A 72,089-nucleotide genomic window follows, 5' to 3' on the forward strand; every position below is an offset into this window, starting at 1 on the left:
GGGATCCTCCTGCCTCAGCCTCCTGAGTAGCTAGAACTACAGGCATCAGCAACCACGCCTGGCTAATTGTTGTTTTATTTTTTGTAGAGATAGGGTCTTGCCATGTTGTTCAGGTCTCAAACTCCTGGCTTCAAGCAGTCCTCCCACCTCGGCCTCCCAGATTGCTGGGATTACAGGCATGAGGCACTGCGCCTGAGCTGGGAACTTCTTTAAGCCATTTCTATTCTCCACCTGTACCCCGCATTTTGCAGATGAAAAAATAAGGCCCAGTGCAGACCTAGAACCACTTCTCCAGAAATCTGGGCAGCGGGTTTTATTTTCACCCATGGGCACAGTTTAGGACTTTTTCCACCCATGGGCACAGTTTTTCAAGGCAGCAAAGAATTTAGGAAGTTTGTGGCTATAACCAGTGACTTTTGTTTCTTGCCTTCTCAAAAGGAAGCTGCTGGAAATTTCCTGATGCAACACCCTTCACTGCCATGGAAAATTTGAGACTGCCTGTACTGAGCTATGTCTAGGGAGCCGATTTATCTCTATATCATTCATGTACTAGATTTGTTCTATTTTTTTATATGAAAGAGGATTCCACTTGGTACTGAGAAGAGGCTTAATTAAGGAAGATAGAGACTAAGGAAAGCTCTTATTTCTCTGGCAGTAGCCCCTGAAGCATAGGAATATAGGCTTTTCCCTTCACTTTACTTCTCCTTGACAGAAGGCAGCCAGATCCTTTGGGTTGCCAAACCCCTCCATTCTGAAGGCTGCCATTTGTTTTTTTCTGTCCTTGATTGCCTTCTCTGTTACCCTCTTTACAGCACACACAAGTACCCAAGCTCAGTTTCTGAGCGTTCTCTTTGGAGACCGACACTGATGAATGCTCTGTACCTCTGCCAGCAGGATGCTTCTGTGCTGTGGACATCTGTCATGGTCCTTCCTTCCGAGGCCACAGCACTTTCTCCTGCACCTCTTTTCAGCTCCCCACGCACACCACCATTCAGCCTGTCCCAGGGATCAGGGACTGAAAGTCCCTCTGGAAGCAGTGTCTCTGTCACCGCATTGCAGAGCAAGCATATTGTTGCCACACACTACCTACCCCCATTTTATTCTTTTCTATGTTAGAGATCCTCTTTGGAGCCCGAATCTGTATCCTGTTACTAAAATCTGATGTGTCTGCCTTTCTCAGCCTGCTTTCCATGTCAAGAATAATAGAAACCTTTGCATTCCCTTTCACAGTGGTACCCCTGCAACCTGAAAAGGTTTACATAACTGCTAGCGAGGTCTGATTGTAGAAGAGGACTGAATATCATTCCAAAAGAACAAAATTCAAATAATGGTTTCTTTAGCTAGATGGAGTTTCCAGAAATGCTTTGGAACATTTCAATTCCAAGAGGAAGTCATGCTAGGCTGCAAACCACCCAATTATTAGTTTCACCCATAGTTATTTCTTTGCTGCAACATAGTCACAATTGAATCTCTTCAACTTGGCCTTAAAATTTCTTCCATATACAACCATGTTTTATGTCAGTAACTAGGCCAGGACTGTCCACTCTCCACTAAAGGACAGTAGACAGAATGGTTAATGAAAGCATAGACTCTAGAGTGGCACAGCCTAGGCTCAGATACCAGCTCTGCAAGCAGCCTCTCAATAAATATTAGCTACAGTTGTTGTTATCATTATCATGTTGTATGTTCCGCAAGACACATCTCTTAATAGCAGAAAGGCAGCTCAGGTTTTAACCCTAGTATAGTGTGTGCTAGTATACTTTTCATAAAAGCTGATACATTATACACCTGTTAATGCTTCCTTCCAGAAGAATTTATCAAATGGAGCTACTTAAGTATGCACTAAGATCCTCTACTCCCTCCAGAGTACAGAGTTCCGTCATTGTTCACTGTTAAACTGAAGACAAACATAGGTTGGAAAGACAACAGCTGTATCATAAGCTGGAAAAGCATATTTTCCTTCTGTTTTTGAAATTGAGCAGCTCTGATAACAGTTGCCAGCTCCACATCTTGGTATTCTGAAGGCTTCCCTGGTGCACACTTAGAAGTCAGATGACATGTGAGTGAAAGCAGCTTAATTCCAAAGACCAGACAAGTTCCTTCCTAACAGGCTTCATTGAAAGGAGTTCCTGAGATAAGAATTACACAGGGATGTTTTAGAGAGGAGCTTTGGAAGGCTCTGAAGCCACTGGATATCAAAATAGGGTTGAGACATGATCTTCAGGGGAGGAGAATAATAATGGCAGAGGAGCAGAGGCAGTGGGGAATAAGAGGGAGACCAAGGGAAAGGTGTGTGCTCTTGGCCTACTCCTGTAACCTGTGTGTGTTGGATGGGGCTGGCCATGCAGTTTCCATCTTCTGCATGGCCAGAGGTTGACCAGCTGCCAAAAATGGCAGATGCTCTGTACCAAGGAGGCAGCAGATAGAGTGGGCTGAACTGAAGGAAATGTCTCAGGGCCACTTCTGAAAGCAACTTCATTTATTGCAGTGGCTTTTATTTATTGCAGGTGGCTCCCCACCCTTACCCACACCCAGAATCTCACCCACTGCTGACACAGGGAAAGAAAAGTGGACATTCAGAATTTTAACCAAGAATTTAATAACAAGTTTCCAAATAGATTGCACTGCTAGGAAATGTTTATGATTGCCGGCATGTAAAAACTATCACGTGATTGAGCAATCTCACGTCTAAGTAAATATCCAAAGAACATAAAATCACTATCTTGAAGAGATGTTTTCACTCCTATGTTTATTGAAGCATTATTAACTACAGATAAGGGGCTGGACACGGTGGCTCATGCCTGTAATCCCAGCACTTTTGGAGGCCAAGGTGTGTGAATTACGAGGTCAGGAGTTCGAGACCAGCCTGGCCAATATGGTGAAACCCCATCTCTACTCAAAATACAAAAATTAGTTGGGTGATAGCGGGCACCTGTAGCCCCAGCCACTCGAGAGGCTGAGGCAGGAGAATTGCTTGAACCTGGGAGGTGGAGGTTGCAGTGAGCCTAGATCATGCCACTGCACTCCAGCCTGGGCAACAGAGTGAAACTCCGTAGGCTGGGTAACATAGCAAGACCGTGTCCCTACAAATTAGCTAGGCATGGTGGTGTATTGCTGTGGTCCTTGCTACTTTGGAGGCTGAGGTGGGAGAATAATTTATACCCAAAATTTAGAGGTTACAGTGAGCTATAATCATGCCACTGCACTCCAGTCTGTTTTATCTAACAACAAGAAAAAGGAGATTTTACATATATGTATTGTATGCATGTGCATGTGTGTGTCTGTGTGTGTGTGTGTGAGACACAATTCAGGCCTTGAAAAAAAACTTGACATTTGCAACCACACAGATCATCTTGAGGGCGTTATGCTAAGTGAAATAAGCCAGACACAGAAAGATGAATACTGAATTATCTCAATTATATGTGGAATCTAAAAAAGGTCTTGAATTTGTAGTTACAGAGAGTAGAATGGTAGTGACCAAGGGCTGTGGCTTGGGGGAATGAGATATTGGTTGAATGGTGCAAACCTGTTTTTATGAGATGAATAAATACTGGAGACCTAATGCACAGCATGGAGGCTACAGTTAATGCATAGGTAAGTTTTATTAATGAAGAAGATCTCAAATATTCTTATCACACCAGTAACTATGGGAAGTGATGAATATGTTATTTAGCTTGAGTGTGGTAATTTTATTATATATATTTACATACACATAAACATCACATTGTATACCTTAAATATATACAATTTGTATTTGTCAATTATAGCACATGTGGGAAAATATTGTGTAAACGTATAATATCTAATTATGTAAATATTTAAAACCCTTTAAAATAAATTCTAGGTTAAATGTAAAATCCAATATTTACAGCCAGGGAGGTTCCAATGAACAAGCATGGTATAAAAGTTAAAACTGGGTATTTAGCTAAACTACCTTTCATAAATAAGAGTAAATTAAAATGTTTTCAAAAGTAAAAACACTGAGAAATTTTATTACTAATAGAAGACTGTTAAGCAATATTAACAATCAAGGTAGGGTGTGGTGGCTCACATCTGTAATCCCAGCACTTTGGGAGGCTGAGGCGGGCAGAACACGAGGTCAAGAGTTCAAGACCAGCCTGACCAACATGGAGAAACCCCATCTCTACTAAAAATACAAAAATTAGCTGGGCGTGGTGGTGCTTGTCTGTAATCCCAGCTGCTCAGGAAGCTGAGGCAGGAGAATTGCTTGAACCCAGGAGGTGGAGGTTGCAGTGAGCTGAGATTGCACCACTGCCTTCCAGCCTCGGCTACAGAGTGAAACTCTGTCTCAAAAGAAAAATAATTATAGTATAATAGTATACTTTGAGAGAAACCTTTTCTGCTACCAAGATAAAATGAAAATAAAAATGTAAGAAACTTGATACAGAAATGTCAACCCATGGTAGACACTGAATTAAAGAAATTACATGGTCCTCGGATGCATCCATTTTGAAAGCATGTAACTATAATAAAAGTGTGATTCCATGCATTTTATTAAATAAGATAAAAGGAACTTCAGGGCTACTGGAACATTTAACTATAGGAGAAGTCTATTTTTTAGGAATGTTTTTTCATCGCCAACTTGTTAAAGCTTTATAGCACTTGGCATATTTTGGAGAATGTCAACTAGCTTTTTGTCAGAGCTGACTTGTACCAGTGGAACAACAGTGGCATAGACCTCAATAAATTAGGTATTGATGGGACGTATCTCAAAATAATAAGAGCTATCTATGACAGTACCACAGCCAATACCATACTGAATGGGCAAAAACTGGAAGCATTCCCTTTGAAAACTGGCACAAGACAGGGATGCCCTCTCTCACCACTCCTACTCAATACAGTGTTGGAAGTTCTGGCCAGGGTAATTAAGCAGGAGAAGGAAATAAAGGGTATTCAATTAGGAAAAGAGGAAGTCAAATTGTCCGTGTTTGCAGATGACATGATTGTATATCTAGAAAACCCCATTGTCTCAGCCCAAAATCTCTTTAAGCTGATAAGTAACTTCAGCAAAGTCTCAGGATACAAAATCAATGTACAAAAATCACAAGCATTCTTATACACCAATAACAGACAAACAGCCAAATTATGAGTGAACTCCCATTCACAACTGCTTCAAAGAGAATAAAATACCAAGGAATCCAACTTACAAGGGACGTGAAGGACCTCTTCAAGGAGAACTACAAACCACCGCTCAATGAAAACAGGATACAAAGAAATGGAAGAACATTCCATGCTCATGGGTAGGAAGAATCAATATCGTGAAAATGGCCATACTGCCCAAGGTAATTTACAGATTCAATACCATCCCCATCAAGCTACCAATGACTTTCTTCACAGAATTGGAAAAAACTACTTTAAAGTTCATATGGAACCAAAAAAGAGCCTGCATCACCAAGTCAATCCTAAGCCAAAAGGACAAAACTGGAGGCATCACGCTACCTGACTTCAAACTATATAAGGCTACAGTAACCAAAACAGCATGGTACTGGTACCAACACAGAGATATAGATCAATGGAACAGAACAGAGCCCTCAGAAATAACGCTGCATATCTACAACTATTTGATCTTTGACAAACCTGAGAAAAACAAGCAATGGGGAAAGGATTCCCTATTTAATCAATGGTGCTGGGAAAACTGGCTAGCCATATGTAGAAAGCTGAAACTGGATTCCTTCCTTACACCTCATAGAAAAATTAATTCAAGATGGATTAAAGACTTAAATGTTAGACCTAAAACCATAAAAACCCTAGAAGAAAACCTAAGCATTACCATTCAGGACATAGGCATGGGCAAGGACTTCATGTCTCAAACACCAAAAGCAATGGCAAGAAAAGCCAAAATTGACAAATGGGATCTAATTAAACTAAAGAGCTTCTCCACAGCAAAAGAAACTACCATCAGAGTGAACAGGCAACCTACAAAATGGGAGAATATTTTCGCAACCTACTCATCTGACAAAGGGCTAATATCCAGAATCTACAATGAACTCAAACAAATTTACAAGAAAAAAACAACCCCATCAAAAAGTGGGCAAAGGATATGAACAGACACTTCTCAAAAGAAGACATTTATGCAGCCAAAAGACACGTGAAAAAATGCTCATCATCACTGGCCATCAGAGAAATGCAAATCAAAACCACAATGAGATACCATCTCACACCAGTTAGAATGGTGATCATTAAAAAGTCAGGAAACAACGCGTGCTGGAGAGGATGTGGAGAAATAGGAACACTTTTACACTGTTGGTGGGACTGTAAACTAGTTCAACCATTGTGGAAGTCAGTGTGGCGATTCCTCAAGGATCTAGAACTAGAAATACCATTTGACCCAGCCATCCCATTACTGGGTGTATACCCAAAGGACTATAAATCATGTTGCTATAAAGACACATGCACACGTATGTTTATTGCGGCAGTATTCACAATAGCGACGACTTGGAACCAACCCAAATATCCAACCATGATAGACTGGATTAAGAAAATGTGGCACATGTACACCATGGAATACTATGCAGCCATAAAAAATGATGAGTTCATGTCCTTTGTAGGGACATGGATGAAATCGGAAATCATCATTCTCAGTAAACTTTTGCAAGGAGAAAAAACCAAACACCATATGTTCTCACTCATAGATGGGAATTGAACAATGAGAACACTTGGACACAGGAAGGGGAACATCACACTCTGGGGACTGTTGTGGAGGGGGAGGGGGAAGGGATAGCATTAGGAGATATACCTAATGCTAAATGACGAGTTAATGGGTGCAGCACATCAGCATGGCACATGTATACATATGTAACTAACCTGCACATTGTGCACATGTACCCTAAAACTTAAAGTATAATAATAATAAAAAAATAAAAATAAATAAAACTTAAAAACAAACAAACAAAGAACAGTGGCATAGACATTGACCACAAGGTTCTGCACACTCAGGATGACTGGGTTACACATCCACAGCAGTGTTGAAAAGGATGAGATGATGAGTTCCACCCAGCACATGACCAGAAAGTAGCTCACTTAACAGCTGGATAGTCTGAGTGGCCCTTTTCTCTGGGAAGGCTCATGGAGAGAAACTGGTGCTGTGAAGTTGCTGAGATTGCCTCTGATGCCTGGACAGAAGAATCACCATGTGTGCAATTGAATGCAGTGTAATTCCTATAATGAAGACATCCCTAGATAATGTCAGGAATAAAAAATACTTTCCTCGTGAAGGACTTCATGGGAGAAAGTGAACAGTATTTGCTGACCTTAAGTAGACTGGTCTGGGTCACATTGGAAGAAGCCACAGTGAAGAATATTATGTTATGACTGAAAGAAAAATTGACGGACCAAAAAAAAATTGACACTGATAACGTTATTTGTGAATTTCTGTTTAAGCCTTGCCAAACAGCAGTTGCTGGGGCTGATGGTGCTGGCCTGGTGTACACTCAGGAGACAGGTGTTACACAGGCCCGTCGTCACTCTGTTTATGTAGGACGAGGACTTACATTTGAACTCATTCCCTAAGTGCAGTGATTCAAGCATATCTGGAGGCCGTCTACCACGGTGAGGAACATCACTACATGAATGAAGGCCGAGTTACAGCTGATGAGGTCATGGGGCTTCGATTTCTGATTCTGAAGAAATGTGAAGATGTTGAAGAAGAGGAAAAAGGTGTTGGCTAAAAGTCCAATGGCAGCTTGGGAAAAAAGGTTTTTTGTTTTTGAGACGGAGTCTCGCTCTGTTGCCCAGGCTGGAGTGCAGTGGCACCATCTCAGCTCACTGCAAGCTCTGCCTCCTGGGGTCAGGCCATTCTCCTGCCTCAGCCTCCCAAGTAGCTGGGACTACAGGCACCCACCACCACGCCCGGCTAAGTTTTTGTATTTTTAGTAGAGACAAGGTTTCACCTTATTAGCCAGGATGGTCTTGATCTGACCTTGTGATCTGCCCACCTCGGCCTCCCAAGGTGCTGGGATTACAAGCGTGAGCCACCACGGCCCGCTAACAAAAGGTATTTTTAAGCATAACAGAAGCATTATGCTTAAAGTATGTTCATCTTAATAACGAAGAAATGTGTTTCATGTATCTGGGAAAAAACAACAGATCTCACATTATCAATGTTTGTTCTTTAGTGCTCTAAATAATTACCATGATCATTTTAATTTTACCCACTCCTTGGTTAACTCTGATTATCTCATATACATTGTGGCTAATCTAGCCTCTTCACTCATTTCCACATCAACCCACCCTAGCTGCTTCTCTCATTTCCACTCTTACACACCCTCGCTTCTAGTAATCACCAGTCTACTCTCTACTTCTATGAGATCAACTTTATTAGATTCTATATATTAGTGAGAATGTGCAGTATTTTTTTTATGCCTGGCTTATTTTACTTAACACAATGACCTCCAGGTTCATCCCTGTTGCTACAAAGGACGGAATTTTATCTTTTTATGGCTGAATACTGTTTCATTGCATGCGTGTATATATATAAAATGAAATATATATACAATGAAATACGATTGTGTATATTATTGTGTAATATACATCTATATTACATTATATATATAATGAAATGTATACACAATGAAATTGTATATACAATGAAATATATAGAATGAAGTTGTATATACACAATGAAATTATATATATACACACACACACACACACACACACACCACATTTGCAAAATCCATTTATTTATTGAAGGACATCTGATGATTCCATGTCTTTGCTATTGTAAGTAGTACTATGTACTAGTACAGTTGTACTAGTACTTAGTGCTATTGTAAGTAGTACTGTGTACTAGTACAGTAGTACTAGTACTTAGTGCTATTGTAAGTAGTACTGTGTACTAGTACAGTAGTACTAGTACTTGTACTATTGTAAATAGTATTGTAATAGTACTGTGATTAACATAAGCATGTATGTGTCTTTACAGTTGAATGATTTCTATTTTGGGGCTATATACCAAATAATGGAATTGCTGGGTCATATGGTAGTTTTGTTTTAAATTGAGAAATCTCCAGAGTACTTTCCACAGTGGCTGGAAAAATTTACATTCCATCTAGCAGTGTATAAGCTTTCTCTTCACTGCCCACTAGCATCTATTATTCTTTGCCTTTTTAATATGGCTACTGTGACTGATGTGAGATGGTATCTTGTGGTTTTGATTTGCATTTTTCTAATGGTTAGTGATATTGAGCATTTTAATATGCATGTTGGATGCATGTGTGTCTTCTTTTCAGAAGTGTTCATGTTCTTTTTTCATTTTTAATAAAGTTTGTTTTTTGCTAAGTGAATTATGATTTTTTAAATAGATTCTACATATTAAACCTTTGCTGAAAAACATAGTTTGCAAGTTTTTTTTCTCATTCTGTTGGTTGTGTGTTTACTCTGTTGGTAGTTTCTTTTGCTGTGCTGAAGCTCTTTAGCTTAATCCGGTCTCATTTATCAACTTCTTGTTGTTTTAGTTGCTTTTAGAGTCTTTGAAGTCTTTGCCAGGGCCAATGTACAGCATGGTATTTCTTAGGTTTTCTTCTAGGGTTTTTACACTTTTAGGTTTTATATTTAAGTCTTTAATCCATCTTGAGTTAATTTTTGTATATGGTATAAATGAAGCGGTCCATCTTTAATCTTCTGCATATGACTAGCCAGTTATCCCAGCACTATTTATTGAACAGGGAGTCTTTTCCTTCCTTCCTTTTTTTTTTTTTTTTTTTTTGAGATGGAGTTTGACTCATTGCCCAGGCTGGAGTGCAATGGTATGATCTCAGTTTACTGCAACCTCCCCCAGGTTCAAGTGATCAAGTGATTCTCCTGCCTCAGCCTCCAGAGTAGCTGAGATTACAGGCACCCTCCACCACGCCCGGCTAATTTCTGTAATTTTAGTATAGATGGCATTTTATCATATTGGCCAGGCTGGTCTCAAACTCCTGACCTGAGGTGGTCCACCCGCTTTGGCCTCCCAAAGTGCTGGGATTACAGGCATGAGCCACCATGCCTGATGGGCAGTCCTTTCCTTATTGTTTGTTATTGTTGGCTTTGTGAAAAATCAGATGGTTTTAGATGTGTGGTTTTATTTCTGGGTTCTCTAGCCTATTCCTTTGGTCTGTGAGTCTATTTTTGTACCAGTATCCATGCTCTTTTAGGTATTGTAGCCTTGTAGTATAGTTTGAAGTTGGGTAGTATGATGACTCCAGCTTTGTTCCTTTGCATAGAATAGCTTTGAGTATTCAGGCTCTTTTTTTTTTTTGTTTCAAATAAGTTTTTTCATTTTTAAAAAATTCCATAAAAAATGTTGTTGGTAGTTTGTTAGGAATAACATGGAATTCAAAAGTAAATTTCTTTTGGTAGTATGGCCATCTTAGCAATATTCATTCTTCCTATCCGTGAGCATGGAATGTTTTTCTGTTTGCTTTTGTCATCTCTAATTTTTTTTTTAACAATAGCTCATAATTCTCTTTGTAGAGATCATTTGCCTTCCTGGTTAGCTGTGTTTCCAGGTATTTTATTCTTTTGGTGACTATTGTGAATAGAATTGTATTTTCAATCAGATGTTATTGGTGTATAGAAATGTTACTGATTTTCATACATTTATTTTGTATGCTGAAACTTTACTGAAGTTCTTTATCAGATCTAGGAGTCTTTGGGCAGAGACTGTGGGCTTTTCTAAGTATGGAATTATATCATTTGTGAAATGAAATCATTTGACTTCCACTCTTCCTATTTGGATGACTTTTATTTCTTTCCTCTGCTTGATTGCTTTGGCTGGGACTTCCAGTATTTAATAGGAATAGTGAGCGTGAGTATCCTTGTTTTGTTCTGGTTCTCAAAAGGAATGTTTCAAGCTTTTGCCCTTTCAGTATGATGTTGACTGTGGGTTTGTTATAGATGGTTGTTATTATCTTGAGGTACGTACCTTTGATGCCTAGTTTTTGAGGGTGTTTGACCATGCATCCCAGGAATAAAGCCTACCTGATCATGGTGGATTAGTTTTTCTGATGTGATGCTGGATTCAGTTTATATATATTTACATTTATAGTTACATAAATATATTTATATATATATATTTTTTGAGATGGAGTTTCACTCGTGTTGCCCAGGCTGGAGTGCAATGGCATGATCTCGGCTCACTGTAACCTCCACTCCCGTGTTCAACGGATTCTCCTGTCTTAGCCTCCCGAGTAGATGGGACTACAGGCCTGTGCCACCAAGCCCAGCTAATTTTTTGTATTTTTAGTAGAAACAGAGTTTCACCATGTTAGCCGGGCTGGTCTCGAACTCCTGATCTCAGGTGATCTGCCTGCCTCTGCCTCCCAAAGTGCTGGGATTACAGGCATGAGCCACCATGCCCAGCCCAATTTGCTTTTTTGGTGGTGGTGTTCCATATCTGCTAGGTTTTGGTGTCAGAATGATGCTGGCCTCATAGAATGAGTTAAGAGGAAGTCTCTCCTCCTCCTTTTTATGGAATAGTTTCAGTAGAACTGGTACTAGCTCTTCTTTATATGTCTGGTAGAATTTGGCTGTGAATCCATCTGGTCCAGAGTGTTTTCTCATAAGCTTTTTATTATTTATTCAATTTCAGAAGTCAGTATTGTTCTTTTCATGGTTTTAATTTCTTCCTGGCTCAGTTTTGGGAGTTTATATGTTTCCAGGTATTTATCCATTTCTTCTGTGTTTTCTAGTTTGTGTGCATAAAGGTGTTCATAATAGTCTCTAATGGTTTCATGTATTTCTGTGGCATCAGTGATAGTATTTCCTTTGTCACTTTTTATCATGTTTAGGTAGATCATCTTTTTTTCCTTTAGCTAGCAGTCTATCAATCTTATTTATTCTTTCAGAAATAAGTTTCACTGGATTTTTGTCCAGTTTTTTAAATCTCCATTACATTCTGTTTGATATTTTTTGTCTTCTAGCTTTGAGGTTGATTTGTGGTTACATTTCTGTTTCTGCTAGATAGCGCCTGGTGCAGGGGCTCACGCCTGTAATCCCAGCACTTTGAGAGGCCGAGGCAGGTGGATCACCTGTGGTCAGGAGTTCGAGACCAGCCTGACCAATATGGTGAAACCCCGTCACTACTAAAAATAAAATAATTAGTTGGGCATGGTGGTACACGCCTGTAGTCTCAGCTAGGCTGAGACAGGAGAGTTGCTTGAACCAGGGAGATGGAGGTTGCAGTGAGCTGAGATTGCTCCACTGCACTCCAGCCTGTGCAACAGGGCAAGACTCTGTCTTAAAAATAAATAAATAAATAAAAAGATACAATGTTAGGTTCTTAATCTGATATCTTTCTAACTTTTTAATGTGGGTGTTTAGTGCTACAAACTTTCCCTTTAACACTTTTTAAAAAATAGTTTCTCAGTGATTTAGGTATGTTGTATTTTTGTTTCTATTAGTTTCATATAATTTCTTGATTCCAGCCCTTATTTTATTCTTTACCCAAAAGTCATCCAGCAGCTACTTATTTAATTTTTTATTAAATTGTATGGTTTTGAGAGGTCTTCTTGGTATTGATATCTATTTTTATTGCACTGTGGTCCGATAGTGTGGTTGGTATGATTTTGATTCTTTAGAATATGTTGTGAGTTGCCTTATGGCCAAGTGTGTGGTGGTCAATTGTAGAGTATGTGTCATGTGGAGATAAGGAGAATGTATATTCTGGTTTTGCTGGCTGGAGTGTTCTGTAGATGACTGTTAGGTCCATTTGGTTAAGTGTCAAGTTTAGGTCCTAAATATCTTTGTAAGTACTCTGCCTTGGTGATCTGTCCAGTATTTTTGGTGGGGTTTTAAAGTCTCACAGTATTATTGTGTGGTTATCTAAGTCTCTTCATAAGTCTCTAGGAATTTGTTTTATGAATCTGCGTGCTCCAGTGTTGGGTGTATATAATTAACATTTAGGATAGTTAAGTCTTCTTACTGAATTGAACCCCTTATCATGAAATGCCCTTTGTCTTTTTTGATCATTGTTAATTTAAACTCTGTTTTGTCTGAAAAAAGAATAGTAACTTCTGCTCTTTTTTGTTTTCTATTTGCTTGGTAGATCTTTCTCCATCTGTTTTCTTTGAGCCTGTGGATGTTGTTGCATGTGAGATGGGTTTCTTGAAGACAGCATACACTTGGGTCTTGCTTCTTTATTTAACTTGTCACTCTGTGCCTTTTCAGTGGGGTATTTAGCACATTCTTTTTCAAGGTTAATATTGATATGTGGAGATTTGATCCTGACATTGTGTTGTTAGCTGTTTGTTATGTAAACTTGATTGTGTATTTACATTGTAGTGTAAATAGCCCATGTACTTCAGTGTGTTTTTTGTGGTGGCCAGTAATAGTCTTTCCTTTCCATGTTTAACACACCCATAAGAATCTCTTTTAAGGCAGGTTTGGTGGTAATGAATTATCTTGCTTGTCTGAAAGGATATCTTTTATCTTTTGTTTATGAAGCTTAGTTTGGTGTGATTAGATTCTTGGTTGGAGTTTGTTTTCTTTGAGAATGCTGAATATAGGTCCCCCAATTGCTTTTGTCTTGCTTGTATGGTTTCTGCTGGAATGTCTGCTCATAACCTGATGGAGTTCCCTTTGTAAGTGACCTGACCCTTGTCTCTAGCTGCCTTTAATATTTTTTCTTTCACATTGACCTTGGAGAATCTGATGACTGAATGTCTTGGGGATGGTTATCTTGTGTACTATCTCCCAGGGGTCCCCTGAATTTTCTGAATTTGAATTTCAACCTCTCTAGGAAAGTTAAGAAAATTCTCATGGATAGTATCCTAAAAAATGTTTTCCAGGTTACTTGTTCTCTCTTCCTTTCTTTTAGAGATGCCAATGAGTTGTAGATTCGGTGTCATCACATAATCCCATATTTCTCAAAGGTTTTTTTCATGAAAAACAATCTTTTTCAGTTATTTTTGTCTGACTGAATTAATTCAAAGAACTGGTCTTTGAGCTCTGAGATTCTTCCCTCAGCTTGGTCTCATCTGGTGTTAATATTTCTGATTGTATTACAAAATTATTTTTGTGAGTTTTTCAGCTCCATCAGATCAGTTTTGTTCCTTCTTAAGAAGGCTATTTCATCTCTCACCTCTTGAATAGTTTTACTGAATTTTTTAGATTCCTTGAAATGGGTTTCAACTTTCTTCAAAATCTTGATGATCTTCATTGGCATCCAGATTCTGAATTCTCTGTCATTTCAGTGATTTTATGCTGGTCCTCCACTTAAGCCATAGGTCTTGGCTTGGCAGTCCTATCCCATAGCCTTGTGCACCATAGCTCTGGGGTGAACTCAGGCTTTTCATTTTCTCCGCAGCTTGGGAACAGCAGCATTGGGGAACTTGGCAATGGCAATGGCAGAAAGCCTTTCACTTGTCTCTTAGGGTACCATGTCAGAGACATGCAGAGCTGCTGCCAATCAGAATGATCAGTCAGAAATGGAGCAGCTGCATTGTGGGCCCAAGCTGGGACCCCTGCCTGGTGAAGAGCAGGGCATTTGGGGCCATCTGGGAAGAGAGACTGGGCTTCCCTCCATATGGTGGCTGTGGCCTGCTGGAGGTGTGAGCAAAGCACTCAGGCACTTTGTTTCTTCCCCAGCCTGGGGGCAGCAAGGGCAGTATCACTGCAGTAGTAATGGCAGAAGGGCTGCCTCTGGGAACTCCACCCCAGAGAGATGCAGAGCCACTGCCAATGAGAATGTTCAGCCAAGGGTGAGGTGGCCGAACCGTGGGCTTAAACCTGGGGCTCCATCTGGTGAAAAGCAGGGAGCCAGAATCTCACAGAAAAGAGAAACTGGACTTCTCTCCATCTGGTGGCTGTGGTACACTGGAGGTGCTGGCAAAGCAATCAGGGTCTTTATTCTTTGCCCATACCAAGGGCAGCAATGGTGGTATTGCTAAAGTGGCAATGGCAGAGAGCCTGTGGGTTACCCCTGAAAGCTCCATCTCAGAGAGATGCAGAGATGCCACTGACTGAAGCAATCCCTCCGGGTGGAAGGGGCAGGATGGCTGTGCTGGGAGCCCAGGTCAGGAAACCCTACCCAGTGAGGTGCAGCAGGGAGGGGGACCCACGTGGAAAACAGTTTGCCCACTTTCTGCAAGGCAGCTGTGGTGTGCTAGAAGCCTATGATAGTTCTTGGGCTCTTCAGTCCCTCCCTAGCCTGAGAGAGGTAGAGGCACAGGGGTCATGACAATTGCAGAAACAGCAGGCCTGACAGTGACTTCTAGGAGGTCTGTCTGCAGAGTTGCAATTAGCCTGAGTGCTCAGGCAGCGGGTAAGTGGCTGCACTGGGACCCAGGCCAGTGGGCATTACCAGGCAAGGTGTAGTGGAGGTGACGCCTCTACAGGAGGTGAGTCGGTCTACTCCTCAGCACTGTAGATATGGCCCCTATCCCGGGGGCATGTGAGAGAGTCTGGCCTCTTCTGGTGGCAGAGCTGTAGCAGCTGGCACTGTGGTGCTCAGGGGTCCAAGGCCCTTAGGGTTTTATGTGGGCCTGACTGGAGGCTCTGCCCAGACTCCATGCAGCTCTCTGTGTCAGTTGGGGAGCCCTGTGGGGAGGATGTCAGGGGATTTTCTGTGCCCAGGATTTCAAAAGTCGATGGCAGAAGGGTGAGTCACCAGTGGCTCTTGCTTACTCACTATTTTCCTCGGGTGGGGAGCCCCCCTTGGCTCCTCACCAATTCAGAGGTTGGTGGCTTTTCTGTCTCCTCTCTGTGGGTCGTGTTTCTTCCTTGATGAATTCCCCATTTTAAAACAACCTTGCATACATTTGTGGAGTATAAGTGCAATTTTGTTGCATGCATAGATTGCATAGTGCTTTCAAGGTTCATCTATAGCATTATCAGAATTTTCTTAAAAAAAAAAAAAACTTACAGAAACGAGGTCTTGCTATTTTGCCCAGGCTCGCCTGGAACTTCTGGGCTCAAGTGATCTGCCTGCCTCGGCCTCCCAAAGTGCTGAGATTATAGGGGTAAGTCACCGAACCTGGCCAGAATTGTTTTTTCTTTACACAGGTGAATAATATTCCATGTTTGTGTGTATAATTTTGCTTCTCCATTTACCCGTTGATAGGCATTAGGGTTGGTTGTACTTTTTGGCCATTGTAAATAATGTTGCTATGAACATGAGTGTACAAATACCCATTTGAGTCCTTGCTCTCAATTCTTTTGGGTATATACCCTGAAAGTCAGTTGTTGGATTATGTGATAATTCTGTGCTTAATATTTTAAGGAGCTGCCAAACCGTTTTCCACAAGGGCTGCACCAGTTTCCATTCCAAACAGCGGTGCATAAAGGGTCCAGTTTTTCGATATCCTTGCTGACAGTTAATGTTTTCTGTGTATGTGTTGAATATTTATAGTGTTTGAAATTCATTTGAGGGTCTTTGTTGTTACCAAAATATTACAAAAAGTTTTTCAAATACAGCCATATGCTGTAATAATAAATAATCTTACTTGTTTCTTGATGCTTGTGATCTATTTTCTCGGTAAGAAGAGAAACTTCTCTCCACCCAGCCTCAGTCCACTGCACCCACCCTTTGCTGTATCAGGATGTGCAGGGGAGAGAGGGAGCTTGGCAGCTCTGTCCTGCCTTGGTCTGTGATAGTCCATCACTGGGTTGTAAAGCATCTCTCCTCCTCCTCCTTCTTGAGAGAAATTTCACTGATTCTGAGTGCCATCTGCATTTATTTTGGGTGTTTATATTAACCCAATTTTATTGAAATAACACTAGATAGAAAGTTAGGGGATAGATTCTCTATCCGATGAGAGTTTTGGGCAAATCATGTAGTTTTTGAGTCTTGTTTGTTTTCTTAGGCAAGAAAACAGTAAATTAGTCAGCCAGTGGGAGATCCTCAGAGCTCTGAATGTGGGTCTGGAACACCATATTTCTACCACTCACTTTCTTATTGCTTGTCTTGCACAAAGATCATGGCCCAAGTAACAATGTCCGCCCTGGCCATTGAAGATGAGGAGTCCTCAGCAGGATGGTGGTGACATTCCTCATGTCAGCTCTTGAGTCCATGGTGAGACCTTTTATTCTGACATTCCATAGTTGGGTAGAACTGGGCTGTAGTTAAGGTTGATTTGTTTTTGTAGAAGATATAATTGTACATTTTTTTTGGTTTTAAGGAGTATTTTTTTTTTCTTGAATAGCAGTTATGCCTTTCAAATCACATTTTATTACCATGCTTCAGAATGTTTAATTTTTACATTGAATGTCAAATAATTTTCTACCATTATTTTAGGCAATCATTTGTTTTGCAAGTGTTTTGAAATTATGTATAATATTTGTGGTTACTCAGAATGAGTTTGTATCCTAGAGTATGGTGCTGGAGTTTTATTGTATCTATATGTAGAAGACTCCCAGAATTCGGGGTCATTAAGGCATCTTTACTATTGTGTATGTATATTTCTTCTGCTTACACATTCTCTATTGCACTAACCACCTCTTTCTAAATTGTTTAGTGTTAGCTGTTTATTTTATTTTATTTGACAGAGTCTCACTCTGTCACCCAGGGTGGAGTGCAGTGGTGCGATCCTAGCTCACTGCAACCTCCGCTTCCCAGGCTCAAGTGATTCTCCTGACAGCCTTTCTAGTAGCTGGGGCTGCAGATGTGTGCCACCACACTCAGCTAATTTTTGTATTTTTTGCTAAAGATGGGGTTTCACAATGTTGGTGAGGCTTGTCTTGAACTGCTGAGCTCAAGTGATCTGTCTGCCTTGGACTCCCAAATTGCTGGGATTGCAGGTGAGAGCCACCGCACCTGGCCAGCTGTTTTAAAAAAAAAAGCCTATCATATGCATAATTATAGTGAAATATTGAGTACCAATTATGTAGTTTTGTATTTTTATATTACTATCATGGTATTTATATAATTATTTTCTATTTTTATGGGTATGTAGCTGGAAATAGTATTTATTATAAAAAGTATCAGGCTTAGGTATTTTCTATTTTTTATTTACCTTTTTTTTTGGAGAAAGGGTCTTACCCTTTTGTCCAGATTGGAATGCAGTTGTGTAATCATGGCTCACTGCAGCCTGGACATCCTGGGTCCAAGTGGTCTTCCCACCTCCGCCTTGGAGTAGCTGGGAGTGTATGCATGTACTACTACATCTGGCTACTTTGTTTCGCTTTTTAGTGGAGATGAAGTCTTAATATATTGCCCAGGCTGGTCTCTCTTTTTTTTTTTTTGAGATGGAGTCTCGCTCTGTTGCCCAGGCTGGAGTGCAGTGGTGCGATCTTGGCTCACTGCAAGCTCCACCTCCTGGGTTCACGCCATTCTCCTGCTTCAGCCTCCCGAGTAGCTGGGACTACAGGGGCCCACCACCATGCCCGGCTAATTTTTTTTTGTATTTTTAGTAGAGACGGGGTTTCACAGTGTTAGCCAGGATGGTCTCGATCTCCTGACCTCGTGATCCACCCGCCTTGGCCTCCCAAAGTGCTGGGATTACAGGCGTGAGCTACCATGCCTGGCCGACAATAAAATAATTTTTTAAAATATTGATCTCTGCAAAGAGTACCATAGGGCCACGTAAGACCCATTCACTTCCTTAGAATTTCTTTATAGTTCTCTCATGTTTGGCATAGTAATTTCACTATTCTCAGCCTTTATTTCTTCCTTCCCAGCATTAGTAAGACCATTTCTCCTTCTATTCCTAGTTGTATATTACACAGTATAATTAAAGGTGTAGAAACTGCTGAGTTCTTCACTGGCTTGTCAGAGTGCTAAGCAGATCCAGGCTGACTTTGTCCCTTCCTTGGCTGGTAGACTTCTTTAATCTATGGATAGTACATGAATCTTGCTTACTCTTTCATAACCATTGCCTTTGTTGACAGGATTGTTTTAGAGTGTGGATAGTGAAGCAAGAATGTACCCTCATTTACTCAAGGTAAGTAAATAATAGTTCCTTACAGGAGAGTAGCCACATCACATGTCAAGTAAGTGCAATGGAAGGAAATTACCAAGGCCCATCATGCTTCACTCTGGGGTAGCTCTCGGCCCACCTCCAGGTCAGAAGTTCTCTACCATGACTTTATTATAACTCAAAAGATTTCGATCACCTCACCAGTTGCTAAATTAGTTACTGAAGATAACATTTTAAAGCAATATTATGCAGAAATAATCTCCAGTTAAGAAATTAGAGGGCGATTATTGTACAAATCAAAAATAAATAGTGGAAAGCTTATGGTTTTCAACAAATGATACTGAGAAAATAGGCTATTTGGTAAAAAATAAAAATTTTGGTAAAAACAAGCTTCAAGGATGAAGGCAGAAGATGGCCGAATAGGAACAGCTCTGGTCTACAGCACCCAGCGTGAGTGACACAGAAGACGGGTGATTTCTGCATTTCCATCTGAGGTACCGGGTTCATCTCACTAGGGAGTGCCAGAGAGTGGGCGCAGGTAAGTGGGTGCACGCACCATGTGCGAGTCGAAGCAGGGCGAGGCATTGTCTCACTTGGGAAGCGCAAGGGGTCAGGGAGTTCCCTTTCCGAGTCAAAGAAAGGGGTGACGGACGCACCTGGAAAATTGGGTCACTCCCACCCGAATACTGCGCTTTTCCGACCGGCTTAAAAAACGGTGCACCACGAGATTATATCCTGCACCTGGCTGGGAAGGTCCTACGCCCGGAGTCACTGATTGGTAGCACAGCAGTCTGAGATCAAACTGCAAGGCGGCAGCAAGGCTGGGGGAGGGGAGCCATTGCCCAGGCTTGCTTGGGTAAACAAAGCAGCCCGGAAGCTCCAACTGGGTGGAGCCCATCACAGCTCAAGGAGGCCTGCCTGCCTCTGTAGGCTCCACCTCTGGGAGCAGGGCACAGACAAACAAAAAGACAGCAGTAACCTCTGCAGACTTAAATGTCCCTGTCTGACAGCTTTGAAGAGAGCAGTGGTTCTCCCAGCAAGCAGCTGGAGATCTGAGAACGGGCAGACCGCCTCCTCAAGTGGGTCCCTGACCCCTGACCCCTGAGCAGCCTAACTGGGAGGCACCCCCCAGCAGGGGCACACTGACACCTCACACGGCAGGATATTCCAACAGACCTGCAGCTGAGGGTCCTGTCTGTTAGAAGGAAAACTAACAAACAGAAAGGACATCCACACCAAAAACCCATCTGTACATCACCATCATCAAAGACCAAAAGTAGATAAAACCACAAAGATGGGGAAAAAACAGAACAGAAAAACTGGAAACTCTAAAACGCAGAGCGCCTCTCCTCCTCCAAAGGAACGCAGTTCCTCACCAGCAACGGAACAAAGCTGGATGGAGAATGACTTTGACGAGCTGAGAGAAGAAGGCTTCAGACGATCAAATTACTCTGAGCTACGGGAGGACATTCAAACCAAAGGCAAAGAAGTTGAAAACTTTGAAAAAAATTTAGAAGAATGTATAAGAAGATGGAGCTGAAAACCAAGGCTCGAGAACTACATGAAGAATGCAGAAGCCTCAGGAGCCGATGTGATCAACTGGAAGAAAGGGTATCAGCAATGGAAGATGAAATGAATGAAATGAAGCGAGAAGGGAAGTTTAGAGAAAAAAGAATAAAAAGAAATGAGCAAAGCCTCCAAGAAATATGGGACTATGTGACAAGACCAAATCTACGTCTGACTGGGGTACCTGAAAGTGATGGGGAGAATGGAACCAAGTTGGAAAACACTCTGCAGGATATTATCCAGGAGAACTTCCCCAATCTAGCAAGGCAGGCCAACGTTCAGATTCAGGAAATACAGAGAACGCCACAAAGATACTCCTCAAGAAGAGCATCTCCAAGACACATAATTGTCAGATTCACCAAAGTTGAAATGAAGGAAAAAATGTTAAGGGCAGCCACAGAGAAAGGTCCGGTTACCCACAAAGGGAAGCCCATCAGACTAACAGCGGATCTCTCAGCAGAAACTCTACAAGCCAGAAGAGAGTGGGGGCCAATATTCAACATTCTTAAAGAAAAGAATTTTCAACCCAGAATTTCATATCCAGCCAAACTAAGCTTCATAAGTGAAGGAGAAATAAAATACTTTACAGACAAGCAAATGTTGAGTGATTTTGTCACCACCAGGCCTGCCCTAAAAGAGCTCCTGAAGGAAGCACTAAACATGGAAAGGAACAACCGGTACCAGCCACTGCAAAATCATGCCAAAATGTAAAGGCCATCAAGGCTAGGAAGAAACTGCATCAACTAACGAGCAAAATAACCAGCTAACATCATAATGACAGGATCAAATTCACACATAACAATATTAACTTTAAATGTAAATGGACTAAATGCTCCAATTAAAAGACACAGACTGGCAAATTGGATAAAGAGTCAAGACCTATCAGTGTGCTGTATTCAGGAAACCCATCTCACATGCAGAGACACACATAGGCTCCGAATAAAAGGATGGAGGAAGATCTACCAAGCAAATGGAAAACAAAAAAAGGCAGGGGTTGCAATCCTAGTCTCTGATAAAACAGCCTTTAAACCAACAAAGATCAAAAGAGACAAAGAAGGCCATTACATAATGGTAAAGGGATCAATTCAACTAGAAGAGCTAACTATCCTAAATATATATGCACCCAATACAGGAGCACCCAGATTCATAAAGCAAGTGCTTAGTGACCTACAAAGAGACTTAGATTCCCACACATTAATAATGGGAGACTTTAACACCCCACTGTCAACATTCGACAGATCAACGAGACAGAAAGTCAACAAGGATACCCAGGAATTGAACTCAGCTCTGCACCAAGCGGACCTAATAGACATCTACAGAACTCTCCACCCCAAATCAACAGAATATACATTTTTTTCAGCACCATACCACACCTATTCCAAAATTGACCACATACTTGGAAGTAAAGCTCTCCTCAGCAAATGTAAAAGAACAGAGATGATAACAAAGTATCTCTCAGACCACAGTGCAATCAAACTAGAACTCAGGATTAAGAATCTCACTCAAAACCGCTCAACTACATGGAAACTGAACAACCTGCTCCTGAATGACTACTGGGTACATAACGAAATAAAGGCAGAAATAAAGATGTTCTTTGAAACCAAGGAGAACAAAGACACAACATACCAGAATCTCTGGGACGCATTCAAAGCAGTGTGTAGAGGGAAATTTATAGCACTAAATGCCCCCAAGAGAAAGCAGGAAAGATCCAAAATTGACACCCTAACATCACAATTAAAAGAACTAGAAAAGCAAGAGCAAACACATTCAAAAGCTAGCAGAAGGCAAGAAATAACTAAAATCAGAGCAGAACTGAAGGAAATAGAGACACAAAAAACCCTTCAAAAAATTAATGAATCCAGGAGCTGGTTTTTTGAAAGGATCAACAAAATTGATAGACCGCTAGCAAGACTAATAAAGAAAAAGAGAAGAATCAAATAGACACAATAAAAAATGATAAAGGGGATATCACCACCGATCCCACAGAAATACAAACTACCATCAGAGAATACTACAAACACCTCTACACAAATAAACTAGAAAATCTAGAAGAAATGGATAAATTCCTTGACACATACACTCTCCCAAGACTAAACCAGGGAGAAGTTGAATCTCTGAATAGACAAATTACAGGATCTGAAATTGTGGCAATAATCAATAGCTTACCAACTAAAAAGAGTCCAGGACCAGATGGATTCACAGCTGAATTCTACCAGAGGTACAAGGAGGAGCTGGTACCATTCCTTCTGAAACTATTCCAATCAATAGAAAAAGAGGGAATCCTCCCTAACTCATTTTATGAGGCCAGCATCATCCTGATACCAAAGCCGGGCAGAGACACAACCAAAAAAGAGAATTTTAGACCAATATCCTTGATGAACATTGATGCAAAAATCCTCAATAAAATACTGGCAAAACGACTCCAGCAGCACATCAAAAAGCTTATCCACCATGATCAAGTGGGCTTCATCCCTGGGATGCAAGGCTGGTTCAATATACACAAATCAATAAATGTAATCCAGCATATAAACAGAGCCAAAGACCAAAACCACATGATTATCTCATTAGATGCAGAAAAAGCCTTTGACAAAATTCAACAACCATTCATGCTAAAAACTCTCAATAAATTTGGTGTTCATGGGACGTATCTCAAAATCATAAGAGCTATCTATGACAAACCCACAGCCAATATCATACTGAATGGGCAAAAACTGGAAGCATTCCCTTTGAAAACGGGCACAAGACAGGGATGCCCTCTCTCACCACTCCTATTCAACACAGTGTTGGAAGTTCTGGCCAGGGCAATTCGGCAAGAGAAGGAAATAAAGGGTATTCAATTAGGAAAAGAGGAAGTCAAATTGTCCCTGTTTGCAGATGACATGATTGTATATCTAGAAAACCCCATTGTCTCAGCCCAAAATCTCCTTAAGCTGATAAGCAACTTCAGCAAAGTCTCAGGATACAAAATCAATGTACAAAAATCACAAGCATTCTTATACACCAACAGCAGACAAACAGAGAGCCAAATCATGAGTGAACTCCCATGCACAATTGCTTCAAAGAGAATAAAATACTTAGGAATCCAACTTACAAGGGATGTGAAGGACCTCTTCAAGGAGAACTACAAACCAGTGCTCAAGGAAATAAAAGAGGATACAAACAAATGGAAGAACATTCCATGCTCATGGGTAGGAAGAATCAATATGGTGAAAATGGCCATACAGCCCAAGGTAATTTACAGATTCAATGCCATCCCCATCAAGGTACCAATGCCTTTCTTCACAGAATTGGAAAAAACTACTTTAAAGTTCATATGGAATCAAAAAAGAGCCCACATCGCCAAGTCAATCCTAAGCCAAAAGAACAAAGCTGGAGGCATCACACTACCTGACTTCAAACTATACTACAAGGCTACAGTAACCAAAACAGCATGGTACTGGTACCAAAACAGAGATATAGATCAATGGAACAGAACAGAGCCCTCAGAAATAATGCCGCATATCTACAACCATCTGATCTTTGACAAATCCGACAAAAACAAGCAATGGGGAAAGGATTCTCTATTTAATAAATGGTGCTGGGAAAACTGGCTAGCCATATGTAGAAAGCTGAAACTGGATCCCTTCCTTACACCTTATACAAAAATCAATTCAAGATTGATTAAAGACTTAAACATTAGACCTAAAACCATAAAAACCCTAGAAGAAAACCTAGGCATTACCATTCAGGACATAGGCATGGGCAAGGACTTCATGTCTAAAACACCAAAAGCAATGGCAACAAAAGACAAAATTGACAAATGGGATCTCAGTAAACTAAAGAGCTTCTGCAAAGCAAAAGAAACTACCATCAGACTGAACAGGCAACCTACAAAATGGGAGAATATTTTCACAACCTACTCATCTGACACAGGGCTAATATCCAGAATCTACAATGAACTCAAACAAATTTACAAGAAAAAAACAAACAACCCCATCAAAAAGTGGGCAAAGGACATGAACAGGCACTTCTCAAAAGAAGACATTTATGCAGCCAAAAAACACATGAAAAAATGCTCATCATCACTGGCCATCAGAGAAATGCAAATCAAAACCACAATGAGATACCATCTTACACCAGTTAGAATGGCAATCATTAAAAAGTCAGGAAACAACAGGTGCTGGAGAGGATGTGGAGAAATAGGAACACTTTTACACTGTTGGTGGGACTGTAAACTAGTTCAGTCATTGTGGAAGTCAGTGTGGTGATTCCTCAGGGATCTAGAACTAGAAATACCATTTGACCCAGCCATCCCATTACTGGGTATATACCCAATGGACTATAAATCATGCTGCTATAAAGACACATGCACACATATGTTTATTGCGGCATTATTCACAATAGCAAAGACTTGGAACCAACCCAAATGTCCAACAATGATAGACTGGATTAAGAAAATGTGGCACATATACACCATGGAATACTATGCAACCATAAAAAATGATGATTTCATGTCCTTTGTAGGGACATGGATGAAATTGGAAATCATCATTCTCAGTAAACTATCGCAAGAACAAAAAACCAAACACTGCATATTCTCACTCATAGGTGGGAATTGAACAATGAGATCACATGGACACAGGAAGGGGAATATCTCACTCTGGGGACTGTGGTGGGGTGGGGGGAGTGGGGAGGGATAGCATTGGGAGATACACCTAATTCTAGATGACGAGTTAGTGGGTGCAGCACACCAGCATGGCACACGTATACATATGTAACTAACCTGCACAATGTGCACATGGACCCTAAAACTTAAAGTATAAAAAAAAAAAAAGCTTCAACGTATAGTTTTCGTCATGTGATGAGTTATATTATAGATAAGCAAAAATAGGTATACTAAGACAAATTTTAAAACCAAAACAAAATATATGTAATTATTATATAATTATTTAATTCCATAAATGGCTTTTCTATGCCTAAAATAAGTGATGTAATTTTATTGGTTAGTCAGAGATACACTAACACATTTGAAAAATAGGCAAAGGATATGGTAATTGGCAGAAAATTATGCTACGATACTCTTTAATTTTAACACCAATCAGTGGAGTATTTTAATGAATCTAAGATACCCTTTTTCAAGGTTTCTGGAAAAGTCACATGGTAACATTTGCTAGGATATTATGAACCTTATTAGAAAGCAAATTTCAGTAGATTTTGAGTATTTGGAGTATTGACTCTCAATGGTTGTTTTTCTTGACTTTCATGTCTTTTTTGAGAAAATCATTGAATACGTACATAAATATTTTCTTCCCAGGTTATTACAGTAGTGTTATTTTTAAGAGGGAAAATTGGAATCACTGACCTTTGAAATAATGTAAGCACTAAAGGAATTATGGTGTATCCATGAAATGGAGTACTATGTACTCTATAATGTTTTTAAAGAATATTGACTCTCAGAGAAATATACTTAGTGAAATTCAGTAAATAATCATCTAAATGTGATTCTGGCTATGTGTAGATGGGACAATATTTCTGGAGGAGGGGATTATGTACTGAATGCTATAGTGTGGGCTTCATCTGGGTTTCAGCAGATGGTGCTAAGTTCCCCAGCTGCTGTGAGTGAAATCGAGTCACCTTGTCCACCTTTTCCCTGGGGAGGACCACACTGGCTTCTGAGCTGTTGGTGCAGCTGCATCCCTGTTCAGCACTTTGCCTGTTCATCCATGCCTGCCTCCCACCTCCTGGGTGCTGTTATTGATAGTGCTCCCCAGCAAGCCTGTGTGAAATCTCAGTCTCTTTCTTGGAGAATCTGACCAATAATAGATTATAAGGGATTTCTGCATTTTTTTCTTATAAATTTTGTGCTGTCTTTTGTTTAAAATCAGGCAAAAATCTATTTAGAAAGAGTAGTAACTTTAAAAAATGGTGTTAGGTTTTTTTTTTTTTTTTTTTTTTGAGACAGAGTCCTGCACTGTCACCCAGGCTGGAGTGCATTGGCACAATTTCGACTCATTGCAACCTCTTCCTCCCAGGTTCAAGTGATTCTCCTGCCTCAGCCTCCCAAGTAGCTGGGATTACAGGCGTGAGCTACCACACCCAGCCTTTTATTTATTTATTTATTTATTATTAGTAGTATTATTATTTTTGCATTTTTAGTAGAGACAGGGTTTCACTATGTTGGCCAGCCTGGTCTCAAACTGCTGACCTCATGATCTTCCCACCTTGGCCTCCGAAAGTGCTGGGACTACAGGCGTGAGGCGCTGTGCCCAGCCTTGTGCTAGATTTTTTTTCATTCACCTAGCAAAAATGGTGATTTTAAATATCTGCCTTTAACATAATATTTGCTGTTCTTATTGTAGTTGAAAGAACTGGCCAAGTTTAAGGCCAAAGGGGCCTGCATCACTGAGTATAAAGCAGATGTCTTTGCCTTCAGAACTGAAGGACAGAGGACACAATTTTTTCAATACCAGAAAGGATTTTCAAACAGATTTTGTAAAATATTGCAAGCATTGTATTTTTATCATTTTTATTTCATTGATTTTCAACCTAAATATTTATAGATAAGACTAGTCATATTTTCTTCTAAAGCAGAATGAGGTTTAAACTATAAAAAAAATTTTTTTTTTGAGATGGAGTCTCATTATGTTGTCTAGGCTGGAGTGCAGTGGCAAGGTCTCGGCTCACGCAACCTCTGCTTCCTGAGTTCAAGCAAATCCTCTGTCTCAGCCTCCTGAGTAGCTGGGGTTACAGGCACGTGGCACCACGCCCAGCTAATTTTTTTTTTGGTTTGTATTTTTAGTAGAGATGGGCTTTCACCATGTTGGTCAAACTGGTATTGAACTCCTGACTTCAAATGATCCACTCGGCCTCCCAAAGTGCTGGGATTACAGGTGTGAGCCACTGTGCACGGCCTAAACTATGAATGATTTTCTGAAATGTTTATGCAGACATTTCAAAATGCTCAAAAGGAATCACCGAAGTCGTAATATGTCACGGTGGATACTGAAGAGTTAAGAACAATGGCAAGTGTTGATTGTATGGGGCTCCTTGCTTGGCTTCACTCTGGATTAATGAGATGCATTAGAGAGAAGGTAATGAAGGGAGAGAATTTTTGAATAGTTCTTACTCAGATAAGGAATTCTAGATAAAGTTGGTGAACTGAAAACAAGAAATTCACTGTGCAGAGAAGTTCGTTTAAGCATGATGCAGAATTAAACAGTTCTCCTCAACTCGCTCAGTGGAATCACCTTATCTGAATCTTCAGTGGGTTTTGCAATCCTTGTTTAGAGCAGTGAGCTTATCTGACATTGGAACAGAGTATTAAAATTTACTGTAGGGTGTTAATACTTATGGCCTTTTCACAGTATGACAACTTTCATATCTGTGTGTAACCTAACACTATCGATAGGTTTCATGTTAACTGAGAGAAACACTGAAAGGGAACAAAAAAGGCAGGGTGTCTATAGGCACAGAATACATACAGGCATAACTCAACTTTTTTGAGCCCTGCAGATACTGCAGTTTTTACAAATTGAAGATTTGTGGCAATCTTGTGTCAAGCAAGTCCGTTGTGCCATTTTTCCAACAGCATGTGCTCTCTTTGGTTCTCTGTGTCACATTTGGTTACTCTTAGAATATTTCAAACTTTTTCATGACTATTATATGTGCTGTGGTGACCTGAGATCAGTGAGCTTTGATGTTACTGTTGTAATTGTTTTGGACTCCATGAACACACCCGTGTAAGATGGCAAACCTCATTGGTAAATGTTGTCTGCTCTGACTGCTCCACCAATGAGGTGATTTCCCATTGCTTCCTCTCCTAAGGCCTCCCTAGTCCCTGAGACACAATATTGAAGTGAGGCCAGTTAATAGCCCTCCAGTGGCCTCTAATTGTTCATGTAAAAGAAGGAGTTGCAGTCTGTTCACTTTAAATCAAGTTAAAAATGAAGAAGCTTAGTGAGGAAGACATGTTGGCAGCTGAAAGCTAGGCCAAACAGTTGGCCAGGTGGTGAATGCACAGGAAAAGTTATCGAAGGAAATGAGAAGTGCTGCTCCAGTGAACCCACAAATGATAAAAAAGCAAAACAGCCTTGTTGCTGATACCAAGAAACTTTGGTCTGAATAGAAGATCAAACCGGCCATAACATTCCTGTAAGTCAAAGCTTAATCCAGAACAAGGCCCTAACTCTCTTCAGTTCTGTGATGGCTGAGAGGAGGTGAGTAAGCTACAAAAGAAAAGCTGAAAGCTAGCCGAGGTTGGCTCATGAGGTTTAAAGAAAGACACAGTCTCTATAATATAAAAGTGCAAGGTGAAGCAGCAAGTGCTTGATGTAAGAACTGTGAGTTCTTCAGAAGATCTCGCTGAGATAATTCATGAAGATGGCTACACTCAAAAAACAGATTATTAATGTAGACAAAACAGCCTTATATTGGAAGATGCCATCTAGGACTTTGCTAGCTAGAGAGAATTCCATTACTGGCTTCAAAGCTTCAAAGGACAGGCTGAGACTCTTGTTAGAGGCTAATGCAGCTGGTGACTTTAATAGAAGCCAATGCTCATTTACCATTCCAAAAATTCTAGGGCCCTTAAGAGCTACGCTAAATCTGCTCTGCATGTGTTCTATCAACAGAAGAATAAAGCCTGGATGACAGCACATCTCTTTATAGCATTGTTCACTGAATTTTTTTATTATTATTACACTTTAAGTTTTAGGGTACATGTGCACAACGTGCAGGTCTGTTACATACGTATACATGTGCCATGTTGGTGTGCTGCACCCATTAACTCATCATTTAACATTAGGTATCTATCTTCTAATGCTATCCCTCCCTGTTTGTTTTGTTAATGCTATCCTGTTTGTTTTTTTCTTGTAAATTTGTTTGAGTTCATTGTAGATTCTGGATATTAGCTCTTTGTCAGATGAGTAGATTGCAAAAACTTCCTTCCATTCTGTAGGTTGCCTGTTCACTCTGATGGTAGTTTCTTCTGCTGTGCAGAAGCTCTTTAGTTTAATGAGATCCCATTTGTCAATTTTGGCTTTTGTTGCCATTGCTTTTGGTGTTTTAGACATGAAGTCCTTGCCCGTGCCTATGTCCTGAATGGTATTGCCTAGGTTTTCTTCTAGGGTTTTTATGATTTTAGGTCTAACGTTTAAGTCTTTAATCAATCTTGAATTAATTTTTGTATAAGATGTAAGGAAGGGATCCAGTTTCAGCTTTCTACATATGGCTAGTCAGTTTTCCCAGCACCATTTATTAAATATGGAATCCTTTCCCTATTTCTTGTTTTTGTCAGGTTTGTCAAAGATCAGATAGTTGTAGATATGTGGCATTATTTCTGAGGGCTCTATCTGTTCCATTGGTCTATATCTCTGTTTTGGTACCAGTTTTGGTTACTGTAGCCTTGTTGTATAGTTTGAAGTCAGGTAGTTTGATGCCTCCAGCTTTGTTCTTTTGGCTTAGGATTGACTTGGTGATGCAGGCTCTTTTTTGGTTCCATATGAACTGTAAAGTAGTTTTTTCCAATTCTGTGAAGAAAGTCATTGGTACCTTGATGGGGATGGCATTGAATCTATAAATTACCTTGGGCAGTATGGCCATATCCACGATGTTGATTCTTCCTACCCATGAGCATGGAACATTCTTCCATTTCTTTGTATCCTCTTTTATTTCCTTGAGGAGTGGTTTGTAGTTCTCCTTGAAGAGGTCCTTCACGTCCCTTGTAAGTTGGATTCCTAAGTATTTTATTCTCTTTGAAGCAATTGTGCATGGGAGTTCACTCATGATTTGGCTCTCTGTCTGTTATTGGTATATAAGAATGCTTGTGATTTTTGCACATTGATTTTATATTCTGAGACTTTGCTGAAGTTGCTTATCAGCTTGAGATTTTGGGCTGAGACAATGGGGTTTTCTAGATATACAATCATGTCATCTGCAAACAGGGACAATTTGACTTCCTCTTTTCCTAATTGAATGCCCTTTATTTCTTTCTCCTGCCTGATTGCCCTGGCCAGAACTTCCAACACTATGTTGAATAGGAGTGGTGAGAGAGGGCATCCCTGTCTTCTGCCAGTTTTCACAGGGAATGCTTCCAGTTTTTGCCCATTTAGTATGATATTGGCTGTGGGTTTGTCATAAATAGCATATTATTTTGAGATACGTCCCATCAGTACCTAATTTACTGAGATTTTTTAGCATGAAGGGCTGTTGAATTTTGTCAAAGGCCTTTTCTGCATTTATTGAGAGAATCGTGGTTTTTGTCTTTGGTTCTGTTTATATGCTGGATTACATTTATTGATTTGTGTATGTTGAACCTGCCTTGAATCACAGGGGTGAAGCCCACTTGATGATGGGTGGATAAGCTTTTTGATGTGCTGCTGGATTCGTTTTGCCAGTATTTTATTGAGGATTTTTGCATCGATGTTCATCAGGGGTATTGGTCTAAAATTCTCTTTTGTTTGTTGTGTCTCTGCCAGGCTTTGGTATCAGGATGATGCTGGCCTCATAAAATGAGTTAGGGAGGATTCCCTCTTTTTCTATTGATTGGAATAGTTTCAGAAGGAATGGTACCAGCTCCTCCTTGTACCTCTGGTAGAATTCAGCTGTGAATCCGTCTGGTCCTGGACGTTTTTTAGTTGGTAAGCTATTAATTATTGCCTCAATTTCACAGTCTGTTATTGGTCTATTCAGAAATTCAACTTCTTCCTGGTTTAGTCTTGGGACGGTGTATGTGTTGAGGAATTTATCCATTTCTTCCAGATTTTCTAGTTTATTTGTGTAGAAGTGTTTACAATATTCTCTGATGGTAGTTTGCATTTCTGTGGGATCGGTGGTGATATCCCCTTTATCATTTTTTATTGCATCTATTTGATTCTTCTCTCTTTTCTTCTTTATTAGTCTTGCTAGCGGTCTATCAATTTTGTTGATCCTTTCAAAAAACCAGCTCCTGGATTCATTAATTTTTTGAAGGGTTTTTTTGTGTCTCTATTCAGTTCTGCTCTGATTTTAGTTATTTCTTGCCTTCTGCTAGCTTTTGAATTTGTTTGCTCTTGCTTCTGTAGTTCTTTTAATTGTGATGTTAGGGTGTCAATTTTGGATCTTTCCTGCTTTCTCTTGTGGGCATTTAGTGCTATAAATTTCCCTCTACACACTACTTTGAATGCGTCCCAGAGATTCTGGTATGTTGTGTCTTTGTTCTCATTGGTTTCAAAGAACATCTTTATTTCTGCCTTCATTTTGTTATGTACCCTGTAGTCATTCAGGAGCAGGTTTTTCAGTTTCCATGAAATTGAGCAGTTTTGAGTGAGATTCTTAATCCTGAGTTCTAGTTTGTTTGTGCTGTGGTCTGAGAGACAGTTTGTTATAATTTCTGTTCTTTTACGTTTGCTGAGGAGTGCTTTACTTCCAACTATGTGGTCAATTTTGGAATAGGGGTGGTGTGGTGCTGAAAAGAATATATATTCTGTTGATTTGGGGTGGAGAGTTCTGTAGATGTCTATTAGGTCCACTTGGTGCAGAGCTGAGTTCAATTGCTGGGTATCCTTGTTGACTTTCTGTCTCGTTGATCTGTCTAATGTTGACAGTGGTGTGTTAAAATCTCCCATTATTGTTGTGTGGGAGTCTAAGTCTCTTTGTAGGTCTCTAAGGAATTGCTTGATCAATCTGGGTGCTCCTGTATTGGGTGCATATATATTTAGGATAGTTAGCTCTTCTCGTTAAATTGTTAGCCCTTTACCATTATGTAATGGCCTTCTTTGTCTCTTTTGATCTTTGTTGGTTTAAAGTCTGTTTTATCAGAGACTAGGATTGCAACCCCTGCCTTTTTTTGTTTTCCATTTGCTTGGTAGATCTTCCTCCATCCCTTTATTTTGAGCTATGTGTGTCTCTGCACATGAGATGGGTTTCCTGAATACAGCACACTGATGGGTCTTGACTCTTTATCCAATTTGCCTGTCTGTGTCTTTTAATTGGAGTATTTAGCTCATTTACATTTAAAGTTAATATGTTATGTGTGAGTCTGGTCCTGTCATGGTGATGTTAGCTGGTTATTTTGCTCGTTAGTTGAGGCAGTCTCTTCCTAGCCTCGATGGTCTTTACAATTTGGCATGTTTTTGCAGTGGCTTGTGCCAGTTGTTCCTTTCCATGTTTAGTGCTTCCTTCAGGAGCTCTTTTAGGGCAGACCTGGTGGTGACAAAATCAGCATTTGGTTGTCCGTAAAGTGTTTTATTTCCCCTTCACTTATGAAGCTTAGTTTGGCTGAATATGAAATTCTGGGTTGAAAATTCTTTTCTTTAAGAATGTTGAATATTGGCCCCCACTCTTCTGGGTTGTAGAGTTTCTGTGGAGAGATCAGCTGTTAGTCTGATGGGCTTCCGTTTGTGGGTAACCCGACCTTTCTCTCTGGCTGCCTTTAACATTTTTTCCTTCATTTCAACTTTGGTGAATCTGACAATTACGTGTCTTGGAGTTGCTCTTGTTGAGGAGTATCTTTGTGTCATTCTCTGTATTTCCTGAATTTGAATGTTGGCCTGCCTTGCTAGATTGGCGAAGTTCTCCTGGATAATATCCTGCAGAGTGTTTTCCAACTTGGTTCCATTCTCTCTGTCGCTTTCAGGTACACCAGTCAGACGTAGATTTGGTCTTTTCACATAGTCCCATATTTCTTGGAGGCTTTGTTCATTTCTTTTTATTCTTTTTTCTCTAAATTTCTCTTCTTGCTTCATTTCATTCATTTGATCTTTCATCGCTGATACCCTTTCTTCCAGTTGATCAAATCATCTACTGAGGCTTCTGCATTCGTCACGTAGTTCTTGTGCCGTGGTTTTCAACTCCATCAGGTCCTTTAAGGACTTCTCTGCATTGGTTATTCTGGTTACCCATTCGTCTAATCTTTTTTTCAAGGTTTTTAACTTTTTTGCCATGGGTTCGAACTTCCTCCTTTAGCTTGGACAGTAGTTTGATCGTCTGAAGCCTTCTTCTCTGTACTCATCAAAGTCATTCTCCATCCAGCTTTGAGCCATTGCTAGTGAGGAGCTGTGTTCCTTTGGAGGAGGTGAGGCACTCTGATTTTTAGACTTTTCAGGTTTTCTGCTCTTTTTTTTCCCCCATGTTTGTGGTTTTATCTACTTTTGGTCTTTGATGATGGTGATGTACAGATGGGGTTTTGGTGTGGATGTCATTTCTGTTTGTTTGTTTTCCTTCTAACAGTCAGGACCCTCAGCTGCAGGTCTGTTGGAGTTTGCTGGAGGCCCACTCCAGACCCTGTTTGCCTGGGTATCAGCAGCGGAGGCTGCAGAACAGCAGATATTGGTGAACAGCAAATGTTGCTGCCTGATTGTACCTCTGGAAGTTTTGTCTCAGAGGAGTACCCGGCTGTGTGAGGTGTCAGTCTGCCCCTACTTGGGGGTGCCTCCCAGTTAGGCTACTTGGGGGTCAGGGACCCACTTGAGGAGGCAGTCTGTCCATTCTCAGATCTCAAGCTGCATGTTGGGAGAACTACTACTCTCTTCAAAGCTGTCAGACAGGGACATTTAAGTCTGCAGAGGTTTCTGCTGCCTTTTGTTTGGCTATGCCCTGCCCCCAGAGTTGGAGTCTTAGAGAGGCAGGAAGGCCTCCTTGAGCTGCAGTGGGCTCCACCCAGTTTGAGCTTCCCTGACACTTTGCTTACCTACTCAAGCCTCAGCAATGGCAGGCACCCCTCCCCCAGCCTCACTGCTGCCTTGCAGTTTGATCTCAGATTGCTGTGCTAGCAATGAGTGAGGCTCTGTAGTTGTAGGACCCTCCGAGCAAGGCGTGGGATATAATTTCCTGGTGTGCCGTTTGTGAAGACCATCTGAAAAGTACATTATTAGGGTGGGAGTGACCCGATTTTCTAGGTGCCGTCTGTCCTTGGCTAGGAAAGGGAATTCCTGGACCCCTTGTGCTTCCCGGGTGAGGTAATGCCTCACCCTGCTTCAGCTCAGGCTCAGTGTACTGCACCTACTGTCCTGCACCCACTGCCCAACAATCCGTGGTGAGATGAACCCAGTACTTCAGTTGGAAATGCAGAAATCACTCATCATCTGCGTCACTCATGCTGGGAGCTGTAGACTGGAGCTGTTCCTATTCAGCCATCTTGGCTCCATGCCTGTTCACTGAATATTTTAAGCCTAGTTTTGAGACCGACTGCCCAGAAAAAAAGTTCCTTTCAAAATATTACTGCTCATTAGCACTGCACCCAGTCACTCTGAGAGCCCTGATGGATGTGTACAAGGAGATGAATGTCATTTTCATGCCTGCTTATGCAACATCCATTCTGCAGCCCATGGATCTAGGAGTAATTTCAAGTCTTATGATTTCTATTTTTTTCTTTTTTGAGAAGGTCACCTCACTGTTGCTCAGACTTGAGTGTAATGGCACAATCACAGCTCACTGCAGCCTCAATCTTCTCAGGATCAGGTGATCCTCCCACTTCAGCCTGCTGAATAGCTGGGACCACAGGTGTTGCACCAGCATACCCAGCTAATTTTTGTGGGTTTTTTTTTTGTAGAGATGTTAAATTTCCATGTTGCTTAAGCTGGTTTCAAACTTCTGCACTCAAGCAATCTGCCCACCTTGGCCTTCTTCAATGCTTGAGATTAGAGATGTGAGCCGATGCACTCAGCCTTCAAGTTTTATTCTTTAAGAAATGTATTTTATAGGCTGGGTGCAGTGTCTCATACCTGTAATCCCAGCAATTTGGGAGGCTGAGGCAGGCAGATTACAAGGTCAGGAGATTGAGACCAGCCTGGTAAACATGGTGAAACTCTGTCTCTACTAAAAACACGAAAGTTAGCTGAGTGTGGTGGTGTGTACCTGTAATCCCAGCTACTCGGGTTTCTGAAGCAGAATTGCTTGAACCAGGGAGTTGGAGGTTCCAGTGAGCTGAGATCGCACCACTGCACTCCAGTCTGACAACAGAGCAAGACTCTGTCTGAAAAAAAGAAAGAAATACATTTTGTAAGGCCATAGCTGCCAGAGATAGTGATTCGTCTGATGGATCTGGGCAAAGTAAATTAAAAACCTTCTGGAAAAGGTTTACTGTTCTAGGTGCCATTAACATTTGTGATTAATTGGGAGAGAACAAAATATCATTTACAGGACTGTGGAAGATGTTGATTCCATCTCTCATAGGTGACTTTAAGGGGTACAAGATTTTAGTGGAGGAAGGAACTGCAGATGTAGTGGAAACAGCAAGTGAACTAGAACTAGAAGTGGAGCCTGTTGGCTGGGCACAGCAGCTCTTAATTCCTATTCAGAGTAGTATTTTTAGTTTCTTAAAAAAACTGTCTTCGCCACTGTATGCCTATAATCCCAGCACTTTGGGGAGGCCAAGGCGGGTGGATCACCTGAGGTCGGGAGTTTGAGACCAGGCTGACCAACATGGAGAAGGCCCGTCTCTACTAAAAATACAATGTTAGCTGGGCATGGTGGTGCATGCCTGTAATCCCAGCTACTTGTGAGGCTGGGGTGGGAGAATCGCTTGAACCCAGGGGGCGGAGGTTGCAGTGAGCCAAGATACTGTCATTGCATTCCAGCCTGGGCAACAAGAGTGAAACTCTGTCTGCCCCGCCTCCCCCCAAAAAAGGAAGTGGAGCCTGTGGATGGGACTGAACTGCTGCAATTTCATGATCAAACGTTAACAGATAAGGAGTTCTTTCTTACAATGTGCAAAGAAACGGGTCTCTGAAATGGAGTCTACTCCTGGTGAAGATGTCGTGAATATTGTTGAAATGACAAAAGATTTAAAATATTCCATAAATTTACTTCATAAAGTAATGGCGGGCTTTTGGAGGATTGATTCTGATTTGGAAAGAAGTTCCACTGTGTGGAAAATGCTATCCAATAGCATCATACCTCCTAGAGATCTTTTGTGAAAGAAAGATTCAAGATAACTTTCAAATGCATTGGGAAACAAAGACATTTGTGTGACTTCACTTTATACTTCCATGATTGTGGTGGTCTGGAATTGAACCTACAGTACCTCCCACAGATGTCTGTATGCCACTAAGGTTTAAACCTAAATTTCTGTTGTCAGATTAGATTCAATTCATGATAAATTGTGCAGATTACCAGTGAATTAAAAATTTTGCTAATTCACTATTCCTATTCGGAGTAGTATTTTTAGTTTCTTAAAAAAAACTATCCTCACCACTGTATCCCTCCCCTCACCACCTGTGTTATAATCTTCCAAGCTTTATGGTAGTAACCTATTTTTTAAATTTTGCCAATATTATAATTTTGAGAAATGTTAAGTCCTTGATTGTATGTTTCTTTATACTAATAACGCTGTTTTGATTGTGTGTGTATCACCTGCCCTCTGATCCACAAATACCACAGTCTTGCAGGCAGCTATGTTTTTTCTCCCCTTCCTGTGCTCCATGGCTTACATGGTTCTCCAGTGATTGCAACTAAACATTAGGGGAGTTGTCCTCAGTTGTGAGTTGTAGCCCCTGCCTATTGGTATTTGTAGTTTGTTTACATTGTTACTAATTTGATACCATGAAGAATGGTTTTTGTAACTAATTCTCAAGTAACTTTTATTTGTTTGCAATAGCGTTCTTCTGAAACATAATCAATAGGTTCATGAAGAAGTTGTAGAAATTCTTCAGGAGAATTCTGAGCCCTTTTCTGGGATTTAAAGAAAAGTGCTATTGAATAGAACTAAATATAATGTGAGTCATTCACATGATGTAAAACTTTCTAGTTATAATATTAAAAATATAGAGAAACAAGTGAAAATCATTTTAGTGGCAATACTTTAAAATATTTCAATATGTAATCAATATAGAAATTATTAATGGGATATTTGGAATACTTTTTGTGCTGAGTTTTCAAAAGTTAATGTGTATTGTTCACTTACAGAACATCTGAATTTGGACTGGCCACATTTCAAGTGTCACGTGTGTCTATTGGTTATTGTGCTGGACTTCGTAAGCTTAGAATTTGTTTCCTGATAATAATCTTCCCATATTTAAGTTTATAGCCAATAAATTACTCTTATTTTAGGTTTTTATTTTAAAACCTTCCTTTAAAAAATCTTCCCACCTTTTTGTTTGTTTTTTTGAGACAGGGTCATTTTCTGTGACCCAGATTGGAGTGTAGTAGTGTAATTATAGCTCATCATAACCTTAAATTTCTGGACTCAAGCAATCCTCTTGCTTCAGCCTCCAGAGTAGCTAGGACTACAGATATGCACCACCACACCTAATTTTATTTATCTTTTTTGTAGGGATGGGTTGTTTCTGTGTTGCTCAAGCTGGTCTTGAAATCCTGGGCTCAAGTAATTCTGCCTCAGCATCCCAAAGTGGTGGGATTATAAGTGTGAGCCACCTCACTTGACCTATTTTTTGTTTGTATAACAGATCACAAATATTGGTATACAGGAAAAACTATTTTTACTAAAAGCCAAATAAATATTAAGATAATAGGTATGCACATTTTTATTATTTTTTACAGGTGTTGAAGAAGAAGAAAAGGTTGCAGAGATGCATTAAATAAAGTCTACAACCCAGGTGAGTCAGATGAGTGTAGATGCTGTAGAAGTGGCAACACTCAGAAAAAACAATTGAGGACTATTTCTGCTTTTGCTATCTTAAAAGCGATACACTTAAATTTTATAAAAGAAACATGATATAATAGAGTTTTCTGAAGGGTAGACTATGTTACGCCATTGACTTAACAGTATTATAACACACATTTTCACAAACTGAATGGATGAGGAATAACCTTACTTTCCACTTCCATTTAGAAGGAACTCAAGAAATATGCCAGGGTAGGACCATCTTAAAGACAATAATGCAAGAAATCAGACATTTCTCTCTCCTTTTGTGTAGTTTTTGAAGTCATATATTTAATACACTTTTCATTTTGGCCCTTTGGATAGGTGTCAGGTTTAGAACTTCTTACATGCGAATAGGGTGCTATGGTATTAAGTAATTTTAAAATCACATATTACGAAAGATCACGTATGCCTTTATTAAGCCACAATAAGGTAGTGATGATTTTGTTTTTTAATCTTACAATTTAATGACATTTATCTGCTTTTCACCTCTCCCAGGGAAAGCTTTACAAAAACCCACAGAGGTACCTGTACCATATGAGAAGATGCTACAAGACCAGTCAGCTTTGATAGTACAGGGGCTTCCAGAAGGTGTTGCCTTTAAACACCCTGAGAATTACTATCTTGCAAGCCTGAAATGGATTTTGGAGAACACAGCCGGGATTTCATTTATTATTAAGAGGTGAGAAGCTTTCTTCCTTCGTGCCCATCAATGGTTTATTCATATAAATTTGAATATTCAGCTTATGTTAATATATTTTAAAAATTCTTGGATAGCACAATTCATTTAAATTTATGCTGTCATTAATTTTGTGTATTCATGTGTAGTTTTGTTAGTTTTGTTTTACTGCAGATCTCTCTTAGAGCCAAAGAAGCATCTAGATTAGTGATTGCTTTGCTTCCTTGATAGCTGGCTGGCTTCCTAATCCCATTTTGCTAGATTTTAATACACTTTAATGGTTTCTCTTTTATTTTCTTTGAGAATATGATGTAAGACATTTTCAGATGGGTTGCTTAGATATTTATATAATCCAAGAAAAGTTGATTGAGCTGAAAAAGTAGAGACTTGTTTTTTGTTTTCAGATCAGCTACTTGTTTTCTGTGTAAGATCATAGATCTGCCCCCACTTCCAAGCATTATGAGTAGGATTAACTGACCTGATGTCACTGAATAGGCATGGCATTTTTGGACACAGCTTTGGGTGGGGAGGGGATACACAACTGTGTATAAGCATTATGGCTCTGGAGTGCTCGGAGTCTCATGGAACAGAGAAAAGTTTGTAAAATGATGATGGCAAGAGCCTCACATCTCTGCTGTAAGAATGGTTCCGAGAAAGTGCTGCGAATGTTCATTAGGGGTTGGATTCCTTTGTAGTTCAGGAAGAATTTCATGAGGGAGAGGACATTTAGATGAGCCGTTGGGGAATGAGAAGGATTTCAACTTCCTTTAGGGAAGTTTAGCCATTTCATTTGAAGAGAAAAAATGATAAAGAGTGGTACCCTTTGGAGCCAATATTTTTTTTAGACTTTTGAAAAGAAATAACCAATATAATTGGAATACTCTTTACAATGTAGGGATAAAAGGGAAAATAATACATACATGAACACATACATTTTGTTTTCTGTTAATCTTTGTTTTATTCTCATTGTAGTGAAAAGATTAATTTTTAGCAGCTTTATTGAGGTAGAATTGATGCACCATGAAATTCACCTGTCTGAAGTATTTAATTCACTGATAGTAAATTTACAGTCTTAAAAATTTTTTAAATGATTTTACAACCGTCATCACAATCTTAATTTTAGGATGCTTTTATTACCCCTATTTCTGAATTATGATATAGAAATTGAATATATAGCGTGTTTCCTGTTGAAATTAGTTTTTTTTTTTCACTGAGCGTAATTCACCTCAGGCTCATTGGGCTTGTTGCGTGTATCAGTAGCTCCTTTTTATTGCTGAGCATTTAAGTACTCTGTGAACATACCACCTGTTTAATCATCACTTGATGATTCTGTTGTTTTCATTTTTTGCTGTTATGAATAATGCTACAGTGACCTTACTTGAGCAAGTTTTTGTCTGGACATATACCTTAATATCTCATACATTGTATATATATCTAGGAGTATAATTACTAGGAATAGGGTACATTTACACGGCACTTTTAAGAAACTGATCAGTTGTTTTCCCAAGTAGCTGTACCATTTTATATTCCAGCAGCACATTATAAGCATTCAGATTCTCCACATTGCTGCCAACTTACTGTCTTCTTGATGTTAGCCATCATAATAGGTGGGAAGTGGTATCTCATTTTGGTATTTTTTTGTTTTGTTTTATATTTCTCTAGTGACTATTGATGTGTTACTTTATACTTTTTTTTTTTTTTTTGAGACAGATTCTTACTCTTGTCACTCAGGTTAGAGTCCAGTGGCACGATCTGGGCTCAGTGTAGCCTCAACCTTCCGGGCTCAGGTGATCCTCCTGCCTCAGGTCTTGAGTAGCTGGGACTATAGGTGTGCACCATCATACCTGGCTAATTTTTGAATTTTTTTTTTTTTTTTTGTAGAGATGGGGTTTCCTCATATTGTCCAGGCTGGTGTCACACTCCTTGGCTCAAGCAATCCACCTGCCTAGGCTTCCCAAAGTGCTTGGATTATAGGTTTGTGTTATCTTTCAATGTGCCTATTGGTCATTTATGTATGTTTTTTGGAATAATGTCTATTTAGATCTTCTTCACATTTTAAAATTGGGTTTGTCTTTTTATTATTGAGTCACAAGAGTTTTTTACATAGTCTTGATATAAGTACCTAATTGATTGATGATTTAAAAAAAATTTGCATGTGAGACAGGATGTCACACTTTCATGCAGGCTGTGGTGTAGGATTTGGAAATATTTTCTCCAATTCTAATAATTCTACATTATTCTTAATATATAAATTGTCTTCTCCCTTGCTTGGTAGTATTGTTTTGAGGCAGAAAAGTTTTTAATTTTGATAGAAACTAGATTATTCTCTTGGCACTTGTGCCTTTGACTTCTTTTTTTGTTTGTTTTGTTTTGTTTTGTTTTTTGAGACAGAGTCTCACTCTGTCACCCAGGCTGGAGTGCAGTGGCATGATCTCGGCTCAATGCAACCTCTGCCTCCTGAGTTCAAGTGATTCTCCTGCCTCAGCCTCCCAAGTAGCTGGGACTACAGGCATGTGCCACCACGCCCGGCTAAGTTTTTCTATTTTTAGTAGAGATGGGGTTTCACTGTATTAGCCAGGATGGTCTCCATCTCCTGACATCGTGATCCACCTGCCTCGGCCTCCCAAAGTGGTGGGATTACAGGCGTGAGCCACTGCATCCGGCCATGACTTCATATTTAAGAAACCAATGCTTAACCCAAAGGCATGAAGATTTTATTTTGTTTTACTTTTTTTTGGGTGGGGGGGGGTGACATGTCTATGTAAGTGTCTGCCCATTTAAAAATTGTGTTTTTCTTCTTTTACGAGTTACAAGAGTTCTCGATATGTTCTGGATACAAGTCTTTTATCAGAAATAAGATTCTGCACATATTGTTTCTGTCTGGCTAGTTGTTTCATTTTCTTCATGGTGTCCCTTATAGCTCAAAAGCTTTTGCTTTGGTGAAATTCAGTTTTTCAGGTTTTCTTTTATTACTGCCCTCTTGGTGTTGTATCTAGAGAATCTTTGTCCAACCTAAGGTCACAAAGGTTTAGACTTAGATTTTCTTCCTGAAATTTATAGTTTTATCTCTTATGTTTGGGGGTCAGATCCATTGTGAGTTATTTTTTGCACATATTGTGAGGTAAGAGTTTAAAGTCATCATTTTGCATGTGATGTACCCGCAGCATCTGTTGAAAAGACCATTCCTTCTCTGCTTACTTGCCATAAAACATTTTTCAAAAATCAACTCATGGGCTCAAGTAATCCACTCAACTTGGCCTCTCAAAGTGCTAGGATGACAAGCATGCAGCACTGTTCCTGGCACTAGTTTATGTATTAAGGGATTTATAGCTTATATGTTCCTTTAAGCTATGTAACCCATCTTTAGGTTATATGTGGAGTCCAAAAATTTTTATCATATGAAACACAATTTTACATTTTTGAAAAATCACTGATGTCTCTGGGCTTAACCTCTTGCAGAGGATGGGAGCCAGTTGTCAGTTCTGTTATATCTGAATTCTCACTGTTGCAGATCCTGGCATTGTGGGGCTTTTAACTATGCTTTCACATGAGTTCAAAAAATATCTTATGGCTCAGTGTGATGACTCATGCCTATAGTCTCAGCAGGCTGTGGCATGTGGATTGCTGGAGCAAAGGAGTTAAGAGACCAGCCTGGGCAACATGGCAAAACCCCACCTCTATAAAAAATACAAAAATTAGACAGGTGTGATGGTGCATGTCTGTAATCTCAGCTACTCAGGAGGCTGAGGCTAGAGGGTCACTTGGGTCCAGGAATTGGAGGCTGAAGTGAGCTAGGATTACACCATTGCACTCCAGCCTGGGCAGCAGAGCAAGATTCTATCTCTAGTCCTCTCTTCTAATTTGGAATGTACAATGCATTGTTGTTAACTATAGTCTTTCTAATCTGCTGTTGCACAAAAATGTGTTCCTTATTTAGTTTGCTACCCTTACATTAATATTTTTAGTTTTTTTTTTGAGACAGAGTCTCAGTCTGTCACCCAGGCTGCAGCACAGTGGCACAATCTCCCCTCACTGCAAGCTCCACCTCGGGGTTTCGCGCCATTCTTCTGCTTCAGCCTCCCGAGTAGCTGGAACTACAGGCATGTGCCACCACGCCCAGCTACATTTTTGTATTTTTAGTAGAGACAGGGTTTCACCATGTTGGCCTTGGTCTTGAACTCCTGACCTCAGGTGATTTGCTTGCTTTGGCCTCCCAAAGTACTAGAATTGCAGGCATTAACCACCACACCCAGCCTAGATATTCAATAACAAAGATTTCATTTGCCTATTTTGACCTTCAAATGAGAGGAGTTACCCAATATGCACTCTTTTGTATCTGGCCACAAAGGTCTGCTTCAAATTACCTGTCCTAAATGTGGGCAAAGCTTTATGCAGAAAGGTGTGCTTTGTCCTCTTGTTAATAAAAGGGATTTATGAGGAGAAAAGAAAACATTGTATCTTATTATTGAAATTGCCAAAAATTATACCATCTCTGCTCTGGAATATTGAGTTATTAAAACTGATGTATGTAAGTGTTTTTCAATGGTTTATAATAGTATTTTTAATATTCAGTGAACATGGATTGTGACTAAATTTTCTTTAATTCTAAAGATAAGAATTTGCTGGAGAAAAAAATTAGCAGCAAATAATTGCAGAATAATAATGAGTGATTAAAACTTTGTCTTGGTTGGGACTATAGGTGATTCCTACACTCTGTTACCTAGCAAACTTTTGTCCTTTCAAAGACTTTTAAATTCTTTATCTAAAATGGGTATTCATTGCTGTATTTATAGGGAGCATGGAGAGGATTTCCCTACACAATGTAGCTGAAATCCCTGACATGCAATCATATAATTTAATTTGCTTTTATAGGCATTTCCCTGGAAGTGGCAGCTGTGACAGTAAAGGAAGAATCAGGAGATCCTGATTATGATTTATATCACATTCAAGGTAATAAGGGTTAACGCAATATTTTTCCTAAAAAATATTTGTGGTTAAAATTAAAGTTTATCAGTTGCTTTAACTTCTTAAGTAGTATTTTATCGATTAGTTCTTGATGGACATCTATATTTGTAAATAAGTCACTGGGATAAAACATTTTAAAAATGTGGATATAAGGTCAATTCACACAATTCAGGGGATATATAAAGTAGTCATTCATGTTCGTAAAAGCATAAGCAGAAGTTGTGGCACAATTTAGAATTCAATCCCAGTTTCTAGTGTTGCAAAATAAAATAAACCTATAGGCAAATGCAGATATAGTCAGCTTATTTTTTATCAATGCATAATTGCAGTAAATTAAACATTTAAAGTATAAAACCGAGTTAGTTTTGACATGTACATACCTAATAAACCATCTTCACTGCAACTGAGATAATGAAATATCCATACCCCCAAAAGTTTTCTCGTGTCCCCTTGTAATTCATGACCCTGCCCAGTATTCAGGCAACATGGTGATTTTCTGTTTTAGCTTAATTTGCATTTTCTAGAAAGTCCTATATATATCATATGATATGATAAAATGTGGACTGTTTTCACGGGGTGGGGATTATTGTGGCTTCTTTTACGTCACGTAATTGTTTTGAAATTCATCCACAGTATTGCATGTATCAATAGGAGATTCCATTTTGTTGTTGATTAATACCCTGTTGTATATCTAGGTCAAAATTTGCTCATCCCTTTGTCCATTGATTGACATTTCGGTTCTTCCAGTTTGGGGCTACTGCAAACAGAGCTACTCTGAACGTTTGTGTACAAGTTTTTCTGTGGATATAGGCCTTCATTTTTCTTGAGTAGATATCTGGGAATGGAATAGCTGGGATCTATGGTAGGTATATAACTTTTGAAGGAAATGCCAAACTTTTCCAAAGTGCCTGCATTATTTTACATTTTCATCATCAGGGTATGAGATTTTTGGTTGACATTCTTCTGAATACTTGGTAAGGTGAATCTTATTTTTACCCTCTTAAGTTGATATGCAGTGATTCCTCATTGTGGTTTTAATTTGCAATTGCCTAATAAGGTTTATTTTCTCTCAAAGGATAGCTTTATCAGGTTTAAACAGCACTGAAAGTGTTTTGAGTAAACCTTCTGGCTTGTAATTATGTGAATATGTGTATACACATATTAGGCCATGTCCAAGTGAATTTCATGTTTTTAGCAGTCAGTTTTCAGTAATTGACTGCTTGTGACATTAGGAATTAATTACATTCTTTTTTTTAAATAAGTTGGTAAAATATGCCAGTGAAAACATCTGGGACTTGAGGTTTCTCTGATAGAAAGTTTCCTAACTCCCTTTGTTACAAAAATTACCCTCATCTGGGTGTGCACTCTATTGTCCCAGCCACACTCAAACCTGAGGTGGGAGAATCACTTGGGCCTGGGAGTTCTAGGCCAACCTGGGCAACATAGTGAGATTCCATCTCTTGGGAGGCTGAGGTGGGTGGGTCATCTGAGGTCAGAAGTTCAAGACCAGCCTGGCCAACATGGTGAAATCCCATCTGTACTAAAAATAAAAATAAAAAAATAAAAAAAATAACCCAGCATGGTGGCAGACACCTGTAATCCCAGCTACTCAGGAGACTGAGGCAGGAGGATCACTTGAACCTGGGCTGCAGAGGTTGCAGTGAGCCAAGATCTTATCACTCCAGCCCAGGCAACAAGAGCAAAACTGTATCTCAAAAAAAATGCTTTTAATCGATACAGGGCTATCAGTTTTCTCTTCTGTGAATCTTGTACTAAATCTCAAAATGGATACATGACACATTTTCCTATTTAAGGTAAAGTACACATTTATACCTTAGAATAGTCAGAAGTCAGGTTCTTATTGTATGGTTAGTAATGCAAATATTGATAAGGTCATGCTGATACCTAGTACTGAGAAGAATTCTGAAATATTCACTTGTTCATCTGTAAGTTTTATGAATTGATTACCTTTTTTGGAATTTTTCATAGTGTTCCCAAACTTGATACTCATAGGCTATTTGTAACAGCTTTTACTTCGATCTACTCTGGTTTTTAGCACATGAAATGGATTTTCTTTAGGTTTAGCATATAACATACATTCAATGGTTTATTTCAGATTTTAAAAGAACAAAAAGGACCTGTAGAATCATTGCTTACTTTGAAACCATCCTGATAGTCCCATAGACGATAAATACAGAAATTTAACCCTGCTGTTAAAGCTTGAAACTTGTATTTATCTGCCTTCCCTCTTCAAAAAAAGACCTTCAGAAAGTATCAAAAAGCTGAAACTCACCAGATCACAGTACCAGATGCTTCCTTGCTCCTCTCTAGTTCCTGTTTTCTTATACATTGTTACATTTCTTCCTGCCAAATAGACTCCTAGTTTTAGTCAGTGAAGGAGATGGATTTGAGACTGAGCTTCTGTCCCCTTGGCTGCAGCACCAGGTTACAGCCTTCTTCCTTAGCAATACTTGTCATTGGGTTTCTGTGCGGTGAGCAGCAGGACCTAGACCAAACCTCTTTTGTTTCAATAACAACATGAACAACCATCTTAACTGTTACTCTTTACTGAAAAATTTTACTTTTTAACTACTGGCCCATTTTTCACTATCTCTCCTTCCTTTGACCTCACATCTCTTTTTTCTTTTTGATTTTACAGTCAAGAAGTTAAAGCTCTATAAATTCAAATTTTAAGGTTAAAGAAAGAAGAATGACTAACTTACACTCCCAGAAAATGTGGCACATATACACCATGGAATACTATGCAGCCATAAAAAGGATGAGTTCATGTCCTTTGCAGGATGAAGCTGGAAACCATCATTCTCAGCAAACTTAACACAAGAACAGGAAACCAAACACTGCATGTTCTCACACAGAGGTGGGAGTTGAACAATGAGAACACATGGACACAGGGAGGGAAACATCACACACTGTGGCCTATGGGGGGTGGGGGGCTAGGGGAGGGATAACATGAGGAGAAATACCTAATGTAGATGACAGGTTGATGGGTGCAGCAAACCACCATGGCACATGTATACCTATGTAACAAACCTGCACTTTCTGCACATGTATCCCTTTAAAAAAAAAATCTCCTAACTCAGAGGATTGCTTTGAGGATTAAATAAGATAATGCACATAAAAAAGGGAAAGAAAGTGTGTGTAGAGAAAGTATATTTTTTAATGAATTAAAGGTTGATTCATAGGTATAGGTTTATAGATTTACCTAGAGTTTTGAGTTCATTTGCATTTTTGCAATATAAGTGGAAAAAGAATCTGAAGGTAATTGTGACATGATAAAGCTAGATACTGAAAACCAAAAAGATTTCGCCTCAGTATGGCACTTTTGAATACTAGTTGCTGAATGACAGTTTTTCAGACTGTAACCATTGCTCTTTAAAAATTAAGAGAAAATATATTTATAACATTTGTATTCTATTACAATTTCTGAATTTAGTTATCAGTAGATAAGACAAAATAGATAAGCATCTGCTTCCCTTGCCCCTAAGTGATGCATTCTCACTGAGATGTAATATATGTTTATTCATACCTGAAGGCAGTGTTTTTCAATCTTTTCCATGTTAGTAGCTCAGGTCTTTAAGGACAGAGGATGCATATTAGGGGCAACTTGCATTCTTAAGCCTAAGTGGCTCTCTGATGTCTTAGGTTCTTTCTTTTGTATTCGTGAGGATTAAGGAGATAATGTGTGCAAAGGGCATGCTACTATTATTATCGGTTGTATTAATAATCTGCTTTCTAATGTGAAAATCTCCTTTGTATTAAATAACCCTGGCAGATGATCCTTGGCCCTTATGTAGAAAAGTATCTATTGTCTAGTGAAAAAATTTACTGCCTGTTCCTAGCTGTGAGAAAAAAAAATACTTGGCCATTCTGAGCTCCCACCTCACAGACATTCCTGAAGCTCAGTAAGATAATGGCTATAATGTATCCAGCACAGCCTTTGATAAGTAATATATGCCATTCCATTTCTCTGGTTTTTAGAAAGGATTGATTTAAAATGTGTAAAGTTCAGTGGTCATTTAATTACATTCACAAGGTTTACAACCATCATCACTATGTATTTCCAGAATTTTCCATCATCCCAAAAAGAAATTCCGTACCCAATAAGCAATAACTTTCCATTCTCTCCTCCCTGATACCCTGGTAACTTCTTAATGTAATTTTTGTTTCTATGAATTTGCTTATTTGGGTTCCTCACATGAAAGGAATAATGCAATACTTGCCCTTTTATGTGTGGCTTACTTCACTTAGCCTAATGTTTTGGAGGTTCAGCCAGGTTGTAACAATATATCTGATAGCATTGATCAGAACTTCATTCTTTGTCATGGTTGAGTAATATTCCACTGCATGTATATGTCACATTTTGTTTATCCCTTCATCTAAGGATGGACACCTGGGGTGTGTCCACCTTTTGGTTACTGTGATTAATACTGCAGTGAATACTGTCCTTGGACTTTCCTTTCTTCTCTTGTCCCCAGCCAACATCAACACTTGCACATCAGCACTCAGCATGTTTCTGAGTTCATTTTTTTCAGTTCTTTTGGGTATACACCTGGGAGTGGAATTGCTTAGTCATATGGTAATTCTATGTTTAACATTTTGAGAAACTTCCAGACTTTTTCAGAGTGACTGTACCGTTATACATTCCTACCGAGAATATTCAAGGGTTCTAATTTCTCCACTTCTTCACCAGCACTTGTTGTCTTTTAATTATTATAGCCATTCTAGTAGGTGTGATGTGATGTCTCATTTTAGGATTGATTTTCTTTCCCTAATAACTAATGATTTTGAACATCTTCCTATGTGCTTATTGGCCATTTGTATATCTTTGGTGGAATTACTATTCAAGTCTTTTTTTTTTTTTGAGATGGAGTCTTGCTGTGTCACCTGCCTGGAGTGCAGTGGCATGATCTTGGCTCACTGCAGCCTCCACCTCCTGGGTTCAAATGATTCTTGTGCCTCAGCCTGCCGAGAAGAGCTGGGACTACAGTTGCATGCCACCAAGCCCAGCTAATTTTTGCATTTTTAGTAGAGACAGCATTTCACCATGTTGGCCAGGATGGCCTCGATCTCTTCACCTCGTGATCCGCCTGCCTCAGCCTCCCAAACTGCTGGAATTACATGGCTCCACCATGCCTCACCTACTATTCAAGTCTTTTGCCTATTTTAAAGTTTATTTTATTTATTTGTTATTATACTTTAAGTTTTAGGGTACATGTGCACAATGTGCAGGTTAGTTACATATGTATACATGTGCCTTGCTGGTGCACTGCACCCACTAACTCGTCATTTAGCATTAGGTATATCTCCCAATGCCATCCCTCCCCACTCCCCCCACCCCACCACAGTCCCCAGAGTGTGATGTTCCCCTTCCTGTGTCCATGTGATCTCATTGTTCAATTCCCACCTATGAGTGAGAATATGCGGTGTTTGGTTTTTTATTCTTGCGATAGTTTACTGAGAATGATGATTTCCAATTTCATCCATGTCCCTACAAAGGCCATGAACTCATCATTTTTTATGGTTGCATAGTATTCCATGGTGTATATGTGCCACATTTTCTTAGTCCAGTCTATCATTGTTGGACATTTGGGTTGGTTCCAAGTCTTTGTTATTGTGAATAATGCTGCAGTAAACATATGTGTGCATGTGTCTTTATAGCAGCATGATTTATAGTCTTTGGGTATATACCCAGTAATGAGATAGCCGGGTCAAATTGTATTTCTAGTTCTAGATCCCTGAGGAATCACCACGCTGACTTCCACAATGGTTGAACTAGTTTACAGTCCCACCAACAGTGTAAAAGTGTTCCTATTTCTCCACATCCTCTCCAGCACCTGTTGTTTCCTGACTTTTTAATGATTGCCATTCTAACTGGTGTAAGATGGTACCTCATTGTGGTTTTGATTTGCATTTCTCTGATGGCCAGTGATGGTGAGCATTTTTCCGTGTGTTTTTTGGCTGCATAAATGTCTTCTTTTGAGAAGTGCCTGTTCATGTCCTTTGCCCACTTTTTGATGGGGTTGTTTGTTTTTTTCTTGTAAATTTGTTTGAGTTCATTGTAGATTCTGGATATTAGCCCTGTGTCAGATGAGTAGGTTGTGAAAATATTCTCCCATTTTGTAGGTTGCCTGTTCACTCTGATGGTAGTTTCTTTTGCTGTGCAGAAGCTCTTTAGTTTAATGAGATCCCATTTGTCAATTTTGTCTTTTGTTGCCATTGCTTTTGGTGTTTTAGACATGAAGTCCTTGCCCATGCCTATGTCCTGAATGGTAATACCTAGGTTTTCTTCTAGGGTTTTTATGGTTTTAGGTCTAACGTTTAAGTCTTTAATCCATCTTGAATTGATTTTTGTATAAGGTGTAAGGAAGGGATCCAGTTTCAGCTTTCTACATATGGCTAGCCAGTTTTCCCAGCACCACTTATTAAATAGGGAATCCTTTCCCCATTGCTTGTTTTTGTCAGGTTTGTCAAAGATCAGATAGTTGTAGATAATGCGGCGTTATTTCTGAGGGCTCTGTTCTGTTTCATTGATCTATATCTCTGTTTTGGTACCAGCACCATGTTGTTTTGGTTACTGTAGCCTTGTAGTATAGTTTGAAGTCAGGTAGTGTGATGCCTCCAGCTTTGTTCTTTTGGCTTAGGATTGACTTGGTGATGCAGGATCTTTTTTGGTTCCATATGAACTTTAAAGTAGTTTTTTCCAATTCTGTGAAGAAAGGCATTGGTACCTTGATGGGGATGGCATTGAATCTGTAAATTACCTTGGGCTGTATGGCCATTTTCACCATATTGATTCTTCCTACCCATGAGCATGGAATGTTCTTCCATTTGTTTGTATCCTCTTTTATTTCCTTGAGCAGTGGTTTGTAGTTCTCCTTGAAGAGGTCCTTCACATCCCTTTTAAGTTGGATTCCTAAGTATTTTAGTCTCTTTGAAGCAATTGTGAATGGGAGCTCACTCATGATTTGGCTCTCTGTTTGTCTGTTGTTGGTATATAAGAATGCTTGTGATTTTTGTACATTGATTTTGTATCCTGAGACTTTGCTGAAGTTGCTTATCAGCTTAAGGAGATTTTGGACCGAGACAATGGGGTTTTCTAGATATACAATCATGTCATCTGCAAATGGGGACAATTTGACGTCCTCTTTTCCTAATTGAATACCCTTTATTTCCTTCTCCTGCCTAACTGCCCTGGCCAGAACTTCCAACACTATGTTGAATAGGAGTGGTGAGAGAGGGCATCCCTGTCTTGTGCCAGTTTTCAAAGGGAATGCTTCCAGTTTTTGCCCATTCAGTATGTTATTGGCTGAGGGTTTGTCATAGATAGCTCTTATTATTTTGACATACGTCCCATCAATACCTAATTTGTTCTGAGTTTTTAGCATGAAGTGTTGTGGAATTTTGTCAAAGGCCTTTTCTGCATCTATTGAGATAATCATGTGGTTTTTGTCTTTGGTTCTGTTTGTATGCTGGATTACATTTATTGATTTGCGTATATTGAACCAGTCTTGCCTCCCAGGGATGAAGCCCACTCGATCATGGTGGATAAGCTTTTTGATGTGCTGCTGGATTCGGTTTGCCAGTATTTTATTGAGGATTTTTGCATCAATGTTCATCAAGGATATCGGTCTAAAATTCTCTTTGTTCATTGTGTCTCTGCCCGGCTTTGGTATCAGGATGATGCTGGCCTCATAAAATGAGTTAGGGAGGATTCCCTCTATTTCTGTTGATTGGAATAGTTTCAGAAGGAATGGTACCAGTTCCTCCTTGTACCTCTGGTAGAATTCAGCTGTGAATCCATAGTGTCCTGGACTCTTTTTGGTTGGTAAGCTATTGATTATTGCCACAATTTCAGATCCTGTTATTTGTCTATTCAGAGATTCAACTTCTTCCTGGTTTAGTCTTGGGAGGGTGTATGTGTCAATGAATTTATCCATTTCTTCTAGATTTTCTAGTTTATTTGCATAAAGGTGTTTGTAGTATTCTCTGATGGTAGTTTGTATTTCTGTGGGATCGGTGGTGATATCCCCTTTATCATTTTTTATTGCGTCTATTTGATTCTTCTCTTTTTTTCTTTATTAGTCTTGCTAGCGGTCTATCAATTTTGTTGATCCTTTCAAAAAACCAGCTCCTGGATTCATTAATTTTTTGAAGGGTTTTTTGTGTCTCTATTTCCTTCAGTTCTGCTCTGATTTTAGTTATTTCTTGCCTTCTGCTAGTTTTTGAATGTGTTTGCTCTTGCTTTTCTAGTTCTTTTAATTGTGATGTTAGTGTGTCAGTTTTGGATCTTTCCTGATTTCTCTTGCGGGCATTTAGTGCTATAAATTTCCCTCTACACACTGCTTTGAATGCGTCCCAGAGATTCTAGTATGTTGTCTTTGTTCTCGTTGGTTTCAAAGAACATCTTTATTTCTGCCTTCATTTCGTTATGTACCCAGTAGTCATTCAGGAGCAGGTTGTTCAGTTTCCATGTAGTTGAGCGGTTTTGAGTGAGAGTCTTAATCCTGAGTTCTAGTTTGATTGCACTGTGGTCTGAGAGATAGTTTGTTATAATCTCTGTTCTTTTACATTTGCTGAGGAGAGCTTTACTTCCAACTATGTGGTCAATTTTGGAATAGGTGTGGTGTGGTGCTGAAAAAAATGTATATTCTGTTGATTTGGGGTGGAGAGTTCTGTAGATGTCTATTAGGTCCACTTGGTGCAGAGCTGAGTTCAATTCCTGGGTATCCTTGTTGACTTTCTGTCTCGTTGATCTGTCTAATGTTGACAGTGAACAGGCCTCTTCGTGTGAACACAGCCCCTGGGACTGGTGACCCTGTTGCTTTCTTCCCTGCCTCCAGCCTGGGATGGTGGCTTCCTGCTGATTTCAATCCTGGATTCCTCCTCAACCTGTTTAGCTCTCAGAGCCTTTATCACAGTGTGACCAGCTCCCTAGACACAGTTCTCTCTGTTGGAGAGAACTGGAGGGCTTCTTTTTCCTGGCTGGATCCTGCCTGATTCCGTGGCCATGTCCTGAGTGCACAAATCAGAGTGATCTGGCTGTGGGCCTCTTTCCTTGCCTGAATCATGAACTTCCTGAGGACGAGGACAGATGGGCTTCTTCCACAGTAACAGACTCAGCTTTGAGGAGGCCTCAGTGACGTCACACCTCATGATGTCAGCTGATATCACTTCTGCAGCAGGCACAGCCAGGGCCAGTCAGGCAGCTCCAGGGCATGAAGTGTCATTCCTTACCCCCAGCCCTGAGCATCACCTAGTGGCAGGGGAGGCCAAGAGGAAGACCCCTAGCCTGCAGTCTCCAGGGCAGAGAATCAGCCCAGTCAGCAGGGCCTGCTGTGATCTCTCTCTTGCCCTCTTGGTACTGGCTGGGGAGGGTCCTCGACCCCAGACCCAGGACTCCTCTTCATTCTTGTTCCCACAGGCTTGGGGCCCTCACAGTCACTCTGGGCTGACTTACTCCCAAGTCCAGCCCATTCCTAGGACCAGGTGCTTGGGGCTCAGAGGGTTTGTTTTATGGCCTTGACTCTCATCAGGGCCTGTGGCAGAGCCCAGCTTCCCCTGCTGAAGCCTCTTACACAGCTGGACACAGACGCAGCTACACAAGGGTGCACAGGGACACAGACACAACTACACACAGATATGTACATGTGTGCACAGACACACATGGGTATGCACAACACAGACACACAGGGACACATACAGTCGCACATGAGTACACACAGATGCGGACACGTGCACACGTGGACACACGTCACATACAGACACAGGGACATACGATCACACATCAGTACACACAGACACACATGGACACACAGGCACACACATACAGACATCTGCATAGACACACACACATATACATGGACACACAAATATAGATAATAGAGACGTACATATCTATACCTGCATAGATACAGAGACACAGACATGTAAATACAGATACGCCCAGACACACAGACGCAGCCTGGGGCTGTGATGGGGTAGTGCCGGGTGCCTGGTGTCCTGGCCCAGCCTGGTGGGGTGGCAGGCCTGAGGGTGAGTCCCTTCACCCCATTAGCGATGCATTTTCGGAAATACAGAGGCAGCAAGAGGAGGCCAAAGCCTTGGCCAGCATCCGGGTGGTTTCAGGTGACATCTGTCATGTGGAGAAACACGCCTCGGGGTTCTCCTCCACCTCCCCGATGGCTGCCCTCCAGCTCACAGGCCCTCCCAGATGCATTTTCCTTTTCGCACCATCAGTGTCTCTGCCTTTCCACACCATCAGTATCTCTGGGTTGAGGTTGTTGCGGCTGCAGGCCCCCAGGCACGTGCCAGATGCAGATGCTGTGGGCATTTCCGCTCAGCTACAAGAACAGCGCCACTGAGGCATCCAGAGGCTGCGACCTCCACCAGCAACAGTCACGTCCGTGGTGTTTGTGCTTCACTACAAGTCCCTGGCCAGCAGGCTGGCAGGTTTCATTTTCATTTTTGTGGGCATTGTGCACGGCCCCATGTTCACAGGAATCCAGGCACGGAGTGGACGTCCCCTCCCTGCTGCATCCCCAGCCTCTCAGTTCTCTCCAGAGGTCAGCGCTGGATTGTTTGTGTGTCCTGCTGGAGACTCCCGTACACACAGCATTGCTATGATATCTTTTTTGTGGTGCTTTTTTGTTTTGTTGGTTTTTTGGTTTGGGTTTTTTTGAGACAGAGTCTCACTTTGATACCCAGTGCAGTGGTGCCATCACAGCTCACTGCAGTCTCAAACTCCAGGGCTCAAGGGATCCTCCCAACTCAGCCTCCTAAGTTGCTAGGACTACAAGCATGAGCCACCACGCCCAGCTAATTAAATTTTTTTTTTTTTTTTTGTATAGACAGGGTCTTCCTATATTACCCATGCTGGTCTCAAATTCCTGGGCTCAATCGATCCTCCTGCCTTGGCCTCTTGTAGTGCTGGGATTACAGGCATGAGCCTCTGTGACTGGGCCCTTTTTTGTGGTTCTTACTTTGAACAGAAAAGGTAGCCTGTGTGGACACTGCTCTGCACCCAGGGTTTTGCAAACCTGATGCATTGGGGAAGTGTCTCGTGGTGACAATGGAGCTGCCGCTTCTTTTTTCCTGGCTGTTTCCCCTTCAACAGTGTGGATGTCCCCACACATTATGCACCCCGCCCCATGGTGGTGTCCTGGTTGTGCAGAGAGGCTGCAGTCAGCACCCTTGCTCAGGGACCTGGTTATCTGTGAGCCAAAGTCATCAGTAGGTCTGGGGACACTCCCCATGCCGATTCTATGTCTCATCACATTCTCCTCTGGTCTCTCAGCCCCCAGCACACAGGCAGCTTCAGCCTCTGTTTCTGCTGAAGCCCTTTCTTCATACACCCTAGAACACAGAACACAGGACAGAGAGAGAGACTTTAGTAGGAACACTGACATTTAAAAACTTATCAGAGATATGAAAAATCAACTACATGAAGTTTGGCGGTATATTAAGGTTTGTGAATAAAAACACAGTAAAGGGTGGGTGTGTAAAGCTATTTTCCAATCGTCCTTCCAAACCAAGGCTTTTGAGGGAACAAGGCCTCCCAGCAGGTGGCAGGATGGGCCCAGCACTGTCTTCAGCCCATTGCTGTCCTGAGTTAGGAAAGGCTGAATTCTATTTTACATGCAAAAGAAAACATTTATTTAATTAAAGATTCAAGCTACAATACAGTTCTTCATAAAACACTAAAATATTTTGATTATTGATATTTTTCTGTTGCTTTTTCTCGTGAAACACGATTTGCCTTTGTGAAACCTGAAGTTTCCTATTCTATCAATGAGAAGGTATATCAAATGGATAGTCCATCCAGTGTATCCAACATTAACTACAAAATGTCTCCCTTTTTCCTAATTTTGCCTTTTTTTCCCCTTTGTCATTCTTGAGTCTCTGTTAGTAAACTGCAGAAGTAAAGTGTACTTAAAGAAATGCCAACATCTGCTGAAGATCAGATTAGATTCCATATTTTGTATTTTAGTTGATGTAATGATGATTTTAGTTATGACGACTTTAGTTGATGTAATGATTCTAATGAACAGGAAATATTTTGTTTCCTATTTTAAAAGATACCATTAAATCATGCTGAATATTTTTCAATTTATTACGGATGTGTATTCAAGGGGTTGCCATTTCACCTGCTTCAGTCTTCCCTCTAAACCAATCCTAAGACATACCTAGGCTGAATTCATATCACATGAAAATCCATCATATGATGTCCTACTAGGTCAAAAAGTATAAAAACTGACATTATGGAGAAAGACTTCATTGCAACCAGGACAGAAAGACACTAAGGCACACAGTGCTCAGACCGGTGTGCTGACAAGATCTCTGGTGGGAGGCCATTGTCTGGACACCTGCTGGGCTTTGTCCTGGACACTATTCATTCACTTGAGCACGTTTGGTACCCAGGGTTCCTTCAGGTACATCAGTATTCAGTGGCGTGCCCAGAAGTCAGATGACTCTCAAGTCAGGGGTGCAAAGTCAGACTCAACTTGCTTTGGGAAGTCCACTGGGGTGCAGGCTGTGTCAGGAAGTTTCCTGGCAGGGAAAAATCAACAGCATCAGCTAGGATGGAAGTACATCAACTGATGATGACCCTGCACATGTGGCTTTATCAATGATGCATCTGCCAGTCTCCAAAACAGTGTAGATTCAATGCAGTCCAGGAGGAAATTCACTCACGTGACCAGGCAAAATGCAACTAACAATTCACGGTGCTTTTTGGTTGTGGAGACCTTTCTTTGGGCTACTGTTTCCCAAAGGAAAGCTGTGTCTTCAGAAACAAACTGATCAAGAGATACTTTCAAATGTTTCATGTAGAATTGTTTCTAATCTTCTAGCTATAGGATACTTCATTACCCAGAGAATGTGCCACTCTCCTGCCTGTGTATGGGGCTTATCCACTACCAAGCCATCCAGGGCCTCTGGGTGCTATAACTCAGAGGGTCTCTGAAAGAGCACGAGGGAGACTGTTGACATGAATGGTTTTCTCTGTTGGCTACACCTGTCTTACACGGAGTTCTATGTGTCATTCAAATACCTTCATATATTAAACTTCAGGACATTCCAAGTCTCATGCAAATCTCGCAGAGGAAATTTTCCAAGGGTTTTAGGCCCTCCTCTCCCATTTGGGAGGTTTTGTTGATTTCTAACTGCAGAATGAGGTGCTGGAACATGCCAGGTTCTGGTTCCCATGGCCATAACAGAGCTGGATGACAGGGGTGACCACAGAGGCACAGTCCTGAAAGCATTGCACAGTAAGAATGCAGAGTATCTACTCAGGGTAGAGGATGGCTACAGAAACATGCTCAGCTTGTCATGGTGGGTACAGGCACGGGAAGGGGGCACAGGAAGCTTAGCTGGTATCTTCAGGGGCACCCCCAACCTCCACCATGATACCAAAAGAAGATGTAACTGACCACTGGGAGGAGGGCCCCACATGGTCCTGCTGTGTCCTCTTCGATCTGCTTGGCACTTTTGCTGTTGCAGAGCTCCTCTGAAGCAGGGTCCCATGCAGCAGCAGCACTGAGGACTGCGTCCACAGTAATAGGCTGTCAGATGTGTGTGAGGCATCTTGTGCAAGGTCAACGGCAGGCCCAGTGCTGTTACATGAGCAACTACTTTTCACAATTATTTTAAAACAATATATGGCAACATTGGGAAGCTGCTTTCCTTTAAAATGGTTCAATGTTTTTAGTTTGGACAAGATATGACTAAATTAATTTTCACATCATTGTGCTCAGGCACAAGCTCATGCATGAGGCATGACCAAAAATAGTTCTGGAAAGATAAGGCCAGTCTACAAGCCAAGGGCACACGTATGATGGAGGGCACCTATAGACAGTGGGGACACAGGAGGAGCATGCCGAGAAACCCTGTGAACTGACCTTCCTGCTGCCAAGGTTGCAGCCTCTACCACTGCAGCTCTGACTCACAGTTTACATTGCTGAAGTCAAATAAAATATAGAGATGAATCTCTAAACTTAACACTGATTATTTAGGAGGCAAGAACGGCAAAGTGGGGCATACTCACAGATCGGGTGGTCTTCAGTATGTTCCAAGAACAAAGAGAAAGTTGAGAGTTTTTATTTTAAAATTCATATGGAACCAAAAAGAGCCCGAATAGCCCAGGGGCAATCCTAAGCAGAAAGAACAAAGCTGGAGGCATCATGCTACCTGGCTTCAAACTGTATTACAGGGCTACAGTAATCAAAACAGCATGGTACCGGGACAAAAACAGGCACATAGACCAATGGAACAGAATAGAGAACCCAGAAATAAGGCCGCATACCTACAAGTGTCTGATCTTTGACAAACCTGTCAAAAACAAGCACTGGGGAAAGGATTCTCTATTCAATAAATGGTGCTAGGATAGCTGGCTAGCCATATGCAGAAGATTGAAACTGGACCCCTTCCTCTCACCATATACAAAAATTAACTCAAGATGGATTAAAGCAGAGGTCCTCAACCCCTGGGCAATGGACTGGTACAAGTCTGTGGCTTGTTAGGGACCAGGTCGCACAGCAGGAGGTGAGTGGCTGGTAAGCAAGCATTACCACCTGAGCTCCACCTCCTGTCAGATCAGCAGCAGCATTAGATTCTCATAAGAGCGCAAACCCTATTGTGAAATGCACATGTGAGGGATCTAGGTTGTACACTCCTTTTGAGAATCTAACTAATACCTGATGATCTGAAGTGGAACAGTTTCATCCCGAAACCATGTCCCTGCCTACTGCTCTCTGTGGGAACATTGTCTTCCACAGAGTCAGTCCCTGGTGCCAAAAAGGTTGTGGACTGCTGGATTAAAGACTAAAATGAAAAACCCAAAACTGTAAAAACCCTGGAAGACAACGTAGGCAATACCGTCCTGGACATAGAAATGGACAAAAATTTCATGATGAAGACACCAAAAGCAATTGCAACAAAAGCAAAATTTGACAGATGGAATCTGATTAAACATAAGAGCCTCTGCAGAGCAAAAGAAGCCATCAACAAAGTAAACAGAAAACCTACAGAATAGGAGAAAATATTTGCAAACTATGCATCTGACAAAGACATAATATTCAGCATCTCTACGGAACTTAAAGAAATTTACAAGAGAAAAACAACCCCATTAAAAACTGGGCAAAGGACATGAAGAGACACTTTTCAAAAGAATACATATGACCAACAAGCATATGATCACTGATCATTAGAGAAACACAAATCAAAACCACAATGAGATATCTTCTCACACAATTCAGAATGGTTATTATTAAAAAGTCACAAAATAACAGATGCTGGAGAAAAGGGAATGCTTGTACACTGTTGGTGGGAGTGCAAATTAGTTCAACCATTGTGGAAAGCAGTGTGGCAATTCCTCAAAGAGCTAAAAACAGAACTACCATTTGACTCAGCAATCCCATTTGGGATTTATATACCCAGAGGAATATAAATCATTGTACTGTAAAAACACATGCACACAAATATTCATTGCAGCACTATTCACAATAGCAAAGACATGGAATCAACTTAAATGACCATCAATGACAGATTAGATAAAGAACATGTGGCATATATACACCATGAAATACTATGCAGCCATAAAAATGAGATCGTCTTTTTCAGGAACATGGATGGAGTGGGAGGCCATTATCCTTAGCAAACTAAGGCAGAAACAGAAAACCAGACACCACATGTTCTCACTTATAAGTGGGAGCTAAATGATCACAACACATGGACACATAGAGGGGAACAACACACAATGGGGCTTACCTGAGGGTGGAGGGTGGGAGGAGGGAGAGGAGCAGAAAAGATAACTAGTGGGTACTGGGTTTAATACCTGGGTGATGAAAAAAATCTGTACAACAAACACCCATGACACGAGTTCACCTACGTAAACTGATAACAAACTTGAACATGAACCTTCAAACCGAAATTAAAAGTTTTTTTAAAAAAAGAAAGGTGAGAATTTTATTAGAGAAATGTTAGGTATTGTTTGGAAAGAAAGCACATTGGCTCTGAAGAAGCTTCTGGGAGCTGGCAAGCTCTGACTGGTGAGTGACAGCCGGAGGTAAGGTTGGTCTTTGAGTCAGGGCAGTGTGTTTGAGGAAATATGAGCTTAAACTGGTCCTCGGGTTACAGCTAGGCTTGTGGAAAATTCAATTTTCAGAGCAGGTTCTCTTGGTATGACCAGTGCTCTTGTCCTACAAGCCTGTCCCCATGCCATGACAACCCAGTAGACAGTCCCTCAGGGCCCAGGACCATGGGGCTTCTGCATCATGTGAAGCAAGGACTTCAAGCATCCTCTCCATTTCCAGGTCACCCCTGGAAACAAGGCTGCTGTAGCTAATTTGTGTATCAGAGATGTTATCACAGCCATGGACCGGGGAAATACCAGCCATAGCACACAGTGGGAAGCTCAGAACAAAATAAAAAACAGCGCAGATGACATGACTCTCATGGGGGCCAGATCTGAACACGAAATCTCATCTCTGGTGACAGAGGAAGAGGAACATCATCCATACAAGATGAAATTAGCCTCTGCACCCCAGGAGGTCCTGCATGTAGGAAGGGCCCATGTCCGAAGCGCCATGCCCTTCACCACCTCACCGGCCTCCAGCACTGCCACCAGGGTTATCACGAGTCAGTGCAACCACCCAGCTGGCCTCTGCTCCATCGAAAAATCTCCGGCTTTATCCATGCCTTGCAGTCAAAGACACTGCCAGGGGTAGGGTAGCTGCAGCCCCTCAGAGCAGGCTTAGCCTCCAAGCAGTCTCTCATTGACAACCTGAAGTTTGTGAGACAATTCCAGAGAAACAGGAGTTAACACAGATATTGTGCTTTCTACAAATTGAAGGTTTGTGGTAATCATGCATCAAGCAAATCTGTCATTGTTTTTCCAACAGCATGTGCTCACTTCCTGCCTCTGTGTCACACTCTGGTAATTTTCACAATATTTAAAACTTTTTCATTATTGTTATTTCTGTTATGGTGATCTGTGATCAGTGATCTTTCATGTTCCTATTGTAATTGTTCTGACGCATGAACCAAGTCCATATAAGATGGCAAATTTAGGCCAGGCGCGGTGGCTCACGCCTGTAATCCTAGCACTTTGGGAGGCCGAGACGGGCGGATCACGAGGTCAGGAGATCGAGACCATCTTGGCTAACACGGTGAAACCCCGTTTCTACTAAAATTACAAAAAATTAGCCGGGCGTGTTGGCGGGCGCCTGTAGTCCCAGCTACTTGGGAGGCTGAGGCAGGAGAATGGCGTGAACCCGGGAGGCGGAGCTTGCAGTGAGCCGAGATCGCGCCACTGCACTCCAACCTGGGAGACACAGCGAGACTCCGTCTCAAAAAAAAAAAAAAAAAAAAAGATGGCAAATTTAATCAATAAATGTTGTGTGTTGACTGCTCCATCAGTCGCCATTCCCCATCTCTCTCCCTCTCCTCGGGCCTCCCTATTCGCTGAGATGCAGCAATATTGAAATTAGGCCAGTTAATAACCCTACAATGGCCTCTAAGTGATCAGGGGAAAGGAAGAGTCACACAGCTCTCACTTTAAATCAAAAGCTAGGAATGATTAAGCTTAGTGAGGAAGGCATGTTGGAAGCCAAGATAGGCCAAAAGTTTGACCTCTTGTGCTAAACATTTAGCCAAGTTGTGAATGCAAAAAAAAAAAAGTTTTTGAAAGAAATGAAAAGTGCTACTCAGTGAACACAAGAATGATAAGAAAGCAAAACAACCTTATTGCTGAGCTGGAGAAAGTTTTAGAGGTCTGGAACCAGCTGTGGGTCAAAGCCTCATCCAGAGCAAGACCCTAACTCTCTTCAATTCCATGAACCCTGAGAGATGAGGAAGCTGCAGAAGAGAAGCTGAAGTCTAACAGAGGTTGTTCATGAGACTGAAAGAAAGAAGCTGTCTCCATAACATAAAAGTGCCAGGTAAAGCAGCAAGTGCTGACGTAGAAGCTGCAGCAAGTTCTCCAGAAGATCTAGATAACATTATTGATAAAGGTGGCTACACTAAACAACACATTTTCAATTTAGATGAAACAGCCTTCTATTGAAATAAGATGCTACCTAGGACTTTCATAGCTAGAAAGGACAAGTCAATGCCTGGCTTCCAAGTTTCAAAGGACAAGCTGACTCTTTTGTTAGGGGCTAATGCAGCTGGTGACTTTATGTTGAAGCCAGTGCTCACTTACCATTCTGAAAATCCTAGGGCCCTTAAGAATTAAGCTAAATTAACTCTGCCTGTGCTCTATGAATGCAACAGGGCCTGGATGACAGCTCATCTGTTTACAGTATGGTTTACTGAACACTTTAAGCCTGTGATTGAGACCTATTGCTCAGAAAAAAAAGATTCTCTTCAAAATATTGCTGCTTATTGACAATGCACGTAGTCACTCAGAAGCTCTGATGGAGATATACAAGGAGATTAATGTTGTTTTCATGCCTGCTAACACACATCCATTCTGCAGCCCATGGATCAAGGGGTAGTTTTAGACTTTCAAGCCTTATCATTTAAGAAATATATTTCATAAGGCTATAGCTGCTATAGATCGTGATTCCTCTAATGGATCCAGGCAAAGTAAGTTGAAAACCTACTGGAAAGGAGTCTTTGTTCTAGATGCTGTTAAGAACATTCATGATTCATGGAAGAAGGTCAAAATGTCAACATTAACAGGAGTTTGGAAGAAGTGGATTCCAACCCTCATGGATGACTTTGAAGGGTTCAAGACTTCAGTGGAGGTTACTTCTGATGTAGTGGAAATTGCAAGAGAACTTAGAATTAAAAGCGGAGCCTGAAGATAAGACTGAATTGCTGCAATCTCATGATTAACTGATGAAGAGTTTCTTCTGATGGATGAGCAAAGGCAGTGATTTCTTGTGATAGAATCTGCTTCTGCTGAAGATGCTGTGAACATTTTGAAATGACAACAAAGGATTTGGAATGTTACATAAACTTAGTTGATAAAGCAGCAGCAGGATTTAAGAGGATTGACTCAAATTTTGAAGGAAGATCTGTGGGTCAAATGCTATCAAACAGCATCTCATACTAGAGAGAAATCTTCAGTGAAAGGAAGGGTCGATCAATGTGGCAAATTTCATCATTGTCTTATTTTAAGAAATTGCCACAGGCTGGGCACAGTGGCTACAACTGTAATCCCAGCACTTCAGGTAATGGGAGGATCATTTGAGGCCAGGAGTTCAAGACCAGCTTGGGCAACATAGAAGGACCACATCTCTACAAAAAAAAAAATTTAAAAATTAGCCAGGCATGGTGGCATGTACCTGTGGTCCCACCTACTTGGGAGGCTAAGGCAGGAGGATCGCTTGAGCCTGGGAGTTTGAGGCTGCAGTGAGCTGTCATTGCACCACTGCACTCCAGCTTGGGTGACAGAACCAGACCCTGTCTCTAAAAAAAAAAAAAAAGAAAAAAGAAAAAAGAAATTGCCACAGCCACCCCAACCTTCAGAACCACCACCCAGATCAGTAAGTAGCCATCAACACTGAGGCAAGGCTCTGCAGCCAAAAGATTACAACTTGCTAATGGCTCAGAGGGTTGTTAGCATTTTTTAGAAGTAAAGTATTTTTAATTAAGGTGTGTACACTGTTTTAGACATATGCTATTGCACACTTCATAGACTACCATATAATGTAAACATAATTTTATATGCACTGGGAGACCAAAAAATTTGTGTGACTCTCTTAATTGTGGTGGCCTGGAACCAAACCTGCAATATCTCCAAGATATGCCTGTAGCTTTTTGTTTGCTTGTTTTAGCTTTCTCATGGTGCTGAGTGTGTCTGTAGTTAAACAGCCCCTTGTCTTCATTCCCAGGAGCCAGCTGAGGAGGTGTGTCATGCAACTTGCCGCCCCAGCCCTTCCCTTCTAAGGAACCCCCACACCTGCTCTGTCTTCCTGCTACAGTCTCTGAGAAAAGCCCTTTCATCTGTCAAGAACTACAAAAGTCATTCTTTAAGGTAAGAAAATGTGAGGAAGCGATCCATATAGGAAGTTAGAAATACATACATCAATCAATTCCTATAAGAAAAATGTATAAAATGCCATTTAGTAATGAAAATCTCCTACATTTGCTACTACAAAAGGGAGAATTGTATCTTTTTAAAATGTGGGTGAAAATAAAATAGAAGTATTCGTTAGTGAATATTTTATCCCTGTGAAATACATGCTCCTAAATATAGATAACAACTGAGGAAGAAGACCAGGCAAAGTCAAAAACAACTAAGACAAACAAAACCAAGAAAACAAGTGTCTCAACGGTTGTGACAAATGGAGGAAGGGAGCTTGTCTTGGTCTGTTTTGTGTAGCTATAAAGGAACACCTGAGAGTGGGTAATTTATGAAGAAAAGAGGTCTGTTTGGCTCACGGTCTGCAGGCTGCACTGAAAGCATGATGCTGGCATCTGCTCCGCTTCTGGTGAGGCCTCAAGTGGCTTCTGCTTGTGGCAGAAGGGGAAGGGAAGCTGGCCTGTGCAGTGATTACATGCTGAGACAGGAGGCAAGGGAGACAGGGGATGTTCAGGCTCTTTTTAACAACCAGCTCTCCCTGAGATTAATAGAGCTCAAGAGCTCACTCACCCCTGAGGGAGGGTATTAAATCCATTCAAGAAGAATCTGCCCCCGTTAGGCCCCACCTCCAACACTGAGGCTAAATTTCAACATACGATTTGGAGGAAACAAATATCCAAACTATAGTAGAACTACCCAGGAATGATCTTGGGCAGAAACAGGAATAAAGATTCCCCATTCTGGAAACATCTGCACAAGGTGGCCAGAAGTGAAAAAATTGAGAAAGTCCAAGCCGCCAGGGAAATGGAGTGAGGCTCTAAAAGCATTAATATAAAGGGCAGGATAGGAGCTTTGCTATTGAGGAGACCTCCAGAAAGATGCCTGCAAGCACCTTTGTAGTCGTAAGCACTGCTTTGCTGTGTAAACCATTCTTGGTCAACATCCTAACTTGATCTCACTCCCACCTGCCTTACCTGTGGAAAGCCCTTTTCTCCTTCAAGACTGAAAAAACAGTGCTTTCCTTGAAATGGTATTTGTAATCAATAAAGGGTAAAAATTAAATACTGCATAACTAGATTCATGAAAGCAGAATACATAGAACAAGAGCATATTCAATACAGGCAAAGCATGTGTTCACAGATTTGCTCCTGTGAATGGAGAAAAATGAAATATAATTTTTTAAATTGGCAGTAAAATCAAAAGTTTATTATAATTAGTACTAGTACAAAAAAAATTCTTAACCTGTGATTATCAGAGGGAACTTAGAGAAATAGAAAAGAACAATAAGGGCTCATCTTTGGTGTCAAAAGGACAGCCCCAGAAAATCAAACTGCTTGGGGAGTGGACACTCTTTCTCTCCCAAAATGCCACCTTCCTCCCAGCTCACCCTCACCTACCACCAGCTGTCCCTGAAGAACACCAGTGAGGATCAATTGCTCTTCTGTATTTGTATCAGCAGTGCTAAATAAACAATGAAACAGACACAAAGTTACAGTTACCTGATCCAAAAAGGAGTGAAGCCTAGACCCCAGCCCACTGACTCAGTCTCTAAGACCCCTCACTCAAATCTTCAATCAACAGTGGAGATGGCTGTGAGCTCTTCTGATTCCAGATGACAATACTCCTCCCTTTAATTCCTTGATATGTTTAATTATGTAAGTAAATTTAATATAAAAATCATTGCATTAGAGTTCGTGGTTTTTATACAAGATTCAGTGTGAGATCAATGTCATACTTCCAATTTGTCACACTTATAGAGAACTGAGAAGAGTCACATTATTTAAAATCTTAGCAAATGTGCATAATTCCTTTGGATAATTTTAAAGTGATAGGATTGGATCACATATGATGCAATTTCCTGGGTCTCTTTTGTTTTTAGATGTTTTTATCTCTTGTATTGTGAATCTCATATTTATGTGAATAATTATCAGAAGATTTTATTTCTATCATGCATATTTAGTATAAAATGATCATACAGTGAAGAGTGTGTAAAATCAAAATAAAATGCCATTCATCACCTCTGGCTCTCATTCCAAGAGATAATCATTGGCCATTTCTCATGCAAATTTCCTGAAGAGTTCTAAGTAAGTAGAAGATCTATGTACACACACTTAACCTAAACAGGAGTTTGGTCCTCAGTCTTCGCTCATATCCTTTAATGAGATTTATAATTAGTCCCACTGTTTCCATGGAACAAACTCAACCACTATAATACCTGTGCGTCTTTCTATGGACTTGTATGACCGTCATACCAAGAATACTTCTAGGAATCCCAAGTCCTTCCTGTAAGATTCTTCTGCTCCATGTGGTCTCCACCTGGGACGCATGATGGTTTTCAGTGGTTTCTGGGCTGGTTTCAGACCTGGATGGCTGCACTCGTGCCTTGGAAGGGTTGCTTCCAGAGAACCTGCACCTGGCCTCCAGCCTGCTGGTCTCAGGTGGTTGGACTTCTTCCATGGAGGCTCAGGGATCATGAAAAGAAAGTCCCAAGAGACAGGCAGGGAAAGGTGCCAGTGTCTCAGTCCTGGGCCAGAAACCAGCAGGTGAATCTTTCCCTGCCCTTCAGTGGGCACAGCTGTCTCAGAGCCCGCCCTGTTTCCAGTTGAGGGGATGTGACCTCCACCCACCAGCAAGAGGATTGGACACCCAACTCATTCAGCCTTGACTCATCCTGGGTCACACTAACTCAGCCAAGGCTCCTGTTCGCCCAGCCAGGGCTCCAATTTGCCACCTGCTGCTCCCCTACCGAGGTGAGGCCTCCCTGGCCTTGGTGGAATCACTGAGGGTGGTCATTTGCATCCTTGGACACAGGCCCAGGCAGAGTCATCCAAACACCCACCATGGTTTCCTCAGCCACCAAGTGCCTAGGTTGGGATCCCGGCCCTCAGGGTGGGCCACATCTGGTGGACTTGAACGTTCTGTGGACCCTCTCTGCCCCCTCCTGCGCTCACCAGGCTTCTATACACCTGGGGTGTGGGTTGGGTTTGAATCTGAACAGGCCATGTCCAGGGAGAACTGTAGGGGTCACCCCACAGTCCTGAGCAGTCTCATTTTCATTTCCTCCTGCAGGTGGCCAACAGCAGGATTCCCTAGGGTCTCTGCATCTGAGCTGCAAATATTCAAAGAGATGTTTTAAGGACCACTTGTATTCACATTTTTCTTTTTATTCCATCAATTTCAAGACTTTTTAAATATTAGCTAGATTAACCTCCTATCTGCTGCAAACATTGTCTCCCAATTTTTTACTTGTATTTTGCTGTCATTTATGGTGTTTTTGGCCATGTAAAAAGGTTTTGCTTAATATTTATGTATTAATTTGCTAGTTCATTCTGTGAGTGCATCAGATTCTTTGAAGCATAATGATGAAAGCCTTCTCTATACCCAGGTTTTCACAGAATTACTCATGTTCGCTTCTGGTTCTTACATGGTTTCAGTTTCCACATTTAAATCTCCAGTCAATTGGAGTTTGATCTTCTGTGACATGTGAGATGTGTACCCAATCTCATTGTTTTCAGTATGGCCATCTAGTTTTCCCAGCACTATTTATTTAAAAGTCCATCTTTTCCTCAGTGATTTGACATGATGCCTTTATCATATACCAAATTCCCACACATAGCTGGGATATTTCCAGGCTTTGTAGTCTTCATGGGTCAGTTGGTCTATTGCTGTGCTGTATATTATGGCTTTAGTAGAGACACTTTGTAGTATATTTTAGATCTGGCAAAATATGTGTGTGTGTGTGTGTGTGTGTGTGTGTAGATATAGATATATGTAATTGAGTTAGCTGCCTTCAACCCCAGTTCGTTTTTTTCAAGGTGTTCCTAGCTCCAGTGGAAGGGAGCAACTTAGTTTTTTTGTATGTACTAATTTGTTCTGGGGACCCTCACAGCCCTGTTGCTTTGTGATAGCTTTATGCCTAGCAATAGAAAGGCTTTCTTTGCACCCTCTGGAACCTTTGTCAATGCTTTGCGCTTCTTTTCTTTGAATATTTGGCAAAAGTATCATTCCGATGACTGCTTTGTAGTCAGTGTGATGTTTGAAAGGTTTATGTGCTGTAGATCCAGGAAACCCTGATAGCGAGGCTGTGACAGAGTGTACTTAATTTGCATTCAACTTTCTTTTCTTTCCTTTCCTTTCTGAGAAAGGGTCTAAAATGGATCTGTGATATCAAAGCCTGTGGGTGGGCCATTGGGTGCAATTGCAGCATATGCAGCGGACTGTGCCCAGAAGAAATGTTTCCTAGGAACTAGCACAGTATTCCCTGTTCCATGCTCTAATTATATGCTAAATTGTTTGCCTCTGAGCAGCAGGAACCCTTGGAAGGTCAAGCACCCTCTCCGGGGCAGCAGCACCTCTGCCTGGAGACCCAGAGGCAGAATCTGAGGGCAGAGGCGGCAGCAGGAGCGGGGTTGAGGCCGAGGCTGCTTACCTAACCCCATCATGAGATTAGGAAGAAAACCCTGTAGGAATCTCTCAAACCCGCTATTCATTATGATCCTCCCTCCCTCCCACACCTGCAGTGGCTCCCTGCTGCCTGCAGAGACGAGTTATTCAGGGCCTCACCAGGAGTGGACTTGGAACCCCTGGGGTCCTGCTGAGCCAGGCCATTTAAACCACATACATTGAAACTTCCTGCTTTTCATCCTCTGCTCCTGGCTCCTCTCCATGACCCTAGTTGTCCTGAGCCGCTCTCCATGGGCCACAGAGACTGGTTTACTCCCTCCCATCTATGAGTTCTCTTAGAATATTTTTGTGTAAACAAGGTCTCAGTAACTAAATCCTATTTCCATCTCCCTGCATCAGTGTTCTCTGGCTGGGTGGGCGGCACTCCTTTGGCTCAGTCCTGCTGATGTCCTTAAAGGCCTCAGCCCATGGAGTCAAAGCCTGGGGCCAGCGGCTGCAGGATTCTAAACACTGTGGGCGCTCAGTTGCAGGGCTGGCTGTGGGACTGTGTGACGGCAAGAAGCATCCAGAGGTGGATGTGGCCAGGGATGGGAGGAGCCATCCGAGAGGTGGGCAGGACAGCCACCAGTTCCCCGGGAGAGGAGAGTCTTAGGAATTCAGAAATTCAGCCCCCATGACTGTGGTGAGTGAGGAGGAAGAATGTGGAATTGAGAGATGGAACATGAGGAAGGAATTGGCCCCAGCCCTGGAAAGCCATCCCTCCTCTTGTCCTGAAAGCCCACTTCTCCCACCTGGATGTGCACCCCATCTCCCCGGGAGGCCCCGGAGCATGGCTGCACTCTGGCCTGCAACCTGCCCCATGCAGCATGTCCCTCTTGTCCTTGCCATAGTCTCTCTGCTGTTGGGCAGTGGCTTGTGGTGTGTCTCATGCAATAGATGCCCATTCCATTAGGACGAGTACAGTGTCTGTAAATTCCTGCCTGGGTTCCCCTTCCTGTCATACATGCAGGAAGGAAAGTCACTCCGGGGACCCCAAAAGATTCTCTAATTCCAAGGGGGCGCCCAGGAGCCTGGGAACTTCTAGGCAGGGAGGGGAGGCCAGGAGGCTGATCATGGCCCAATCAAGTTATTGAAGAGTTTCTTTATACGTTCTGGATGTGAGTCCTGGATCAGACTCCCAGTCTGTGTTTAGTCATTTCATCCTCTTAAGAGGGTCTTTCATAGAGCATGAGTTATTTTGATGACTTCCAATTTATCCACTTCTCTTTACAGATCGTGATTTTGTGGTCAAGCTTTCAAAGATCTTTACCTAGCCCTAGATACCTAACTTTTCTCTTAGAATCCTTTTCCCTAAAGTTTTCCAGTTTTGCATTTCACATTGAAGTGTGTGATCCACCTCGAGTGAATGTTTGTACACAGTGAGGCTTCAGAGTCTAGGTCAAGAGCTCTCTCTCTGCCTGCCTGCTTGCTGTGCCTGTGATGTGCGATTTCCCTACTTCCATGTGACAGAGAGGCCACCTTTCCTCCCATGAATTGCTTGAGCACATTTGTCAAAAATCACTTGGGCACTTTAATTTAGGTCTCCATTCTGTCCTGTTGATCGAAGTGTCTGTCCCTCTGCCTATGGGCACAGTCTTTATTCACTGTGTTAAAAGTGTTGAAATAGGGACAACTTTATTATTGTTTTCTTTCTTTCTTTCTTTTTTTTTTTTTTGAGTCAGAGTCATGCTCTGTTGCCCAGGCTGGAGCGCATAATCTTGGCTCGCTGCAATCTCCGCCTCCTGGGGTCAAGTGATTCAGCCTCCCGGGTAGCTGGGATTACAGGTGTGTGCCACCAGGCCCAGCTAATTTTTGTGATTTTAGTAGAGACAGGGCTTCGCCATGTTGGCCAGGCCAGTCTCCAATTGCTGGTCTCAAGTGATCTGTCCACCTCACCCTTCCAAAGTGCTGGGATTACAGGCATGAGCCACCTCCCCTGGCCTTGTTTTTCAAAATTGCATTAGCTTTGCCAGTTCCTTTGCCTGTCCATATGAGCTTTTTTTAAAGGTAAGTATGCCTACTTTCAGGTGGGGCTATCTTGTGGTGGGCTGTGAGTTAATTTCCATGTCTCCAGCATGGCATCAGCTCCTTCCAGTGGCTGGAGAGCAAGCGAGTGCTACTTGAAGAACTGTGGGGCTCCCTGTGCTCTTTGCCCTGCCTGGTAACAGCTTCTCCTTCCACTGCCAGGTATGCCAGGGCTCTGCCCTTCCTGCCTGCCCCTCAGCCTCCCTCCCGACTGTCAAGACACAGGCTGGGCCAGGAGTGCTGGGTTCCCATACAGGGAGGGGCAGGGGAAGCTCGGGGTCAGCTGAGCCTAAGCTAAGAGTCGGGGAACAGTGCTGGTGTCCCCAGCTTCCAACTGGGGTGGATGGGATCTCTGGGGACACGTGAAAGCAATTCTCCTCCCAAATATTCAGTCATGGCCATTGTTCCTCACCCATCTGAACTTAGAGCCTCAAGACTCCCAAATCTTAGTTCCACGTTCAGGATATGTAAAGGTTCTGGTCTCTTTTTGTCCTGGAGACTGAACAATAGAACTGTGACTGTCTGGTTCCCGTGCAGCCCTGGCACCCTGGTGGCTATGCAGTTCAGTAGAACGAGGGCCTGGAAGGACTGACAAGACCAGGTCCTGACGCTTGTTCTTTGATGAGTCTTCTTACTTTCTAAGTCCCTGAGTGCTTGGGTTTGTTTTTTGTTTTTTTGTTTTTTTGTTTGTTTTTTGTTTTTTCGTATTGGTTTCCTAAAGGCAGTATTCACAGAAACAAGTGAAGAAACCTGGGATGACCATGGGTGTCCCACGTGGCTTCAAACCCCCTGCCAGGTGCTGGTCAGTTTCCAGAAGTACAAGCCGGCTCTCTGAAAGAGCTGAAGCCAACCTTTTCCCTCAGCTCCATTTCCTGGGATATTCTAAACTTCCCCCAAACTCAGCACAAAGAGGAAAAAACACTGTCCTTCCTTGGTAAATAAATGTATCCATTCAGGAAGATTCATCGTGGCTGATAGTGAGAAGTAAGGCCATCATTTTGCTGGGATTGAGGATGGAGGAGGACTTTCTGGGTGACTCAAGGAAACTGCCATGTGTGAGCATGGCCCATGGCCCTGCTGCTCTGTTCTGGGCTGTCAGGATCTGGCTGGGAAAACATTCCCTAGAAGCCTGGGAATGGGTGACTGCAAGGTTGCTTGGTTTCTCGGACGCTGCCTGTGACCTTATTGTGTGGAGCTCTCTGACACTCAGGCGCACAGAGCTGCAGCCCTCTGCCCTCTGCTGTGCTCGGGGAGGTGGGTGCCCTGTAATCACAAGGTGGCTCTGCCTGGGACTTGAGCACCCCCTTGGGTGGACTTCTTTTCCTTGTGTTGGCTCCAGGCATGAGCCTGCCGTCCTCTGGAGGCTCCAGGCAATGGCTCACTTGTCTCTGGGTGTCCATATGCCCTTTACCCAAGAGATGGCTCTGCTGCTCAGTGTGCCTGGGCTCTGCCCAAGGCTTCATGCCATGGCTAGTCTTACCCTTCCCTCTCTTCAGAAGAAGAAATCACTGACACTAAGTTCCTCTTATTGGACCCCATGGCAGGAACTGGGGTGTGGGACCTGCTCGTCTTCCTGGGCGAGGGGTCTTGAGTCCCGTACACCTATTTCTCCCTCCACTGCTAAGGATCTCTGGCTGCTCTTGAGTCAATGACAGATTCTCGTCCTGTTTGCTGCCCTCTGTAGCCTGTGAGCAGAACCAGAAGGGACACTCTCACAGCCTGTTCGCCACGGAATCCAGGAGGCAGGTCCATTTTGGTGAGTTTGAGATCCTGAGAGAGCGTGATTAAGAATCATGTGATCAATAATCTTACATGGGTTTCATTGAGATCTGTCTTGTTTCTGTGTTATTCATTTTTAAAATTGATTGATCCTGTGTATAGTGTAGGTGCAAAACTAAATAAAAAATAAATAAATACGTACATATATATACATTGGTTTTAAAAATATGGTCT

The 72,089-nt window shown here is 41.3% G+C and overlaps 2 pseudogenes; one reads left to right on the top strand and one right to left on the bottom strand.

The window, feature by feature from the left end:
- On the bottom strand, positions 6,793–7,736 carry PANTROV1R-PS257 (vomeronasal 1 receptor panTroV1R-ps257 pseudogene; annotated as a pseudogene).
- Positions 16,847–38,864, top strand: LOC129137711 (general transcription factor II-I-like; annotated as a pseudogene).
- Positions 38,865–72,089: the final 33,225 nt, after the last annotated feature.

The sequence above is a fragment of the Pan troglodytes genome, chromosome 19 (genome assembly GCF_028858775.2).
Source record: "Pan troglodytes isolate AG18354 chromosome 19, NHGRI_mPanTro3-v2.0_pri, whole genome shotgun sequence".
Classification (NCBI taxonomy): domain Eukaryota; kingdom Metazoa; phylum Chordata; class Mammalia; order Primates; family Hominidae; genus Pan; species Pan troglodytes.